This window comes from Copidosoma floridanum, unplaced genomic scaffold (assembly GCF_036245765.1).
Source record: "Copidosoma floridanum isolate Cflo_tuat_1 unplaced genomic scaffold, Cflo_Japanese_pri ptg000011l, whole genome shotgun sequence".
Taxonomy (NCBI): Eukaryota; Metazoa; Arthropoda; class Insecta; order Hymenoptera; family Encyrtidae; genus Copidosoma; species Copidosoma floridanum.
The window spans coordinates 11444297-11512330 of NW_028321888.1; the positions used below are offsets into that span (position 1 = coordinate 11444297).

Sequence of the window (68034 nt, forward strand, 5' to 3'; positions counted from 1 at the left end):
TTTAGGTCTTAAACCTAATAATAAATCTGCATGTCACTACTCTATTTTCTAAAAGTTGATGTTTAATTTTTTAAATTAGCTTTTTTACTTTATTGCTTCTCGGATGTACTTCACGATATTAAATCAGTTTCAAATCTGGCAGAGGAATCACTATTGGTAACTCCAATAGCGTGTATTTCCGGTATCAGAACTGAAAAACTACTGAATAAACTTAATTTTTCTTTACGAATCCATCATAGTGAATATTGTAAAATATTTTATAGTAACTAAATGCCCCTTGAGCAACTCATTTAATTTATGATTAATATCAAAGAATATCATCCCAAGAATAAAAAGTCCATGTGCGTGGCATTCCAGTCAATTCTATTGGCACTGTTTTCGGTAATAAATAAACGGACACACTATAAAAAAAAAGTAAATTTACTGGCTGATATTTCACGAATTTATTGTATTTGACGTTAGTTCTGCCGTAGTAGAGACTTCTTCTTTTGCTCCTAAGGGTTCGCCAATCTTTTTCTTTAAATAAACGCGTCCTTTGAATACGATGAGGCCTCTGTTCGTTAGAAAAAAACAATTTTATTTCATGAAATATACATCTATATAAGAAAGAAGGAGATGGAAATTTAAAGACAAGAGAAACGATATCACATTTGCCAAAAGATACGACTGTCTTATTGGCTCGACAAAAAAAACCAATACGGTATACGCACATGTCAAGGTTTGAAGATAATATGAGGTCTTGCAGAATTCATAATTTTTTTTAAGTAGTACTATTAAGTTCATATAGGATGGAATATTAATGATAAAAATCTGAATAAGCAAAAAATGTCAGTGGGATTTTCATGTCAGGTTAACTTGTTATCTTTAACTTGCGAAAAAATGTTATTGTTACTGGTATTATCATTATTATTATTATTATTATTATTATTATTATTATTATTATTGTTGTTGTTGTTGTTGTTGTTCTTGATATGATCATTACCTGCTCCATGTTGATATGTATTAAATCGTACCTTAATTTCAAGATCATAAAAAAAAAGAAAAATAAAACACTCCCACCTAAAGTCCATCCTCACGACCCAAAAAGCTGAGCCTATCTTCCGTTTAAGATGGTCCGAGTAGTACCCCCCCCGCCTCCCCTAATGCAACAGTGGGCCTCAGCTTCGTCCTACGTGAGCAGCACACAGTTCCAAGGACTCCAGGGCTGGTCGAGCTCGTAACGCGGGAAACGCAAATCTTCCAACTGCGAGCTTTCGCTCAGCACCGAGTGCCTGTGCCAGATGGTAAGCATTAAGTGTCGCAGATCTGGCACCGAAACTGCATCGGCCAAGCCTTCGGGCTTATCTGTACGAATTGTGCGTAGGAGCCTCGCGAAAGGGCCCATGTCCAGAGGCATACTCAAGTTGTCCCACAGTCGCACGCAGCCTGAAAATTTTATTCATTTTTTATTAATTTTTTTTTTTCTTCTGCCCCCTTAAAAAAAGTTAATAAGCGATAATAAAACAGAATAAAATCTTAAAATTGATTATCAAGCACTCATAGAGCCGGTAGAAAATAACGGTCTAAAAAATAACAAATATCATATTTACATTTTTGGGTATTATGGGTACTCAGCGTGAATTAACATTTTAATGCATTGATTAAGAAAAAATAATTTATGAAAATAAAACTACAAAGTGATTTTTACGTCCAGTGTATAAAGTAATATTTCTTATTTGGAGGATTTATTGTACAACTAAATTTTTTCTTTGCCATGTAGAGACTAACAACTGTACTTTGAACTGCTCCCACACTATCCGCGGCAAATTATTACTCAATTTTTGAAATTTTTAACAAAAAACTGGGTAAAATACAATTATTCTCCAAAACACATCTCAATTATTTTTTAAGTCTATCCTTGTGGTCTAATTATTAGATTGTATAAGATTCTTTGCTATACAAGATTAAAAGTTTGTTTTATTTGTACACTACAGCCACTTAGATGATGCCGATTAAACTTGTTGAATGTACAGGACAGGTATTTAAAAAAGGAGGTGATAACTTTTATTTTTTGCTTTCAATATTATAATAGTTCACCGAAAAAATATCTTACTAATATGTAAAGCAAGAACGCTAAAACCGTTGTAATCGCTAACCGCGAAAACTACTGAACCGATTTCGTTGAATTTTTGTACACTGATTTATGATACTTCCTAGATGGTTTTAGTATAGTTTTTATCGTTAAAAATTTAATAACAATAGCAATAAATGAGCTCAAAGTTTTGCAAAAATACGCCAGCTTTTCACTTTAGTTCAGTGAAATTCGCTAGGTGGCGTCGACATAAAATCGAGGCTACCTGCAACAGAATTAAACAAGTGTGGTTATAATACGCCAGAGCGTCTTGATAGATATGTAGTTGAGCTTCGGAAGTTCAACGGGCTGTATAGAGAATGCTGATGACAGTCTTGCAGCTGGGTATTCCGGTTACGGACGACACTCTTATCCAAGGGGAAAGGGACCTAAGTGTCTATTCACCCTGAATCTCGACGAGTGCGATCAAAAAAAAAAATTATTCCAACCGATGCCGTCTCTGCCACAATACCAGGAGACATATCTAGCCAGAGCACAATCTGTACAAACTCTTCAGAGTTGTATGGCAGTCCCACCATCCCGCCTGGTACAGTCAGAGAATTTTTGGCTACAAATATAAGCCAGGTAAAACAGCTCTGAGGAGTACGGGCAGCCACAACTGCTACCTCCTTAGTCGTCGCGTCCGCAACGCGCTTACCAACATGTTCCCGTCTAACGATGAGCGGTTGGTTATCCGGGGATCGACCCGAGACGAGATATTCTTTGGTCAGCGCCGTACCTTCTTCCTTTTATTAGAAATACAATTTTGCTTAGGCGTCAAGAAACTGACTCAGAAAATTTATCGAGATTAAAACAGCAGCGTCAAAATCGACAACTAAAGAGTCCATTACGTGAGGGATAAGCTTTACATTGTACCCTCACAGCAATCTCTGAAATCTTTAAAGATTCTACTTTAGATTTTTAAATAAGTAGAAAACATTTTTGTGTTTTTGTGGCAATAAAAATGTAGGGTTTAAGGTCCAGGACTTTGTTGCTCTGGTAATAAAGTTGTGAGATATGAAAAAACAAAATTTTTTTAATATAAATTTTTTGGGGGTTTAAAATCTTAACAGCTTTAAAAAATAGCCCTTTTCGTGAATTACACGGGAGAAACTGTAAATAAACGGCTTCTTATGGCCACCGATTATTTTATGGCATAAAGAATGCACGGTACTTTTTAGCATAATTATTTTTTTTGAATTTTCACACCTTATTATTTGACCAAATAAACTATATGGATTCCGAAAAAATATGTTTTTAATAAGAAGATTTTTGTTCTGAGATGTTTCAGGAATATGTGTAAAATTTCTAACTGAAACCGTTTCACATTACATGTCAACACACTACGGTGGTTTATTTAGTAATTATCGGGCAAAGCCGAGACGAGGGGCTGTTAGTGAATATATAAGACTTATTTAGACTTCCTTATGAACATAAAGGTGTTAAATTCTAACAAAAAAAATTCTTTTTCGGCTACGTAGAAATCTCTGTTCTGCAACAAAAGCTTGCGGAGAGCACGATTCATGTAGTAAAACGATATAATCAGAAGTTTAAAACATGAGCCAAAATGCATTATGATTTGATTTCGTTTATAAAAAATTTTTTCTATTTATAACAGTTGGATTTAAAGTAAATACCAACTGTAATCTTATTATCTGCGATACAACTGCTCTGTTGCAATTGAACTATTTTAGTAAAATATTGTGTTTCATACGTCGACTTATAATCAAATTAAGTTTAATAGTCTTGAACTGTCAATTTTGATATTTGTATTTTTCATTTTTCTGACTGCATAATTATAGTCTTTACTGTTAATTTTTTTAATGTATCATCATGGTTCAGCATCAAATGCGTGATCATACGAAAATATGTCGTAACAAAGAAACAATGCTTTATTTGCATTATTAAAGAAATTGCAATTATGGCCGTAACACTTGTGTACAAAAATCCTACCTCACAAAGACATCCCTGGGCCCGAGTGGTACCTGACCATTGACTCGAAGTATAGTCTTGCCTGTGCATTCATCCTCCTGAGTTTGCGAACCAGCTCCCCGTAGTAAACATCCGGTGGGCCTGAGGAGTCGCTCGCGAGCACCTCGTGCATCCGAGTCTCGCGTCTCAACGCTAACTGATTATTCCAGGACGTCCAGGGATTGCGAGGGTCAAGCCTCGCGAGCCGCAGTTGCTCGAGCTCGTCGCAACCCGAAAAGACCAAGCGCTCGTGCCATGTCATTCACCAAGGAACCAACTGCCTTTGGACCCACGACAAACGCAAGGCTTCTGGCACCGTCTCGTCTGCGGTAAACGAAAAGGGAATTGAAGTGGGGAAAAAAGAAATAGCTTAGGATGATCTGAAGGGTGGGGCTACCTAACAGCTTCGTGCCTTCGCAGCTCCCTGAACATCCTCTCGTAGATTTCTGGGTTGTGGCATGGTTGGTGAGCGAATTAACAAGCTTCAATTATTAAAACTCAATAGTGTTGATAAATATTGAGTTGAGAGCAGATCAACACCTATAATGTGTCGCATTTGTACATTTTTTTTCTTTTTAAACGTGCGTCAGCGTATATGTGTATTGTGTGCATCCAACTAAGAAGTTATTCAACTTCACACTTCAGGGCTACCGTGCGAGAGTTTAAAGCCGGGATGGATAAAAAAAGGGGAATCAAAGATATGGTGGAAAAATATTTCGTCTTGAGATATTCCACGTAGATACGTAATACGAAAATACATGTTGGCAAATGTCACAGTTGGGTGGAAAGTTGGTTTGGTATCTCATTTATTTATCAAAAGATTGTATCTCGATTTTGATGCTATTGTCTCAGAAGTAGTACTCTTTTTCCACTGTTACCTGTGTTCAAAGAGACTCTATCCTGTCAGTTCACGGAGCAAATCAATTTTAAACATGATAAGAGGTGTACTATACTTTGTTGTCTAAGGTCCAATGCAATCAATAATCACCTCTGAGCCGAACAGGTCTCGCGAGCACGTGGAGAAAGTTGGCCCTTGCACGCTCGGCTCTTCTCCTAGCGATGCTGCTTCTAGAGCTTTCTGTCGCCCGCAAAGCCTCGACCGCCTGCTCCAGCTTCCTCGCTCGTTCCGCAATCCTCGACTCGGCTTCGTTGTAGGACTCGCGGATTCTCACTTCCTCGGTGACGCTCCAGTGCTCCACTAAGCTCTGCAAAACCGCAAGATCCGAGGGCTTGTTGACCCCATTATTGGTTGCCGCTGGATTATTCATCAAGTGGAGTTGGCTGCTGATTTCTTGGATCGACGGAATGGCTTGTTTGGTGCTGCAGTGCATCGGGAAGTTCAATTACTTTTGCTCAAACTATTTGGACTATTGATCAGACAAATGAAAAATCATAACAACTGTCTCGTAAGGACGTTTCATTTTCATTCTTCCATGATCCCTTTGAGACATCTTTTCTCGACCATTCAAGATGGTTGTAAAAAATTGGTTTTTTTTAATGTCTCCAAGCCTTTGTCGTTGCATGATTTTTATTGTCTTATGTATTTTTAAGGCGTAAAAGAAACACTATAAAGATTTTCGTTTTTATTCATATAAACATAAATTGTATAAAGACGATTGTAAAAAGTTGTGACTTTTAACTTTTCTTTTTTTTTAAGTGTGCTCTTTTCACTCGTATACACTTGCATTTTCGTTGAAGTAGTCACGTTCGTATAAAAATAAACAAAGGAACCTTAAAAATATTTTTAAAATGAGACATGTATGTTGTCGTAAGATTTTTAAATAATATTTGCTCATTTTTTTGACAAAATGAAAAATACATCGCTGTAAAAAATAATCATTGGAAAAAAAATTAAAGATATCAAAAATGAAACTGAGCAATCTTGAAATTATTAGTTCTACGATTAAAAAAGATTTACAATCAACACTTTAAATTTATTTCAAAAGACATAAAAAAAAACCTTCAAAATCTTCAAAAGCTACCGAAAAAATGTGTAATATATTCTTTAAAAATTGAAAAACTCATCGTGAAAGACTCGACTGAGATAACAAAAATCGAAACGCATCCTCGAGAGGTACGCATTAAAAAAAAATATCGAGACCACCGATAATAATCCTCCAATGACTCGAGGGTAGAAAGGGACGATCGATCGTTGGCCGTAAGATCCTCGTTCCCATCATCCGCGTCGAGTTTTCCAGGTAAACAATTCGAGCCGTCGCCATCCTTGTTTGTCCTTGATTCATCCCTTTTTTTTCTACTTCCCCTCTCTTCCGCGAGTGCACTTATTTTATGTCTAGGGACCCATTGTGTTAGTGATTTCTGCAGGGCAGGAAAGAGATGGATGCTGTGCAACGAGTCGTGAGAATGCAGACATCCATCAATGGATAGGTGTATTACGAGAAAAGTTGAAGTACACGCGTACGTATATGGAGCAACGAAATAGTAGCGCATCTCCCTTTAACTTCGATATCGACGAAACGAACCAAATAGAATCCATTATAGACTTCAACGTGAGATCCGATGTCTTCTAGAAAATAAATTTCAACCAGCTGCTATAGCTCATTCTGACTCTATTTTTGTTGCAAAAAAGCTCCCGCAGATGTATAAATGAAAACAAATTGCTACAAAAGCGGGGGAAGATAAAAAAAAAGCTTGACTGATGTAACGATACTTTTCGCGAAAAAAGGCCAAACACAAGTATTTCCTACACATCGTAATGAGTCACACGTAGATCCATTTCAAAATAAACACATCCAATTTATCAAAAATAAATTGTAAGTAACACTTTTTGTACATCCGCAACAATCGCAACTTATACAAGCAAACTATTTGCCCAACATACCGTATATCTACGTTAGTCGAAAATTCAGCAAACACCAGAACGATCTTCTTTACGCATATGCGTGTACGTGTTTATTAAGTGAGTTTTTGCCGATCGTACAGGAGACCCTTGCTTATCTGAGTTTCAATCGAAGCCTCCCCTCGGACAACAAAAATCGTCGCAAGCCTGGATATTCTGATCTCCAACGCATATAGACACACTCATGGGCGAACACGTGGAGATGGCAACCGGTAAAGGACAAAATAAAATAAAATAAACACGTACCCATCGAATTTACGTCTCCGATAGACCGCACCGAGATTAGACTGATAACCATATATTTAGTGCGTGTACGTGAGATGATTGGAAGGTGTATGAATACGTATACCTAACGCGTACACATACAATACACGAAGGATGGAAAGGATCAGGCAGGGAAGCTGTTGTAAAGTCAACTATCGCACACTAAATGCTTTTAATTAAATTTTTACGAGGTCATGTGCACCTCTTTTTTTAGAGAATAATAATTCAAGACCCACAACATCGGCCCCACGATCGTGTATAAGGAAGGGTCTTTGTACCTGTACCACCTCAGTATCCTGACAGCAGCAGCAGCCCTTAGCTCCATCACGTGCCCATCCCTGGGCGTCAGAGTCCAGTCAGATAGTTCAGGAAAGTAATTACCAGCCTGGGCCGCTCGTTCGATCCCGCCAGCTACGACCGAGCGCTCCACCTGCAGTGGACGCGAAATGGTTTGGCTGGGCACGGACACGAGGCGCGGCTGGTCGGCAAAGTCGCTGGACCTCGTTTGGGAGGTCGCGTCGTGGTACTCGAGGTCCTGGTTGACGCTGCGCCAGCCACCGAGAAACGGCTTCGGTGAGCTCCGGTCCTCGATCTCCGTCGCCGTGACCATTTTTTATAATTGGTGCTGACGTGCGTGCTGGCTGTGGAAAAGTAATTGCACGTGTGTGTGTATGTTTTTCTTTTTCTTTTTCTTTTCATCTGAAAAATGATGGTGGTTTTTCGTAACGATGCAGCAGGAAATCTGCACGTACACAGATTAAATTCAGGACTATTGTAATACCGCTAAGATGTGCAGCGTATTGAGTTTTTATCCCATACTTCCTTCAGCTCATTTTATACGCAATATACAGTCAATAGTATAATCAAGGATGTTCCGGGTTCTTGCTACAGAGGCTTTTATCCGAAGCGATCGACCAAATTGGAAAAATCAAGACAATTTTCCGTGAAATACACGCACTACCCCGCTTGAGGGGAAACTCGAAGATTCGTGTGATTTTTAAAATTCATAAGAATCGTGGAAAGGACAATTGACTACGTTATAAAAGTCGGGCCAAAGAGTTATCGCGCCACTCCATTGGGCGGTATAGTTATCAAGGACGGGACTACCCTCACGAGTTATTAATTTAGTCTCGTAGCTCTCCGATCCCCTTTAAACGGTAGGTAGGTAGTACCTGCATAATACATCCATCAGCGCGTAAAAAAAAAAAAGAAGGACTCTCTTAGCACCTATATTAAAGTTCTCGGCGCCCTCGTACTCGCTGATATACTTTCGTTATTTGAATTAAAATTTATCAGCTCGCGCGTGAAGATCAGCTGGCAAAAAATTACCCACTTTTACCCCGCGAACAATTTTCACTGGATTACTACAGTGGAGGTGGTGGTACTGGTGATTCAGAGCTAGAATTGATTATGTAAAACAGCACGGAGGGATACTGATAACAGCCTCGATTAGTGTGCAATAAAAATACTTTTGTATACAAGCGTGAATTCGAAGCATCTTTTTTTCCTGAATTTTGAGTGGGAACCCAAACTCTATAAACAATTATTAGCACTGCAAGAAAAAATAAAAAAATAAAAAAATAGTTCTCGCCTTTATTATACTATCCATCAACAGCGAGCGAATAGGAAGAACCACATAAATATGGGTCGAAGAAGACGGAACGCGCAATATCCTATACACCATCTCGTTGAGGAGGAGCTGACGTAGCAAATATTTTCCAGAGACCTACGCGCGTTTTAACGGTGGAAAAACTCCCCTGTTTTTAAGGTATCCACGCGCTTCAGCTGCGCTACTATTTCGCCCTCTCTCGTCTACCTAGAGCTCCTGTACTCTCGGGGGTTATCTCCGTTAATGGAGTCGGGCCGGCGTAACGTGTGCGTCTATGCGCGCGTGCACACGTGACTCTACATGTATATCATAGCCTTGTGCGTTAAAACAAAAGTTTATCACTCATTCTCTCTACATAGCTTGTGCAGGGATTTGACGTCCACTTGTGCGTGTTGACTTTTTTGTGTAAAGGCGCAAATGGATGTTCACTACCATGATTTTTTGCTTACTTCTTTTTCGTCGTACGTACAAATGTAAACTTTTTTTTTTTTTTTTCTTTCGAGGGTGAGGTAGATAGTTATACCTAACTATCTTTTTAATTTTTTTTTTCACATGTACTGTGCTGGACTTTTTTTATACAACATTCGAGATACCATGGATTCAAAAATTATTTAAAGATGATTTTGTAGTTGATGCAGGTGACTAAACAAATAAAAGAAAATAAAATAAAAATACATGGCAATGAGAAAAGCTATCGTGCAAGGACGAATGTAAAAAAACAATGCTACAAAAACAATCCCCACTGTGTTCCATTCTCTACAATAGTATTTTGCGTGTGCAGAAGAGACCCAAGGATGCAGCAAAGGAATCAAAAAACTACAATACTTGTGCTTGCACACGCCGTGAATTTTTCAATACTGAAAATCCATAAGCCTGAAGATAAAAACAACACATGCGGTCCATTTACCAAAGGCTGTACGTATGTAGAAAAAACTCGATTTCCGTGCAAGCTGCATTTTCTTCTTTTAGTATGTTAAATTATTCTAGCGAGTTTTTTCGTCCTGACTCTTTTCTTGGACTAACGTACCTGATGACAGTGGACAGAAAAATCGTAGGTGGGCAACGAAAAATTGTCAATATGCAAGATGGTGTGGGTAAGAAAGTACACAAATTACATGTGTGAAATACTGCTTACGAGCAACTTTGAAATGCACGCCGACGCAATATCAACGGTACGAGGACGACGGGATTGCCGAAACGGAGGAAGGAAAGCTCGAGTTTTGCTGCGGCAGCCCCACTAGACAACACCGAGTATCCAACGGCAACGACACAACCCGAGCTTGGTTGATCAACTAAGCAGATCGCCTTCCCTTCTTTACGTGGTGTTTTGCTCGTCCGCGATGTAATTGTATTGCTTTTGTTTCGGACAGCATCGATCCCTATTGTATGGGTTCGATATGCATAGGAAATACTTAAACTCGATCTTTCGATCGAAAGATAAATCAAAAGAATCTATAAAAAAATAATACGCTGGAATATCAAAAAAATAGATTTAGACATTATGGGAAAAAATCTTGTGAACTATTATACTATTACCAAATAAAATTAGGTTCAATCAATTGTATTCAATATTTTGCAATTTCTTACTTTTTAGAAATTATTTACAACTTAGTACCAACATACTGGTGTAATATCGAATAAAAAGGGGATCATTTGTTACTTTAACCAAAATAATTTGACCATTATTTTAAAGAAAGCGTGAGTTTGCTAGCTGACCTTTCACAATTATATTCTCGCTGCCATAGTTTAGATTATTTCGATGTCCATTAAGAAACTTATTCTTTCGGCCATCATAGTCAGTCAATTTTTTTTTTATTTTTTAATCGTCACGAATGTTTTTAAATTATAACGAGAACCTTACATCGTGGAAATTTAATTTGGTTCAATAAAATGTTTCCATATCAGTATTAAAATAAATGAATAAAAAAAAAGTATTATATCGAAGTCATTTACAATAACAATTTGGGTATCTCTTACCCCTTAAAAAAATGATAAAATAAAATAAAGTCCAAAAATTAAAGATACTAACGATTCATAAAAAAGTTAAATTCGTATAATACTCAAGACTTTCCGAAAGAATTCCTATTTTCAAAAGAGCAAAAATAGAATACACACTATATTACGTTTCACAGATATCGGGCACATGTCGAGCCTCGAAGAAACTATGGTCTGAAAGTTTAAGCGAAAGTAATATACTGTCGGTGCGATTGTTTTGTAATATAAACTTACTTCAACCAACTTGATATTGATTATTTGAAATCAACTTTACATTTAGTCTAAAATTATAATACTGTTGTCCTTCGTTTCTTTTTTTTTTTGGAAAAACTTTTAATGATGCATAAAATACCATGCACAGATGGGTTTTCTTAAACAGATAATAAATTACTAAGTTATACCAGTAGTAGTATTTCTTATTTGGTAGCTCGAATCTGGTGGTGATATCTTGAAATCCCAAACGACTTCGGTTTTAATAACCATTCGGAACTTCTGACTAATGAAAAAGTATTTGTATCATAATTGTCAGCACATTTACTAAATTTTCGTTTCTATAAACCAACTGCAACAAAATCTCTTTATTGCAAACTTTTTTACGTACTATACGCCAAAGATCAATACATCTTTTGTACACTCATAAATAAGTAGCAGAAGAGGCCAAAAACATCCAAATCTTGCGGTGGCAGGGGAAAAGAGGCGCTTGGTCATCCCTACCTCCGTTGGCGCAGGTACTGTAGGAGAAAAAAGCTATCGAGTTTGAGTAGATTGGCTGTCGTAGTTGAAGGATAGAAGCAACAGTAGCTCTTATTTGCTGCGAGTAGGTACGTGGCATTACTTTGCATTGTAATTGGTTGGAGCAATGGACTTCATGTTCCATTGGCCTACTTTGGTAGTGGTAGTCATGATGTTAGGGGTGGCTCAATATATTATTTACCGAAAACTATGTCATTGACATTGAAAATCACTGACGCACACGTTGGTTTACTCGATGTCATATTTTCCGTTGTAAGCAGAGACCAAAGAAAAAAGTTAAGGTATAGACAATAAAGAAAACACGATTTTTTTTTTTTTTTGTTTCAACTATATGTAAAAAGTCAAAAATTTGTGTACTCTAAAATTGACAGGACGCTATGGTTAAAAATTCTAAATTGATCTCTAAAAATCAACATCTGGATCACCTAATTTTTTTCATATTTTAAAAGAAAATAAAAAACCTGGTACCATACAAAAAAGTAACACTCATTAACGAAAATTGTTACCCATATTTTAAGATGTATTTTACTTAAAAACAAAACTACAATGGAGATAAATGCATAAATATTTTTTAAGCGTCAACATGAAAAAAAAAAATTTCATCCAACGTTATTCAATATATGCTGAACAAAATATTTAGGTGTGTCTTATTGTTTATTTTTTTCAGTTTCTGGTCGATAACAAATATTGATTTTTTTTACTTTTTCCTTACCAAAAAAACAACAACGTGCTCATCGAAGCGTCACTACATTGACGTTAAATATAAAAATACATACACACCAAGAAACAACTAGCTTGTTTTTTTCTACCAACATCAAAAAACAGGCACTGGATCGATGACATAAAATATTTACCAGTGGGTCAGTGCTGGAAGAGAAACAGATTATAGGAAAGATAAACGAGAAAAAAAACACGCGCAGGACATACACAAATATTTGTAAATATGTCATAAGCATTGCTGCGTAGTGGAAGGGAGTAAAATTCTATTGTCATGCACATTAAACGCATCAGTACGGACACGCGCTATACTAGGAAATGAAGTATTCTTCCTTGGCTCAATTCTACACAGTCACTAGTTCATTTTATGCGAGAAAGTAAAGATGAGCCATCGGAAATTTTGGCCTTGGCAAGGAAAGCTCGGAGAAACTTTTATGGAAGCCTATAATTATGTGTCCTTAACCGCTGGAGTATGTGGTGCGTTAAGGGAAATTTGTATACGTATGTGTCAGGAATAAAGCTTATTTTTACTTTTTTTTTTTTTTTTTTTACTTAGATCAGTAAAGCGTATCGTGGAGAAATAGCTGAAATAGAAAATGATGCCTCAAATCTAAATGCAACATTTGATTTAATTTTCAGATTACATGATTTTAATAAGAGAATTCTCGCACAAACTTTTTTAAGCGATTGTGAAAGAAATTAACAGTGTTTCCTAATTCACTGTTCGCAATTGATCCATAATGAGCCGTCTGTGTAAAGCTATGTTTGATCAAAAAAGGGACGCGTGTATAAATAGGTGAGCTTAATAATATTATGCAATAATACTGGAAATGCGAATATTTCTTTTTTGGCTCAATGCGAAAACAAAGTAAGCGATAGAAGCATCGAGATGATTCAGGAGGGCTCTCGCAGTCCGATTTTAGTGCGTGCCAGTACTGCCAGTACAGCTAAAAACGTACGTCCAACGTTTACCGGTGTATATAGCAACAGAAATGTCTCGAAAAGAACGGTATAGGCACACGCTGTGGTTATAAAAGGCCGACGAATACGAACAGCCGGGCAGTACGAAATCGAGCATCAAAGCGATATTACACGTGAGTGTCTCTGTGTGTATACATACACCTACGTTTATCTCAAGCGGATTTTTTCTCTTTTCTGGCTTGTTTTAATTTTAAATATTTCTTGATAATTGTGAGCCAACGTGGTATCATCGACGAAAAGGCAAGTGTTGAGTTCATTGTTTAGCTTTAATAACAATTATTAAACGGTGTAAAAATAAGTTTGCCTTGTGTTTTAGTGAAAATGTTTGAAATTTTTTTTTAAATTTGATAATAGAATGTCGTTTAGTTTTTTGTTTAATTAGAATTGCTGGTCACTTTTTAACAATAATTGATTTTAATGTGTTCAAAACGTCCGCGTGTGTCGTCGCTGCGCAACTGTTAGTAACCGTTGTTTCAAAACGATTTTAGTTAAATTAAAACGTAATTATCTAAAACTTTTAAAAACTGCATCTTCAACTTAATAAATTTAACACTTTCCGTTAAAATTTTTTTTGTACTTATTTACTGTCAAATGTATGTAATAGATTTTGTTTTCACCTGTTGATATTAAACATTAAGTCTTATTTTTTCTTGTCGTGACTTGTACCATAACATGCTACTGTTACAACATTATTAACTTTTTTGACTATTAAATGTTTATTAATATGTATTTTAAATTGTTTTACTGCAATTTCTTTATTAGTCAAAAGAATTAATAAACATCGGCCTACTTATACGGTAATGTACAACGCACAAGAATGCATGGGGTGGTATATCTATACCACCGATAACGTACAGCGCACATGTGTGTATAGATATATTACTTCATGCTACTCTTGTGCGTTGTATGTTACGGCTTTAGTACAATGCAGTTAAACTGAAGTATATTTTATGTTTGATTTTATTTTGAAAATAGAACGTTCGACCAATAAAACATTTTTTGTAGTATTTACGTGAAACATTATTAACTTTTGAATTTAGGAATACAAAATTCTTTGGCCAAAACGATTTTATTTATTTGAGCCGAAACTTTGAAGTGTCCATCTGGTTTTTCAACAAATGTTCAATGCCGGTCATTATCGGTAGTAATTATCGGTAAGGTGAGGAGAATAACATTATTTGTTGGCAAACCAAATGGACAGATCAGATTTTTACTGACTGCGTTGTATACTGTATTTTTGTATGTTTATACAACTTGTACATGAGTGGATCTACGCATGAGTTTATAAGATATATTATTTATTTTGTTAAACAACCTGAAAGAATACGAAGTAGTTATTTAAGTAATTCGCAACTAAACTTGAAAACAAAACCTTAATTTATGCAATATTTGAAAAAAAAATCAGTAATGACTTTTTAATATTGCAGCTAAGTCATCTTCGAAACAGACTCTCGAGGCAACAAGTTCGCAAAGTCTGAAAAAATGGCACTGATTCCAACAATGTTCCGCGATTGGTGGGATGACTTCGAGAGGCCACGCCGATTGTTCGACCAGCACTTTGGGCTAGGCCTGACGAGGGACGAGCTGCTCAACACCCTCACAGTCCCGTCGCTCCACGGCTACTACCGGCCTTGGCGCAACCTCCTGGAGCAGAGCGGCGGCGTCTCGAGAATCCAGTCGGACAAAGACAAGTTCCAAGTGATAATCGACGTGCAGCAGTTCGCGCCTAAGGAGATCACCGTCAAGACCGTCGACAACTCTATCGTCGTCGAGGCCAAGCACGAAGAGAAGAAGGACGAGCACGGCTACATCTCGCGCCAGTTCGTGCGCCGTTACGTCCTGCCCGAGGGCCACGACATCGGCAACGTCCAATCTCACCTGTCCTCCGACGGAGTGCTGACCATCACCGCGCCCACTCTGGCCCTCTCGGCGCCCGGGGAGAAGATCATTCCCATACAACACACCGCCACCCCGGCCGTTAAAAATACTTAATTCCACCAAGTACGCCACTGTACATAACCTGTAAACTTGCATCCGGCCTTCCACACCATCCAATCTCTCGGCATTTACATACCTTTATATATACTTTCTTTTATTTACTTTGTCCCTATTCATTTCTTTTTTTACTAAAACCACTGCTCTGTAACAAGTTTCCACACCTTTTTACACCCATACTTCGTATTTTTATTTGTGCTCCAATTAAACCTTCAGATTATATTTTAGATTCAAATATTTATGTCCTAACTTTACATTTTTCTCTTGTTTTCAAGCATCAGTTATAAATAGTAGGATAGGGTTAGAGTAAACTGCTTCTATTATTGTTATCTGAATCATTCTTAAATTTCTTTTTTTTTTTTTTTGTTAACAAAATCATGTCATAAATAATCCAAAGTGTTATAAAAAGTATATTCCAACAAGTAGTTGAGAGCCAATGAAAATGGGCAAAGTAAACAACGAATGGGTGCTATGTGTTGAAAAATTATTTAACTTTGTTACGCTTTATTACATACGGTACAAAACTGGAACTAGTTAGTTTTCAAACCTTTTTCTGTAAATAACTAAAGTCTTAATGTAATAATAGTGCAGTATAATGTTATATTTGTGATAACTGTTTTTATTTATATACTTTTTATAATTAGTATTATGAGACGAATATTGTCTCTTACTTCTGTAAAAATTGTCAAAATTTGTAGTGCATACTTTATAAGCTGTTATGTAGTCTTATTAATAATCTTTTCTATTCAGTTCATAATTTGAAAAATTTTTTGAATTACTGACTTCTGATGCATTACTGAGCTCTCGTTTACTATAACATGATTTGTCATCTTGGTATTTATTAGTGAAAATTTGTTTGTATTTTAACAAAAAATATTTTACAACATACACTCAACACAGTATCTGATTCATAAGTTCTAGAATAAGAAAATTGTTTTTTAGGGGATGATATTATAACATTTTTCGTAGATTGTGTAATTAAGAATTAAATTAATAAAATTTTAAAGATCGTAAACAAAATGTTTATTTTTTAATACCTGATTAGTACGTAAGAGAGAGATCTTTAACTGCTCAGCGCTCTCGTTTAGTTTTCATTGTTGTTAAGATCTTTTGCCTCTCAATAAATATGGTATGCTCACAGTAGCATGTATCATGGCATATAGAACTCAAATTAATTGTTTTTATCCTACTTAGCATGAATTGATGAAATCTCATTTCACAAATATTTATAAATACAAATACTTTATTTTTTGTTTTTTCTTTTTCTGTTTAATCTGCAATTGAATGTGTCGTAACGTCTTTTATTAGCTATTCATGAGCTGCGTCGATAACCATCGGTTAATTTTCAATAATTATTGATTTAAAAAAAACCACGGTATCGATTTTAATTGAACGCAGCTCATGAGCTTCTTTTTTTAATTTCACGTAATATCTGGTCAATTTTTGGCCCACTAGACAGTTAACTGCTTTAAAGACTACACATTTTTTCATTTTATTTTCCTTTTTTTCTCTACGATTTGCACTGAAGCTTTGTTTACATTTTAATTCTTTCAAAAGATCGCATTTCAATAAAAGTGCGAGTCACGTGAGTCAAGTGCGACGCAGACGCAGCCACAATTTTGGGCTTATGTGCCAATGTGCCCCTCGTTCGCGCACTGCGCAATAAGTAGCAGGTAAAATATCGCCACATACTGCCACACCGATAGTAGCTGGGGCCGTACCATATAACTATTTTTCTGTACATCGGCCTATGTTATAACATAGGCTTGCGAAGCTAAAAAAAGTTATTAATATAAACTTACCGACAGTACTTTATCAGCTCTTTCTGACTTGACGGAAACCAAAATGTAGAGCATTTAATTAATATTTAACATATACGAAAAAAAAAAAATACCACTGTAAATATTTTTAACGTTTTTTATTTGAATTATAACGTTTATGTATCTCATTAATTTTGTAGATCTCTCACACTGCATTTTACATGTAATACATTTAAACTGCTTTTTAATTTTGTGTTCTTTTAAAAATCAAATATAATTTATCAAATTCCTAAATAATAACTTATGCTAAGTAATGTTGTAAAATTAATAAATATACGTTAAGCACATGTCTTATTTATTTCTAAGGAAAAATTATAAATTAATCATTACAATGGTAATAAACAGAATTATGTCAATTAAGAAAATCGTAGATAATTTTTATTATTAGAGTAAAATTTCTTGAAAAGAAAAAAAAGTATTTCACAATATATTATTACAAATTACCATACCATCTTAAGGTGTATCAGTGCAAGTGTTAGCAGTGTTCATCTGAGGCTAGATCGCTAGCACACCACACTGATAAGTTCCAGCTAGCGATCGAGGACGGAACGATTCCTCTCCTTTTTCCATTATTCCTAAATTTTCTTTAAATTCACTCCGCGCTCTGAAAAAGGGCCACCAAGTATGAATTTTAACAGAAAGTTAAACTTGCTTGGTATGGAGAAAACTGCGTATGCATGTGTGGGTGCAACATAATTTGCACACACACGCGCACGCCGAAAAATAATTCTGCTCAAATCATCAAGTTGCATGATAAAGCTGGATTGTTGTTAAACATATTCAATTGTTCACGCAATAAGTCCTACGAAAAAAAGGTCATTAACCGAAATATTTTTTGAAGAACAGATTTTCTTAATAGATAAGCATAACAATAGGTATTTCTCTTCAATCTCTTATAAAAAATATTTTTATTAACTTGTTATATTGTTATATATCACGTGGAGAAAGGAAAGTAGAAAATATAAAAAAATGTTAATTAGCCATAAAGGTACAAGACTGTCTAGTGTGAAACAAAGATTTTGTAAGTACCCAAGGTAGAAAATATACTAAAGGAACCCTATACAACACTTACACTAATCACAAGTACGCTTCCAAATTCCAAATCCAAATACACAATACAATACCCAGCGGACTCACACATCTACACACACACGTACAATAACACAAAATTTAAGCTTCTCTAACTCTATTCCGGCGTAAGCCAAGATTCGAGCTTCGCCCAGATGCGTAAGTGCCCCCTCCTCTCATCTCTTCGAGAGCGAGTCGGCCTCCAAAATTCTCCGTTATTTTCCTTCTTCTTTCTCCTCTTATGCCCTTTTGTTTTGTTGGGAGGTTAGTTTTTAGTCGGTAGGCACACCGGGTGAATCCGACACTACCACCGGATTAGCTGGGGTGTCTATGAAGATTTTCCCCTCCCCGCTCCATCAAACAAAAAAAAAAAAAAAAAAAAAAAACAAAAAAAAAATACTAAAGGAAATATGTGGAAATATATCGGGTGCACCCTCGGTAGGGAATTAGGATAGTATTTTTTAGGAAGATAAAAAAATATACGTTCTAGAAAATAGAAAAATTGTAATGATCAGTCAGTAAAATACTATTTGTGAATTTCAAACTGCTTACTCACTAATGAACTCAGCGTCACGAAGCGGCCAAGTATGGTACTAAGTTAACCAGGTGAGAGGAAAGAAATCACATAAAAAAAAAAAATTTGTAATGCGATGACAAACTACTTGAAAATCTGAAAATATAGTCATCGTTTTTTGCAGGAGTGAAAAATAGTAGTTTTTCTATTTCCGAATGATAAGTTCGTAACACGTGTAGCCAGTGCTCTCAAATGTGACTGGCAAACTTGCGGGAAATTCAAATTGGCTATATGGAGCAAGACGCAAAACCCCAGATAACTCGACAACATTTCCTACACCATAACTTGATAAATTAATCCTAAGCTATTTAACCCAACAACCCAACGCGCCTAAAAGCAGTATCACAAGCTTTATTAATTAATAAAATACATTAAACAATAACGCAAGCGCCAATCCCCGCACAACCCAGGGCGCTTACTAGCCGCTTTGTTTATTAATTGAATAAATAAAATAACACAAGCACCAATCCCCACATAACCCGGAGCACTTACTGGCCGCTTTGATAATTAAAATGATAAATAAAATAACACGAGCGCTAATCCCCACACAACTTGGAGCACTTACTAGCCGCTTTGTTTTTTAATTGAATAAATAAAATAACACAAGCGCCAATCCCCACACAACCCGGGGCGCTTACTGGCCGCTTTGTTTATTAATTGAATAAATAAAATAACACAAGCGCCAATCACCACACAACCCGGGGCGCTTACTGGCCGCTTTGTTTATTAATTGAATAAATAAAATAACACAAGCGCCAATCCCCACACAACCCGGAGCACTTACTGGCCGCTTTGATAATAAAAATGATGAATAAAATAACACAAGCGCTAATCCCCACACAACTCGGAGCACTTACTGGCCGCTTTGTTTTTTAATTGAATAAATAAAATAACACAAGCGCTAATCACCACACAACCCAGGGCGCTTACTGGCCGCTTTGTTTATTAATTGAGTAAATAAAATAACACAAGCGCCAATCCCCACACAACCCGGAGCACTTACTGGCCGCTTTGTTTATTAATTAAATAAATAAAATAACACAAGCGCCAATCCCCACACAACCCAGGGCGCTTACTGGCCGCTTTGTTTATTAATTGAATAAATAAAATAACACAAGCGCCAATCACCACACAACCCGGGGCGCTTACTGGCCGCTTTGTTTATTAATTGAACAAATAAAATAACACAAGCGCCAATCACCACACAATCCGGGGCGCTTACTAGCCGCTTTGTTTATTAATTGAATAAATAAAATAACACAAGCACCAATCACCACACAACCCGGAGCACTTACTGGCCGCTTTGATAATTAAAATGATAAATAAAATAACACAAGCACCAATCCCTACACAACCCGGAGCACTTACTGGCCGCTTTGATAATTAAAATGATAAATAAAATAACACAAGTGCTAATCCCCACACAACTCGGAGCACTTACTGGCCGCTTTGTTTTTTAATTGAATAAATAAAATAACACAAGCGCTAATCACCACACAACCCAGGGCGCTTACTGGCCGCTTTGTTTATTAATTGAGTAAATAAAATAACACAAGCGCCAATCCCCACACAACCCGGAGCACTTACTGGCCGCTTTGTTTATTAATTAAATAAATAAAATAACACAAGCGCCAATCCCCACACAACCCGGGGCGCTTACTGGCCGCTTTGTTTATTAATTGAACAAATAAAATAACACAAGCGCCAATCACCACACAATCCGGGGCGCTTACTAGCCGCTTTGTTTATTAATTGAATAAATAAAATAACACAAGCACCAATCACCACACAACCCGGAGCACTTACTGGCCGCTTTGATAATTAAAATGATAAATAAAATAACACAAGCACCAATCCCCACACAACCCGGAGCACTTACTGGCCGCTTTGATAATTAAAATGATAAATAAAATAACACAAGTGCTAATCCCCACACAACTCGGAGCACTTACTGGCCGCTTTGTTTTTTAATTGAATAAATAAAATTACACAAGCGCTAATCACCACACAACCCAGGGCGCTTACTGGCCGCTTTGTTTATTAATTGAATAAATAAAATAACACAAGTGCTAATCCCCACACAACTCGGAGCACTTACTGGCCGCTTTGTTTTTTAATTGAATAAATAAAATTACACAAGCGCTAATCACCACACAACCCAGGGCGCTTACTGGCCGCTTTGTTTATTAATTGAATAAATAAAATAACACAAGTGCTAATCCCCACACAACTCGGAGCACTTACTGGCCGCTTTGTTTTTTAATTTAATAAATAAAATAACACAAGCGCCAATCCCCACACAACCCAGGGCGCTTACTGGCCGCTTTGTTTATTCATTGAATAAATAAAATAACACAAGCGCCAATCCCCACACAACCCGGGGCGCTTACTGGCCGCTTTGTTTATTAATTGAATAAATAAAATAACACAAGCGCCAATCCCCGCAAAACTCGGGATGCTTACTGGCCATGGATTCCATCGGTGTACTCACATGTGCATATATGTATATATACACACATCGCTTTTAACTTAAACGTTATAGCCATGGGATTATATAGTGACTTGCTTTTGACTTTTTCAGAGTCAGTTCGCCTTGCGGTCCAGCCAAGCGCGGATCGTTTAACTGTCGCGTATACCCTTTTATACGTACTCTCCGCTCTTCGATCGTTACATCTGTGTATACACTTACCTTGCCGATTTTTCATTCAAATCAGTCGTCGGCTTCAAGTGAGCTTCCGAACCTTTTTTTTCCTGGGTACATACTTGATCAATCTTGTTTGCCTCGCGGAAAACGATAATTCGCTGTTTCCATTGCGAGCCTTCAAAATATAAATTATTGATCTCTCAATTTTCAAAACCGATATTTTAAACCGATAAACGATACAACTTAGTCCTGGAGCCAGGGTACTTTTCGTAGCCGATGGAGGTCCATGGTTGCACCAAAGTTTTTTTTATGTATTTTGATGCGCTGAATCCGATTTTCGAAGGTGCTTGGCTGTAAAGTTGGCCGATTAATTGTTATAAACATTTTTTATAAACAAATAAGAAATTTTCATTTTTTTTACATAAAAAAATTTTTTTTAGATTTTTTGGCCAATTTTAAACAAAAAGTATTCTTGTCATTTTTTCGTAAAACCCTTCGTTTACGAGTAAAAAATTCACGAAGTTTCAAAAAACAGGGTTTTTCACGAAATTCGACCATACGTTGCACATTCATTAATGCATATTTTTTAATCCAACACGGCTTAAAACTTTCGTATAATATAGTACTACAATAATATGGAATGAGCAATGTATGATTTGAATTGGATTTTTATCTAGCAATGCCTCATCCATAGGTCTATTGCTCGCTTACGCGGTAAGTATGTACTGGAGACCACGCATGAGAGTTCATTATGTTTATTTATAAAGAGCTGCATTTAAACTTTCTTCCGATATTTTCACTCCTTATTTAAATGTCTAAGGATGCACATCATAAAAATTGTTAGTTAGCATATTGTTAAACAATTTGTTTAAACAAAAATTTTTTGTTATTTTTGAAAAAAAATTTTTTTTATTTATCTGTCATGTTTTTAGCAACAAGAATCTAATAAATGCATAAATAATTCCCAATAACCCAAATATTTGCGTTATCTACAATTTGTACATTTTACAACATGAAGCATTTAGGTGACATATTAACTTAAATTAACTGAATTCTTAGTCTCAGTTTATCATTTGCATTGCATAAACTTGTTTTACTACTTACCCTTTTTCCTTTTTACAGTAGAATATCGGAAGAAATTTTAAATGCAGCTCTTTATAAATAAACATAATGAACTCTCATGCGTGGTCTCCAGTACATACTTACCGCGTAAGCGCGCAATAGACCTAACGATGAGGCATTGCTAGATAAAAATCCAATTAAAATCATACATTGCTCATTCCATATTATTGTAGTACTATATTATACGAAAGTTTTAAGCCGTGTTGGATTAAAAAATATGCATTAATGAATGTGCAACGTATGGTCGAATTTCGTGAAAAACCCTGTTTTTCGAAACTTCGTGAATTTTTTACTCGTAAACGAAGGGTTTTACGAAAAAATGACAAGAATACTTTTTGTTTAAAATTGGCCAAAAAATCTAAAAAAAATTTTTTTATGTAAAAAAAATGAAAATTTCTTATTTGTTTATAAAAAATGTTTATAACAATTAATCGGCCAACTTTACAGCCAAGCACCTTCGAAAATCGGATTCAGCGCATCAAAGTACATAAAAAAAACTTTGGTCCAACCATGGACCTCCATCGGCTACGAAAAGTACCCTGGCTCCAGGACTAACTTTCTTTTCTCCGCTTTTTGAAAAGATCTACAGCTAGCAAAATGAAGCCAATGCAGACTACAGTTCTGCTGGTCGCGCTGTGTGCCACTTTGGCGGTGGCGATGCTGCCCATGGGCAAGCAACGTATTTTACGGCTCGAAGGTACTCAGTGGAGGTAGGTGCCCTTGTTGTTGTTTTTACTTTCCCCAACACTATACATTCAACTATTGAGTAAATAAGGAAATTAATTTTTTTTCACGAAAATTCAGCTATTGAAACTCGTGCGATTGAAATCTTCGCTCAAACGATAATTGATATAGATTGGTTAAATAATTACTTATTTTTCGCGGTTATTATTTTTGATGTTCTGTTGATGCGCAAAAGACCCAACCAATCGGGTGCTCGAGGTAATTGTCCATCATTTTAATTATTACGCAATAATAGGTGTGCACTGTATATATAAACAAGTGGAGCGAAGAATTTTTATGATACCCCTTATTCAATCGCGTACTTGGCAGAGTAAGTCTCAAAGTTACAGGAAACGATTATTCGCCGCGTATGCGAACGAAGACTGGAGGTTTTTCTTACACGTAGCAATTCAGAAACACTAGTGGGAGAAGCTTTAAATCGATTTTATCATTATACCTTGTGTTTTTCCGGCAACTCTGAATTTTATTTTATTTTATTTTTCACATCTGTTCATTGGAACAGTCGTTAAAAAATTTTCTTTGATGTATACTATAGCATTAACTGATAAAATAAAAACAATCTTACGAGTAAAGTGTATCTCTATACGCGTAGAAGAGCGAAGATAATATTTAAAGATCGAAAATAAAAAAAAAAAACCCGCAAGCCGATTCGTTTTTGAGATATTTCAACGACGAAGTAACATTATTTGTATAAATACATGGGCCTCTGACGTATCATCATTCTATGGCGAAGGTCAACTGGTTTCAAACTATACTTGTGTATACCCATACAAGGTTCATTTTTTGCACGTGGAGGTATACATTTAATACAGGTTTTTACTCGATGACTTAAATTTATTTATGAAGTGCACCTTTGTTATACCTCCGATTTATTTATCAACCTTGAATCGATGAGAAACAATTTTCCAAGACTTGGGACACACTAAGTATTTCGTTGCGCTAATCCCGGAAAAAGGGGAATTTTTTTTCGAGGATCATAGAAATGGTTTGAAATCTCTTGGCCGGTTATAAGGAAAAAATATTTTTCTCTTAAAATAAATTTAAAAAATTGTTGCTATTTTAAAATTAGAAAATGCGTTAATTACGCAGAAGTGGTGCTCCACCCCAATTTGGATCTTTAAATTTTTTTATGGTTTCGAGCCATTTTCTAATAATCATAAGGTTGGGAAAGACGTTTTTTACCATTTTTTACCATTTTTACGAAAGTGAAATTTTTTTCTGTAATTGAAGCGAAATATGTCGTGGGTTGGGAACAAAAATTGCAAAGAAAAAAAATGAACATACATGTTTTTCAACAAACACACAGCAACCAGTTGTGATAGCCACACATGCGGCCAGAACGCCAGGTGTACGATGAGCGAGGGCCGGCCGGTTTGTTCGTGCTTGAATCTGTACGATGGCGATCCTCTTACGAGGTGCGAGCGTGTCGAATGCATCAGTAAGTATTTATTATTATTATAATCATCATCATCATCATCAGCCACAATGTCAGTTTTTACGTTTCGTATACCTGCAACATACTTAATTGGCAATGCCTAACCCATCATCGAGCACTTACGTCACCATAAAAAGGTGTGCGCGTGTATATATATTTACGGAAATATAGTACATACAAGTGGAGTATCAAGCTCACTTGTATATACCATAATTGCATGGCAAACGATTATATTATTACGCGCGGCGAACGCGCAAGGTCACGTAGCCCCTTTTTTGATTCCTCATCGAGCCTTATTTCGTAATCTTTTCATCACACATTTCTGGATCGCGTTATTGACTAGTTCTCACAATTTATTTTATTTTTTTTATCTTCTTCTATTACGATTCGAACAACTACTATACCGATTAACTCGTTTCTTTTCTGAAAATAAAATAAATGCGAGTTAAAAAGAAAAATAGTGCAATTCAATAAAAGGTGTGCATGGTCACTTTGATCAACAATCATTAACCGAGCGCGTATATGTTTTTTAAATTACCAATACTAAAATATAATTTTAAAATTTTTAACGGGAATCAATGGGGATGAAAAATCCTGCAAATAAAAGAAATAATATATCTGTTTTGTCCCCGAAATTGCAGTAAACGAGGATTGCATTGGAAGCCGCACCTGCAGCGGGAACCGATGCATCGATCCGTGTACCTACGCCTGCGGCACAAACGCGCTCTGCCAGACGGTCAACCACATACTGGTGTGCAACTGTCCTCCAGGTCACACGGGCAATCCTCTGCACAATTGCGTCTACGACCCTGGCAAGTACATTTTTTCTTTTTTTTTTTTTCTTTTTTTCTCAATGTTATGAACAACTACATACATTTACTCCCTGGCGTAAAAGTAAATTTCATGATGATATCCCAAACAGAGGCGCCGTGCAGGAGCCCAAATCCTTGTGGGGCCAACACCAAGTGCAAAGTCAAGAACGGCGTGGCGGTATGCTCTTGTTTGTCGGGATACCGAGGGCGTCCTCTCGAGGGCTGCCGTCACGAGTGCGAGTCCGACTTTGACTGTCCCCAGCACCAGCACTGCTCGAAGGACTTTCGCTGGACCGTGCGCCTCCGTATGCGCCGAGAGCGCCGAGTGCAACGTCATCAACCACCGAGCTAACTGCGCCTGTCCCAAGGTCATCATCATCATACACATCTTTTAAACCACATATACATTACACACGTAAAATACATAACCATTGAAATTTTTCTCATTCTTGCAGAATTGGCTGGGTAACCCGCTCATATCCTGCCAGCCCGAGTGCACCCAGCACTCCGACTGTCCTGCCGGCAAGCCTGCCTGCCTCTATCAGAAATGTGTCGATCCTTGCGAGGGCACCTGCGGCACCAACGCCAATTGCGAGCTCCGCGACGTAACGCCCGTCTGCAGTTGTCCCAAGGACAAAACTGGCGACCCCTTCGTTTTCTGTCGGCCCTTCACCGATGGTATAATATATACATACATACGTGTATTAAATTAATATTAGCGCGTACATTATGCAAAATGCCCCCGATAACAACAATAACTCTTTGGGGCTACAATGTTCATTGACTTGCAGAGGACCTGTACAGCGGGAATCCGTGTGGTGCCAACGCCGAGTGCTGACCGGGCCATGACAACACGGGTAAGAAGCGCCCGGTGTAAAGGTGTCCCCACGGCTATGTTGGAAACGCGCTAATCAGGTACACGCGTGTATATATATTGCATTGTATGCAATTTGATCTGATTTAAGTGATGTATGACATATTATGTTATCAGTTGTAAGAGGGGCGAGTGCTTGTCCAACAACGAGTGCCCGGACAATCAGGCGTGCATCAACTTTGCCTGTCAGAACCCGTGCACGGGCCGTGAGTGCGGTTTTAAATGCCAATTGTACACCTAGAAGACACATTGCAGTGTGCCAGTAAGTATTATTAATCATACTAAAAGAAATACACGCCAAGTATCAAGGAGGTATAAAAAAAATACATTAAGAGTGATAAAATTTATGTAGATTATTCAATACGTGGGTATCGATGAATCGATAAAACAAAAAATTATCACTTATTTTTCAGGTGCGCCGAGGGTTACCGAGGGGATGCACTCTTCTCCTGCAATCCCATCGAGGGTGGCCGTGCAGCCAACTACTACGGTCGCTACGCGCGCTACGATTCTTATTTTTATTCCGAGCAACTGTTTTTTTTTTTTTTTTTTTTTTTTTTTTTTTTTTTTTTTTTTTTTTTTTTTTTTTTTTAATTTGGATATTAGGGTAGTTCCCACTATCTACTTATGTTGTACATAAATAACGTGTTCGATCCCTCCCTGTTTTCCACCTGTTGCAGTATTTTTAAGTTATTTCTCTCAGCTTATGGAGGTAATTGACCTTTTTTTTGTATAAAACCGCTTTTATAACTATTCTCATTGTTTGATATATACATATACACACGTATGTATTAAGCGTTTTACATTTGTGCCATTCTAGTCGAAATGTCGAATCGACGATTAAACGTTATTTATTTTGCACGCCAACTGATATGTATAACGAATTTGCCTAATTTATCACATAAATTGTAGATGAAAAATAAAACGATAAGTACGAGAAATTTTAATACAATAGCTATTGTTTTATTTTCTTGTGACTGTCTATTTATATTACATGGGATGACTATTTCGGATTTCACAGACTTCATGTTCAAAAAAACAACGAAAGAGACAAAAGAATCTGTAGCATATGCCTTTTTTGATAAAATTGTATGGTAAATTTCTACATGAACTAATTGATAAGATCTGAAATGCTGACGTTATTTTTATTTTCTTATACCGAATTTGAAAAGTAGCGTTCAAGGGATGCTTAATTCCAATAATACTAAATATCGTATTTTGTGGCCTGAAAAAAGTAAAGTACTGGTATTATCAGTGGCTTTGAATGTTGAGTGTCAAAAAAATTTATTTAACATGTGACGACAATTGATTGATATGTATTAAATTCCATGATCTTAACATGTTTTGTTTGCTTGATATGATCTATGTGGTATGTATGAAAGGGAATTTAGGACTTGCTTAAAAATTACTAGACTCAAACCTTTATAAAACTATGATGATGTATTAATCAATTATTTACAAAAGTATATTACAATCTGCTTTCTCGTTTGGAAAAAAATAAAAAAAAAACGAAAACCAACAAAATATCAACAGATTAAATGAAAAACATTTAATTGACACATCATTGTTCTTTGTTTTTCGCTTTTTTAGGCATTATAAAACAGCTTCGCGGTTGAATTTTGGCCCAAGGTTTTTTTACATTGCCAGTATCAACTACCTCCAAGATACTCGTTGTTTCAACCTCATCGATGCGAATGGGCGTTAGAAATCTGTAAAATTCATATGAATTTTACACATCAAACATTCTTTTTTTTTTTACTTGAAGGAACTTACTTCTGTAATCCAGTCGGATGTGCAAATTTGAAAGTGGTCGTTTGACAAACATCTGAAAATAAAAGTTTCATTTTCTCAAAATTCGATTCTTATTCACTTTGAATGTTGCGGTAAATATATCTTTTTTGATCACAAACCTTCAGAGATAACCGGAACATCTTCAACTGTTTCGGGTAACGAAAATCCATAGTCTTTACTTTCAGTATGCTCGAGTTGATCACGTACTTTCTTAGCTTCATTACCAGTAACAGAAAAAGCATATTTCCTCTTTCTTGTTTGTTTCATGGATATTGGCTCTTCGGGGATGACTTCCTTGATGATCGTTTTAGTGAGTAAACTGCGTATTACACGCCTACCTTCAGGCACACTCACGATTGAATCGACGCTAGTCGCTCTGCGACCTCGACCTGTCGTATTCCTTTTTTCCGCTTTACTCTTTGACTTTACAGTTCTTGTGTCAATTAAAATTTTTTTGATGTCTCCCGGTTCTGACTGGACAGAGCACTTACGCCTGCGAATTGTGGGCTCTGAACTGGAAGGTCTCGTAGTCTGAATTGCTCGTATAATTTCTGCCCTGGCTGGTGGGTTACTCAAATTGATGATGTTGTTACTGGTTTCCTTTGCCAGTGACGCCAGTGAAGCACACGTGAAAGCACCGTGATGTCCACCTGTCGTAATTTCTGAGCGCACACTGCAAGCATGGTGTGGAAAGTGCATGTCATGCTATCAGACTGCATGCATTGTGTGTATACCAGGGCTGTTGCATACGCTCATGCAAGGTGGTATGCATGCAGTGCCCATTACCCCTTACCTCTTCTATATACTTTTATCATTATTTTAATTTATAATAATAAGAATGTTATTACAAACAATTTATTTATTTTTATTTTAATTATTTTAAATTTATTTTAAGTGCCCCTCGATAATGGATACTTGGATAAGGTTTGTGTTTGGAGATAAAAAGTCGACGTTATTCTCTATGGGTAGTAAGACGTCATTGGCAGTGATACCGCAGAAGTTTGCCATTTGTAGAGGAGTTTTTGTGAGCTAAAGTCGAGCTGTGATGCTGTGTATTAGGAGTGAGGTTTTAGGTGGGAAATGTTGTGGACGTGAATTTTGATTGTCCATTTGGGCAAATAAGGGCGTCTTTATGTTGTTGTTTTAATTGGGTTAGCTTTCGAGAAGTTGTAAAAGGAGGCCTGGTGGGTGAGCTGCTTTTTTTTGGGCGTGTTAATATCTTTTTAGGAGTATTCGAAGCGTTGGAGCACTTTTGCTGTGAAGTTCATCAGTTGCTTTGATAAGATCTTGCATATTGTCTCCCCCTCCTCTAGTCCAGGGAAATCGGAGAATCTTGGTCTCTTGTTTCTGCTATTTAGGTCATTGTAATAATGTCAGGCTTCTTCGACTGTAACAGATTTTTTAACTACGTATGTTAATAGTATGCCTTGCTTGTAATTCTGTTAGTGTTTTTTCTTCTCTTAGTTTTTTCGGTAGGATCGTGATAGTTTTACCTTCTAAAAGTAACACTGGTGCAAAACCGGTAACTGTATGTTCTGTTTAATTGCATTTCTTTACGCATTCATGTGCTATGGTTGTCCATGGTTGCTTTCCTTGTTTTTCATTTATCTTACACCTTATTTTATTTTTTTTTTTACCCAGTTTACCTCGATAGTTCTTAGGCCAAGTCGCAGGGGCTACCCGCCTATATGTAGGGATGTATTGCCGCACCCATTTTCCAACCCTTTTACTGATGTTACACCTAATCCATGGGCACAGTGTGAGTATCTTCGGTGAGACACCTTGCCAGTTAATCTGACACTCTTTGCATCGGGTCTACTCGCCACTGTGTAGCCTTTCCCCGGGGAGGACTCCATATTTCAGGACGTTCACTCCTCACCGGTGAAGCCGGCGACCTCTGCCGAAGCATCGGATCCAGGTTATTTAGCATCCCTGGAGAAGTCTCATGTTTCAGGGACCACTCCTCGTCGGTTAGGCCGGCGATCCCTGCCTGGTGCATCGGATCCGCTAATCCCTACCTCCTATCACTGTTTTGCATTCACTTAGGCCCGAAAACCTGTGGGGCAAGGAAAAAACTCTGGAATTGCTCTGAAGGAACTTTTCCGAGCTGGGGGTCGTGCAGCTAGGTATCCCGGCTATCCGAAAACGCTGTTCTCTAATGGACAAGTGACTTACGTTGAACTCTATCCCGATCTAATAAATGCTAACGTCTCCGGTGACATACCAGGAGACGTGTTTAGCTAGAGCACAATCTGCTTCTAGCATTTGGGGTTTCATGGCCACTCTTCCAACCGCCCTGGGGTTACCAGAGAAGATTTTGCTACAACAGCAAGCCAGGGAAAACTCTAGAGGGAATCTAACGTGGAGAAACATTTGCAGTCTCTTGTTTTTATTATTAGATCTTGAATCAATGGGAATGCTTGCGATTGAGGTATAACTATTTTATTTAGTTCTCGAAAGTCCATACATAATCTAGATTTTTTTCCATCGTCTGTTTAAATGCTAAAGTTACTGAGGCAGCAAAAGGATTAAGATTCTCCTATTAACTAGTATTTAAATAACATTGAGATTTGTTTTTTTATTTCCTTTTTATCTTCAATCGTGCACCTATATAAAGACTTTTACTGCAATATTTATCTACAGTAATAACTCTATGCGAGCTTCGTGTTCTTTAACTGAGCCAACATCATATTTATCTTTTGCAAAAATTGATTTATATTTATCTTGTGAATTCATAGATTTTAGTTTTTTGATGGAAGTTTAGAGCATGTAGTAAGATTTCAAACTTATTTGTGTCTATGTTTTTATTAAAATTTATTTTTTTAGTATAAATACATTCAGAATTTTTTTCTTTTTCCTTCTTTCATAATATTTGTAAATTTTCATTTTGGATTAATTTAAATTCTTTCATCATATTTAATCTGATTAAGAAATCAAACTTGATTTCCTCACTTTCTACTACGAACATATCAAATTGACTTTTCTATATAATAAATTTTTACTCTTATATTTATCATTCCATTCGCTTTCGTTGCACCATTGATCACCATCAAATTAGCTTTTTCTGTTTTAAGTTTACCATTTTCGTTTTTTAATTTTATCAATTTATAATTTATTAAGGATACATTTGATCCTGAATCATAAATCCCGATTACTTCTACTGAATTGTTTATAAGTAATTTGATGTTAATCAATGGTGGAACTACAAGTTTTTTTGAGCTGCGCATCATTTAATTCGACTTCTAACTGAGAGTTGTTTATTAAATTAATTTTATTCTTTTCCTCTTTTTCATCGTCAGCTGAAATTTCTTTTGATTTAAACCAACAATTTGATTCGAGAGTGAAATCGAGTGCCTTTATTTAATTTTTCGCATATTTTTTTCTGAAGTTTTCTTTCTAACTAAATATTAATTTTTATGGATTTCTCTGTAAAGGTCCTCGACTTCTTTTAAACTTTCTCTATTGTTTTGTTGTTACCATACGCATCAAACCAAAACCCCATAAGCAATTCCAAGTGGAATTTCAAATGTATTATAAGTGTGTTTATAGGTGGAGTTACAAATACACAACGTTGCATCCGAAAATTGATTAACTAATTTATTTATTTTGCAATTATGTAAATATTTCCTCACTTCAAGCCTTATAGGGAATGCTGATACAACACAACTTCTCTCTTTTACTTGAAACCTTTATAAAGTTAAAAATCGTACGGCCAGATAGTAAACCTGAGCCCGAGTACGTCCTTAATATCATTCAACCTTTCTCGTAGATTCGCAAAACTATAAGCCTTAAGCTACCTTTATGGGAGTCGTCGGATTTTCAAGTTCCGGATGAGACTGTACAAAACAACTCCTGGAATGAGCCACGCTCCGAACAAAGATCAGGTGGCTTTTTAAACAGCGACTGCAGCTATGCCTGGATAAGCTGCGACAAAAGTTTATTTGTAGTGAATGTCACGTCTGGTGAGTACGTAACATCATGGACCTTCACATATAAGATAACCACTGTGTCAGCCTTTCCTGCTCGTCCAGGATGTTTGCCCTTACTTCTTGTTGGGCTTGATAGCAATATTGCTATCAAGCCCAACAAGAAGTAAGGGCAAACATCCTGGACGAGCAGGAAAGGCTGACACAGTGGTTATCTTATATGTGAAGGTCCATGATGTTACGTACTCACCAGACGTGACATTCACTACAAATAAACTTTTGTCGCAGCTTATCCAGGCATAGCTGCAGTCGCTGTTTAAAAAGCCACCTGATCTTTGTTCGGAGCGTGGCTCATTCCAGGAGTTGTTTTGTACAGTCTCATCCGGAACTTGAAAATCCGACGACTCCCATAAAGGTAGCTTAAGGCTTATAGTTTTGCGAATCTACGAGAAAGGTTGAATGATATTAAGGACGTACTCGGGCTCAGGTTTACTATCTGGCCGTACGATTTTTAACTTTATAAAGGTTTCAAGTAAAAGAGAGAAGTTGTGTTGTATCAGCATTCCCTATAAGGCTTGAAGTGAGGAAATATTTACATAATTGCAAAATAAATAAATTAGTTAATCAATTTTCGGATGCAACGTTGTGTATTTGTAACTCCACCTATAAACACACTTATAATACATTTGAAATTCCACTTGGAATTGCTTATGGGGTTTTGGTTTGATGCGTATGGTAACAACAAAACAATAGAGAAAGTTTAAAAGAAGTCGAGGACCTTTACAGAGAAATCCATAAAAATTAATATTTAGTTAGAAAGAAAACTTCAGAAAAAAATATGCGAAAAATTAAATAAAGGCACTCGATTTCACTCTCGAATCAAATTGTTGGTTTAAATCAAAAGAAATTTCAGCTGACGATGAAAAAGAGGAAAAGAATAAAATTAATTTAATAAACAACTCTCAGTTAGAAGTCGAATTAAATGATGCGCAGCTCAAAAAAACTTGTAGTTCCACCATTGATTAACATCAAATTACTTATAAACAATTCAGTAGAAGTAATCGGGATTTATGATTCAGGATCAAATGTATCCTTAATAAATTATAAATTGATAAAATTAAAAAACGAAAATGGTAAACTTAAAACAGAAAAAGCTAATTTGATGGTGATCAATGGTGCAACGAAAGCGAATGGAATGATAAATATAAGAGTAAAAATTTATTATATAGAAAAGTCAATTTGATATGTTCGTAGTAGAAAGTGAGGAAATCAAGTTTGATTTCTTAATCAGATTAAATATGATGAAAGAATTTAAATTAATCCAAAATGAAAATTTACAAATATTATGAAAGAAGGAAAAAGAAAAAAATTCTGAATGTATTTATACTAAAAAAATAAATTTTAATAAAAACATAGACACAAATAAGTTTGAAATCTTACTACATGCTCTAAACTTCCATCAAAAAACTAAAATCTATGAATTCACAAGATAAATATAAATCAATTTTTGCAAAAGATAAATATGATGTTGGCTCAGTTAAAGAACACGAAGCTCGCATAGAGTTATTACTGTAGATAAATATTGCAGTAAAAGTCTTTATATAGGTGCACGATTGAAGATAAAAAGGAAATAAAAAAACAAATCTCAATGTTATTTAAATACTAGTTAATAGGAGAATCTTAATCCTTTTGCTGCCTCAGTAACTTTAGCATTTAAACAGACGATGGAAAAAAATCTAGATTATGTATGGACTTTCGAGAACTAAATAAAATAGTTATACCTCAATCGCAAGCATTCCCATTGATTCAAGATCTAATAATAAAAACAAGAGACTGCAAATGTTTCTCCACGTTAGATTCCCTCTAGAGTTTTCCCTGGCTTGCTGTTGTAGCAAAATCTTCTCTGGTAACCCCAGGGCGGTTGGAAGAGTGGCCATGAAACCCCAAATGCTAGAAGCAGATTGTGCTCTAGCTAAACACGTCTCCTGGTATGTCACCGGAGACGTTAGCATTTATTAGATCGGGATAGAGTTCAACGTAAGTCACTTGTCCATTAGAGAACAGCGTTTTCGGATAGCCGGGATACCTAGCTGCACGACCCCCAGCTCGGAAAAGTTCCTTCAGAGCAATTCCAGAGTTTTTTCCTTGCCCCACAGGTTTTCGGGCCTAAGTGAATGCAAAACAGTGATAGGAGGTAGGGATTAGCGGATCCGATGCACCAGGCAGGGATCGCCGGCCTAACCGACGAGGAGTGGTCCCTGAAACATGAGACTTCTCCAGGGATGCTAAATAACCTGGATCCGATGCTTCGGCAGAGGTCGCCGGCTTCACCGGTGAGGAGTGAACGTCCTGAAATATGGAGTCCTCCCCGGGGAAAGGCTACACAGTGGCGAGTAGACCCGATGCAAAGAGTGTCAGATTAACTGGCAAGGTGTCTCACCGAAGATACTCACACTGTGCCCATGGATTAGGTGTAACATCAGTAAAAGGGTTGGAAAATGGGTGCGGCAATACATCCCTACATATAGGCGGGTAGCCCCTGCGACTTGGCCTAAGAACTATCGAGGTAAACTGGGTAAAAAAAAAAATAAAATAAGGTGTAAGATAAATGAAAAACAAGGAAAGCAACCATGGACAACCATAGCACATGAATGCGTAAAGAAATGCAATTAAACAGAACATACAGTTACCGGTTTTGCACCAGTGTTACTTTTAGAAGGTAAAACTATCACGATCCTACCGAAAAAACTAAGAGAAGAAAAAACACTAACAGAATTACAAGCAAGGCATACTATTAACATACGTAGTTAAAAAATCTGTTACAGTCGAAGAAGCCTGACATTATTACAATGACCTAAATAGCAGAAACAAGAGACCAAGATTCTCCGATTTCCCTGGACTAGAGGAGGGGGAGACAATATGCAAGATCTTATCAAAGCAACTGATGAACTTCACAGCAAAAGTGCTCCAACGCTTCGAATACTCCTAAAAAGATATTAACACGCCCAAAAAAAAGCAGCTCACCCACCAGGCCTCCTTTTACAACTTCTCGAAAGCTAACCCAATTAAAACAACAACATAAAGACGCCCTTATTTGCCCAAATGGACAATCAAAATTCACGTCCACAACATTTCCCACCTAAAACCTCACTCCTAATACACAGCATCACAGCTCGACTTTAGCTCACAAAAACTCCTCTACAAATGGCAAACTTCTGCGGTATCACTGCCAATGACGTCTTACTACCCATAGAGAATAACGTCGACTTTTTATCTCCAAACACAAACCTTATCCAAGTATCCATTATCGAGGGGCACTTAAAATAAATTTAAAATAATTAAAATAAAAATAAATAAATTGTTTGTAATAACATTCTTATTATTATAAATTAAAATAATGATAAAAGTATATAGAAGAGGTAAGGGGTAATGGGCACTGCATGCATACCACCTTGCATGAGCGTATGCAACAGCCCTGGTATACACACAATGCATGCAGTCTGATAGCATGACATGCACTTTCCACACCATGCTTGCAGTGTGCGCTCAGAAATTACGACAGGTGGACATCACGGTGCTTTCACGTGTGCTCCAGGCCGTGCTCCACAGTCGCGGTCGTGCTATCACAATGCTATCGGGGTGAGTATATATACTTTATAGAATAAGTATTGGGTCATGGACAAAATTTTCACAGACAGAATTTCTGCCAATATTTCCAAGTACAAAATACCGTTATCAGTCGATAAATGTATCAAGCTAACTATACTCGAGAAGTCATAAATTTTAATGCTGAACTTTTTAGATGTTTACAAAACAAAATGAAAGCTTTTTTAATTTTTTCTTTTCAGTTCCTTAGCTAGATCGTTTGGTATAAGAATTATAAAGAAAATGGAGGTATGCATTTATTTTGTAAATCGTAGTATTAAAATAAGAGCAGCAAATGAGATATCATGGTATTTGCAATACTGTATCATATCATATGATGTTTGAAAAAAACTGTCATTATCTAAAGTATTTAATTTAAATAATATTTAGTTTATTGAACATTAAAACTATATAGCATATGATATTTTACGCAAAAAGTCTCATGTACATTAGTGTACACACATGTTTATCCGTTGTTATGACAAACAACTTGAAAAAAATAATTTAAAATTCTTAATGTTTAAGTTAAAAAATCTCAACTAAGGCGTGAAAGTATCGCATCTATCAATTCGTATTTATCAATTTTTGTTTAATGACCCATATACATTTGCATAGACAGACACACAGACACATATTGATTTATTTGTTTAATTATTTATAAATCTAATACTTCATAGGCTCGATGGATTAGACAAATACTTTGCTTATGAAAATGTTCATATAACTATGCAGCGAGCCCAACATAAAGTGAAACATACATCTATTTGCAAGCGCTACGATTCAATCAAAGAATTCGGCAAGCAGATGCAGGAAAATCCATCGCTCTTAAAGTTTATTGATAAAAAAGGCAATAAAACTTCCCTCTCTGCAGAGTTGTTAAACTCTTCATCTCATGGATACCACGTTATTCTCTATGACAAGGATTTTTTGAATAAGTTTAATGAAGAAAATAGTATATTTGTAGACGCTACATTTAAGACGAGTCCAAACATTAATGGAGTGCACCAAATTTTAACCATTATGAGCAAGAAATATAATTCGGTAAAAAAGCTATTTTTTATCACCATATTTTATTATGTTAATTCTTGAGGTGAATTATTACCTTTATGAAAGTTGAGCAGCTATTGCACCTAAATTAAAATTCATGGTAAAGTATTACTCAACGGATCTACTATTTGAATTTTAAAGCATGTTGCCGACCAAAGTCGAAAAAATGCATTCAAATTTTAAATTCTAGAATTAGTCTTATAAGGCATTTTGATTATTTCACCCAAATTTTTAGCTTTTTTTGGCTAAAAGTCGAGCCATATGTTACAAAAAAACTAGGAGCAGGTTGTTTGATTAATCTTTTTTCTAAGAAAGTCCGAAACTCGGGGCTAACCTCAGTACGTAAACAAGTGGATTCGTATCTATATAGGTATATATATTGAGCCTGCTACTCAATATTTTCAAGTGTGATAGTCTATAATGTCACACAAATGGATAGGACAAGCATGATGAGCCACCTTAAATCTATATAATTATCTATGGACGCGTTCGCAAATCGTATGTATATATTTGTATTGAAAGATTTACGTTGAAAAAAAAATTCTGTTAGAAAAGATTTATTGCTCTCACAGGGCAGAGCAATCTTCCAATCATATTTTATTTTAAAATTTCTGTTACCTCACTCAAAAATGGCTCTTCTCTCTTTACTACCGAAAATGCATTATTGTTCAATTATTCAACATAAGAATCTGTTGAAAAAATTACCGAATGGGTTTAAAGTTGTCTAGTTTCACATTATAAATAAATATTATTAATACTCTTTTTTTCATAATGTTGAATATTAAGTTAACATAGTAATTTTTAATAAAACGGCTACTATAGGTGATCGAGTTTGTATAATGTTAGCATATAAATCATGCACGAATTTGTTTATGGTTGCTTACATATCTTCGGAACTATGCAAAGACTTTCTTTTTAGCAATTGAATAAATATTTTTTTTTTACAATTTTTCCGTATCTTTCTTATCACGCTGATTAAACATATATGTTTAATCAAGCTTAATTAAGTACAGTCAGGGTCAAAAACCATAGTAAAGTAATTACACAGCCACACAATATTGCGATAGCCAAGTATTAGCAGTTGTCATTATTAGGCAAAAATTTTCAATAAAAATATTTGATTAGGCTTTATTTAAATATTATAAAGAAAACAAAATATTACTAAGACAAAATTATAGTTATTGCTTCTAGATAATAGCATGGTGGTGATATGCTATCTATAAAAATAGACTAGTGTATACGCCCTACATTAAGCAATAATTTTTTTTTAAATCTAATAATCGATTTGCAAAATTATAATCGTAAATCTTTAATTTTCTGATAATTTCAATGAAAGTACTTATAATTTACCAAGAAAATTTTTGTTACTTTAAGGTGGCTCATCACACCTGTACTACTTATTTATGTGACATCAGACTATCACACTTAAAAACATCGGATGATGAAGTTGCCACAGTTCAAGTAAACTGTATCTTTTCATAAGCAGTCACCTAATTGATTAAATATTATACAATACTGCCTGGTGAACCGAAATTTTTTGATATTATTTAAAAGCTCATGATTATTTTTTTCAGTACTTTTTAATTTTATAACGAGCGTTAAAGTATAGTTTGAAAGGTATTGTATAATATGGTATCAAGATTGAGTGGCCTCGTATAAGAAACCATATTGAATATAAATTTTTCATTAATTTGTTTTGAGAAAATTGCCTGGCAACATGGTTTGAATTTTTGTGAGATGATTAAGTCAATAATTAAATGTATGATTCGTGCAAGTTTTTATACATACTTAAAGTACTTTGATTTTTTGATGAGCCAAAATATCACATTAGGGATGGTCAATTTGTTGCCAAATAGTAGACTACGTACGTAAGTATTATGAATAAATTTTTGATTTATTACATTTTTCAATAGATTTATCCAGTTGCGTGGGTCCTTATGAGCAGACGATCTACAAATTCATATAAGGCAGTATGGGAATTTCTTTAAAAAAATTTTCCAGATTTTCATTCCACAAAAGCGATGAGTGATTACGAAAAAGCACTTATAAAGTCGCTTAAAGAAAGTTTTCCGGGATTTAAAGTTCGATAGAGTGTTATTTTCATTATACACAAGTAGAGTTATAATTTTTTGATAAGCATATTTATATTTATATTGAACTATCTGACAGCTAATATAATTTAAAAGAAATTATTAAATAAGCACTCTTAATTAACAGAAAACTTAAAACAACATCATCAAGTATATTTATCAACAATATTTCTTGTCATTTAATAACAGAACTTTACCACACTTCAAAAATAAACTGAATACGTATAAATTAACAGAGAGAGAGAGAGAGAGAGAGCGAGAGTTTGTGAATGAAAAAGTGAGGAGTTAGAAGTTATGGATGTTTATAAAGATGTTTATTGATGAGTGTATCTGAAAAGGGTATGGTTCTTATACTGTGGCCATGAAGGTCTGGCATTTTAAAGTGCACTGACATAATGCTTATTGAAAATATAATTACTAATTAAAATTGCACATACGCGCAAGCAAATGAAAATTGTTATTTTTAGTTTATCTATGCCGTCAGCGAGTTTGTGTTTTTTTAATACTTTTTAAGGTTATGATAGGGCAAAAAAACCGAATATATATATGTTCTACACCTTTTTTAAATAATTTTACAATCATGTTATAATTTCTTCGGAAACTTTCCACTTTTATTTCATACAGAAAAACATCCAAAACACTAAAATTAGAGATATGTTTTTACATAACTCAACACCTTTCTATTTGTGCGTCACGATACTTTTTCATACTAGGAAATACGTAGAAATCGTTATTTTTGGTGTATCTTATTTTTTTCAAGCTATGTCGTATTTTTTAATATTTGAAGGTTATGTGCACGTATAACCATGCAAAATTAATTCTGGATTCTTGTAACTCTAACTAAACATTGTATTATTCATTTCAAAATTTTCCCTCTTCATTTCATGAAGCTATATCAAAAACATTAAAAATTAAAATTATCTTTTTACACAACTTAACGTCTCTGTTATACTGATATTTTTTACTCCTTTTGGAAATCTGTAAAAATCATTATTTTTTTCTTTAAATTGCTTTATTTTTAAAATATGATATATTTTTTAATATTTAAAGGGTACATCTCACTATGAAAACCCGTCGAGTTAATATTGGCTGTCTGCATCAATATGTCATGCATGCAAATTTTTTTTGGTAATTTACCTTATAAAAATAACAAAACTAACTAGTGTATAGTGTATACGTGTATTATACCACATGGACGCATATGGATACAGTAGAGCCCATCCATGGAGGCTGTAGAAGTAGACAACTACACAGTACACACTCACATGCATATCTCGATTCTCTATAACCTCAAATATATACAATACACACATATACTTGTATGCATGCATACCCCTGTATGATTCCTATCTCACTTCAAGAGTTGGAAGAAAAGCCATTCTCTTTGTACGAAAAAAGAAATTGTAAAAATTGTCAAGTTGAACGTGAACACTACAATAATAAACATTTACACTAATATTCTATTAAGTTCAAAAAATAAACACGCAAAATACTATTGAAGTAAAATCTTAATACATAACTTGCTTCTCTAAAATACACTGAAAAAAAAATTTCGTTCTAACAAAAAAACTTTTTTTGAATCGAATAAATTATTTTGAAGAATACAAACAAAAAAATATTTTTTTAGGAATTAATAAACAGATTTATCTGAATCATATAAATTTATATTTTGCCCTAATAAATATTTATTTGCAGAGACTATCTCTCATTTTTGAAAGTACTAAATATTTAATTGATACCATAATGTATTATTTGCTTTAACTATATCTGATACTGATTTGAGTAAGAATGTATTAAAATTTAAAAAATATTTATTTTTTTTGAAAACACATCAAATATTGTTACATAAATATTTATTTATTATAAAAAAAAGAGTTATTCAATACTAATACATATTTATCAATTCTGCATTAATATTTTTTAAATTAATATGTCAATTTACTTGGAATTAAAAAAAGATTTATTTTAATCAATAAACACATATTTAAGTCGAAAACGCTTGTACTTAAAATTAACAAATATTTGTTATCACAGAATAAATATTTCTTCAACTACAGTGAATATTTATTTGTTTCAAATAAACATACCATATAAGTAAATACACATTTATAAAGTGTGAAGAAATAGTTATTAAGCATTAATAACTATTTATCAACTTCGCGTGAGTACTTATTACATTGACAAGTGCATTTATTTAAATTGAAAAAAAAATTGCTTGTGACAAATGAATAAATACTCAAATCTAAAAAATGTTTATTTGGTTATAACGATATTTTATTTGTATCAAATAAATAAGTAATTAAATTTAAAACTTTTATTTACAAAAGCTTACAGCATACTAAATATTTTTTTCTTTGTACTAAATATTAATCAGTGTGTAATAGATATTTCTTAATGTTAACAAAATATTTATTTGATCCAAAAACCATTATTATAGAAAAAAAGTTTATTAGAAAAAATAGAAAATTATACCTGGAAACATACGTTATTTATTTGATATTATTTAATCATCTTATATGTATATAGACATTCATTTATTAGGGATTTACTTATATATTCGATTAGCGTATTCATATTTAATATAGACAGATATATGTATTATATTTTATATATATTGTAAGTTAATGTATTATTATCATCATTATTATTATCATTATCATTCTTATTATTATGATTATCATTATTTATAAGTGGATGAATAAATTATATTATTAAAGAGCTGAAATATTTATGAAAAAATCCTAAGTTGACTGGAATCGAACCCGGATATTCCGCGTGGAACGCTGACACGTAGACCGCTGACCTAAAACCTGTTGTACCTCTAAAAAAAAAAACTTATACAATAGCCTGAAGGTATTCGAGTTTGACACCAGAAAAAATTTATGAAGAATAAAGCATTAGTTTATTCGAATGAAATAAATATCTATTTATACACAGCATCGCATATTTTTTTGGTGCTTAATAAACATTTTTTTACTTCAACTAAGTGTGTATTTAAACTGATAAAATGTTTATTTCTATGAATGCAAAAAAAATTGTTTTGAGGAATACAAACAAAGAAGTTATTTAGTTCGATCGTATGAGTATCGATATTAAGAAGATCCGCATATTTAATTACTACTTTAGTTTAGTTTAACTACTTTACTCCTTGAAATCAGGGAGCAAAAATAGTATATTACGTACCTAGGCCAGAAAGTGGGGCTATTACTGACCGCGCTATATTATCGGCCGAGCCGAAGGCGAGGCCGGTAATGCGCGGTCAGATGTAGCCCCACTTTTTGGCCGTGGTACGTATACTTTTTTTCCTTACACCTCCGCCGAAAGTTCGTCACCACGGTTTTAGATTTGTTAAAAATGATGGTTTAAAGATCCAGTCAAAGATTTAGTGCATTATGCATTATTGTTGATCGATCGGTCGCTCGAACAATACCACTTAAATGCACGTAGATGAGTGTACATGTGTATAGGTATATCTATATATATACGCTCGCCGAGACTGTAGTATATTATATAGAATCAGATTGGGCCGAGGATTTGTGCAGGTTGGTCGTGCTGGCAAAACGAGAGGAAGAGAAATCCGTTTAAATTCGAATCATAAATCCTATAAAGATCATTTTAAAAATCCTAATGTTTATATCCGTAAGTGCAAAATAAATCAGGTTATTATCAATAACTATTATAATTGTGATAAGCATAATTCGATTAAATAAAAGATTTCATAGTTTATTTTTGTAATATGACATGTATATACTACATTTATATACTAAAAAAATTATTAAAGTGAAAGTAACTGATCAAAAAACATTAATTTGGTAGTTTTAATTTTGTGTTGTGTACTCTGTTCATATGAAATTAATAAATTTATATATACATGTAAATTGTGCAAAAAAAAAAAATATATATATATATATCCAATAATTTATGTAAATAAATATCCAACAATTTTCTGTGTTGTATAAACTATAAAGGTTATAACTGCGTTAGCCGTATATATATGTGTAGTGTATAACTACTGCTGCTTCTCGGTGCTGAATATATAACTATATATATCTGCGCACTTCGTTCTGCGCACATATGGCAGGACTGATATGAGGCTTTTTCTAGCTCAAAATCGGGTCAGATGGAACGAACTTTCGGCGGAAGTGTAAGGAAAAGTACTTTTCCTGGAGGTATGAGAGTCAGTTAATTAAATCCCCAAAGTCGAATAGCGAAGAAAACGTGGGGTACCCACCAAAAAAATAATTAATCAAATCAGGTAATAAGTTTTTTAGTGTTTAGTCAAAATAAATGAATATTTATTTTGACCAACTAAATATGCGGATTTTTTCAATACCAGTACTTATTTGATCGAACTAAAAAATTTCTTTGTTTGTATTCTTCAAAATGATATGTTTACATCAAATAATTATTTATTTGGATCCATACAAATAAATATTTCATCAGTTTGAATACACCCTTCGTTGACTAAATAAATTGTTTATTAAGGATGCAAACAATCAAGATAAATACTTACAAAAAAAACATTCAATCTAATCAAGTAATAAGTTTTTTAGTGTTTGGTCAAAGTAAATAAATATTTATTTTGACCAACTAAATATGCGGATCTTTTCAATACCAGTACTTATTTGATTAAACTAAAAAATTTCTTTGTTTGTATTTTTCAGAATAATGTGTTTGAATCAAATAATTATTTATTTAGATCCATACAAATAAATATTTCATCAGTTCGAATACACCCTTAGTTGACTAAATAAATTGTTTATTAAGGATGCAAACAATCAAGATAAATACTTACAAAAAAAATATTCAATCAAATCAAGTAATAAGTTTTTTAGTGTTTAGTCAAAGTAAATAAATATTTATTTTGACCAACTAAATATGCAAATTTTTTCAATACCAGTACTTATTTGATCGAACTAAAAAATTTCTTTGTTTGTATTCTTCAAAATGATGTGTTTGAATCAAATGATTATTTATTTGGATCCATACAAATAAATATTTCATCAGATTTAATACACCCTTAGTTGACTAAATAAATTGTTTATTAAGGATGCAAACAATCAAGATGAATACTTACAAAAAAAATATTCAATCAAATCAAGTAATAAGTTTTTTAGTGTTTAGTCAAAGTAAATAAACATTTATTTTGACTAACTAAATATGCGGATCTTTTCAATACCAGTACTTATTTGATCGAACTAAAAAATTTCTTTGTTTGTATTCTTCAAAATGATGTGTTTGAATCGAATAATTATTTATTTGGATCTATACAAATAAATATTTCATCAGTTCGAATACACCCTTAGTTGACTAAATAAAATGTTTATTAAGGATGCAAACAATCAAGATAAATACTTACAAAAAAAATATTTAATCAAATCAAGTAATAAGTTTTTCAGTGTTTAGTCAAAGTAAATAAATATTTATTTTGACCAACTACATATGCGGATCTTTTCAATACCAGTACTTATTTGATCGAACTAAAAAATTTCTTTGTTTGTATTCTGAAAAATGATGTGTTTGAATCAAATAATTATTCATTCAGATCTATACAAATAAATATTTCATCAGTTCGAATACACCCTTAGTTGACTTAAAAAATTGTATATTAAGGATGCATACAATCAAGACGAATACTTACAAAAAAAATATTTAATCAAATCAAGTAATGAGTTTTTTAGTGTTTAGTCAAAGTAAATAAATATTTATTTTGACCAACTAAATATGCGGAAGGTATTAATACCAGTACTTATTTGATCGAACTGAAAAATTTCTTTGTTTGTATTATTCCAATTGATGTGTTTGAATTAAATAATTATTTATTTGAATCTATACAAATAAATATTTCATCAGTTCGAATACACCCTTAGTTGACTAAATAAATTGTTTATCAAGGATGCAAACAATCAAGATGAATACTTACAAAAAAAATATTTAATTAAATCAAGTAATGAGTTTTTTAGTGTTTAGTCAAAGTAAATAAATATTTATTTTGACCAACTAAATATGCGGATCTTTTCAATACCAGTACTTATTTGATTGAACTGAAAAATTTCTTTGTTTGTTTTCTTCAGAATGATGTGTTTGAATCCAATAATTATTAATTTGGATCCATACAAATAAATATTTCATCAGTTCGAATACACCCTTAGTTGACTAAATAAATTGTTTATTAAGGATGCAAACAATCAAGATAAATACTTACAAAAAAAATATTTAATCAAATCAAGTAATAAGTTTTTTAGTGTTTAGTCAAAGTAAATAAATATTTATTTTGACCAACTACATATGCGGATCTTTTCAATACCAGTACTTATTTGATCGAACTAAAAAATTTCTTTGTTTGTAATCTTTAAAATGATGTGTTTGATTCAAATAATTATTAATTCAGATCTATACAAATAAATATTTTATCAGTTCGAATACACCCTTAGTTGACTTAAAAAATTGTATATTAAGGATGCATACAATCAAGACGAATACTTACAAAAAAAATATTTAATCAAATCAAGTAATGAGTTTTTTAGTGTTTAGTCAAAGTAAATAAATATTTATTTTGACCAACTAAATATGCAAAAGGTATTAATACCAGTACTTATTTAATCGAATTAAAAATTTTCTTTGTTTGTATTCTTAAAAATGATGTGTTTGAATCAAATAATTATTTATTTGGATCTATACAAATAAATATTTTATCAGTTCAAATACACTATTAGTTGACTAAATAAATTGTTTATTAAGAATGCAAACAATCAAGATGAATACTTACAGAAAAAATATTCAATTAAATCTAGTAATAAGTTTTTTAGTGTTTAGTCAAAGTAAATAAATATTTATTTTGACCAACTAAATATGCGGACCTTTTCAATACCAGTACTTATTTGATCGAACTAAAAAATTTCTTTGTTTGTATTCTTCAAAATGATATGTTTACATCAAATAATTATTTATTTGGATCCATACAAATAAATATTTCATCAGTTTGAATACACCCTTAGTTGACTAAATAAATTGTTTATTAAGGATGCAAACAATCAAGATGAATACTTACAAAAAAAATATTCAATCAAATCAAGTAATAAGTTTTTTAGTGTTTGGTCAAAGTAAATAAATATTTATTTTGACCATCTAAATATGCGGATCTTTTTAATACCAGTACTTATTTGATTGAACTAAAAAATTTCTTTGTTTGTATTCTTCAGAATAATGTGTTTGAATCAAATAATTATTTATTTGGATCCATACAAATAAATATTTCATCAGTTCAAATACACCCTTAGTTGACTAAATAATTTGTTTATTAAGGATGCAAACAATCAAGATGAATACTTACAAAAAAAATATTTAATTAAATCAAGTAATAAGTTTTATAGTGTTTAGTAAAAGTAAATAAATTATTATTCCGACCAACTAAATATGCGGATCTTTTCAATACCAGAACTTATTTGATCGAACTAAAAAATTTCTTCGTTTGTATTCTTTAAAATAATGTGTTTGAATCAAATAATTATTTATTTGGATCCATACGAATAAATATTTCATCAGTTTGAATACACCCTTAGTTGACTAAATAAATTGTTTATTAAGAATGCAAACAATCAAGATAAAAACTTACAAAAAAAATATTTAATCAAATCAGGTAATAATTTTTTTAGTGTTTAGTCAAAGTATATAAATATTTATTTTGACCAACTAAATATGCTGATCTTTTTAATACCAGTACTTATTTAAACGAACTAAAAATTTCTTTGTTTGTATTCTTCAAAATAATGTGTTTGAATCAAATAATAATTAATTTGGATCGATACAAATAAATATTTCATCAGTTCAAATACACCCTTAGTTGACTAAATAAAATGTTTATTAAGGATGCAAACAATCAAGATGAATACTTACAGAAAAAATATTCAATCAAATCTAGTAATAAGTTTTTTAGTGTTTGGTCAAAGTAAATAAATATTTATTTTGACCAACTAAATATGCGGACCTTTTTAATACCAGTACTTATTTGATCGAACTAAAAAATTTCTTTGTTTGTATTCTTTAAAATGATGTGTTTAAATCCAATAATTATTTATTTGGATCCATACAAATAAATATTTCATTAGTTCGAATACACCCTTAGTTGACTAAATAAATTGTTTATTAAGGATGCAAACAATCAAGATGAATACTTACAAAAAAAATATTCAATCAAATCAAGTAATGAGTTTTTTAGTGTTTAGTCAAAGTAAATAAATATTTATTTTGACCAACTAAATATGCGGATCTTTTCAATACAAGTACTTATTTGATCGAACTAAAAAATTTCTTTGTTTGTATTTTTCAAAATGATGTGTTTAAATCAAATGATTATTTATTGTGGTCTATACAAATAAATATTTCATCAGTTCGAATACACCCTTAGTTGACTAAATAAATTGTTTATTAAGGATGCAAACAATCAAGATGAATACTTACAAAAAAAATATTCAATCAAATCAAGTAATGAGTTTTTTAGTGTTTAGTCAAAGTAAATAAATATTTATTTTGACCAACTAAATATGCTGAAGGTATTAATACCAGTACTTATTCGATCGAACTAAAAAATTTCATTGTTTGTATTCTTCAAAATGATGTGTTTAAATCAAATAATTATTTATTTGGATTTATACAAATAAATATTTTATCAGTTTAAATACACCCTTAGTTGACTAAATAAATTGTTTATTAAGGATACAATCAATCAAGATGAATACTTACGAAAAAAATATTTAATTAAATCAAGTAATAAGTTTTTTAGTGTTTAGTAAAAGTAAATATATATTTATTTCGACCAACTAAATATGCGGATCTTTTCAATACCAGTACTTACTTGATCAAACTAAAAAATTTCTTTGTTTGTATTCTTCAAAATAATGTGTTTGAATCGAATAATTATTAATTTGGATCCATACAAATAAATATTTCATCAGTTTAAATACACCTTTAGTTGACTAAATAAATTGTTTATTAAGGATGCAAACAATTAAGATGAATACTTACAGAAAAAATATTCAATCAAATCTAGTTATAAGTTTTTTAGTGTTTAGTCAAAGTAAATAAATATTTATTTTGACCAACTAAATATGCGGACCTTTTCAATACCAGTACTTTATTGATCGAACTAAAAAATTTCTCTGTTTGTATTCTTTAAAATGATGTGTTTAAATCGAATAATTATTTATTTGGATCCATACAAATAAATATTTCATTAGTTTGAATACACCCTTAGTTGACTCAATAAATTGTTTATTAAGGATGCAAACAATCAAGATGAATACTTACAAAAAAAATATTCAATCAAATTAAGTAATGAGTTTTTTAGTGTTTAGTCAAAGTAAATAAATATTTATTTTGACCAACTAAATATGCGGAAGGTATTAATACCAGTACTTATTCGATCGAACTAAAAAATTTCTTTGTTTGTATTCTTTAAAATGATGTGTTTAAATCAAATAATTATTTATTTGGATCCATACAAATAAATATTTCATCAGTTCGAATACACCCTTAGTTGACTAAGTAAATTGTTTTTTAAGGATGCAAACAATCAAGACGAAAACTTACAAAAAAAATATTTAATTAAATCAAGTAATAAGTTTTTTAGTGTTTAGTCAAAGTATATAAATATTTATTTTGACCAACTAAATATGCGGACCTTTTCAATACCAGTACTTATTTGATCGAACTAAAAAATTTCTTTGTTTGTAATCTTCAAAATAATGTGTTTAAATCAAATAATTATTTATTTGGATCCATACAAATAAATATTTCATCAGTTCGAATACACCCTTAGTTGACTAAATAAATTGTTTATTAAGGATGCTAACAATCAAGATGAATACTTACAAAAAAAATATTTAATTAAATCAAGTATTAAGTTTCTTAGTGTTTAGTCAAAGTAGATAAATATTTATTTTGACCAACTAAATATGCGGATATTTTCAATACCAGTACTTATTTGATCGAACTAAAAAATTTCTTTGTTTGTATTCTTCAAAATGATGTGTTTGAATCAAATAATTATTTATTTGGATCCATACAAATAAATATTTCATCAGTTTGAATACACCCTTAGTTGACTTAATAAATTGTTTATTAAGGATGCAAACAATTAAGATGAATACTTACAAAAAAAATATTCAATCAAATTAAGTAATGAGTTTTTTAGTGTTTAGTCAAAGTAAATAAATATTTATTTTGACCAATTAAATATGCGGAAGGTATGAATACCAGTACTTATTCGATCGAACTAAAAAATTTCTTTGTTTGTATTATTCAAAATGATGTGTTTGAATCAAATAATTATTCATTTGGATCTATACAAATAAATATTTCATCAGTTCGAATACACCCTTAGTTGACCAAATAAATTGTTTATTAAGGATGCAAACAATCAAGATGAATACTTACAAAAAAAATATTTAATCAAATCAAGTATTAAGTTTTTAAGAGATTAGTCAAAGTAAATAAATATTTATTTTGACCACCTAAATATGCGGATCTTTTTAATACCAGTACTTATTTGATCAGACTAAAAAATTTCTTTGTTTGTATTCTTCAAAATGATGTGTTTAAATCAAATAATTATTTATTCGGATCCATACAAATAAATATTCCATCAGTTCGAATACACCCTTAGTTGACTCAATAAATTGTTTATTAAGGATGCAAACAATCAAGATGAATACTTACAAAAAAAATATTTAATCAAATTAAGTAATAAGTTTCTTAGTGTTTAGTCAAAGTAAATAAATATTTATTTTGACCAACTAAATATGCGGATCTTTTTAATACCAGTACTAATTTGATCGAACTAAAAAATTTTTTTGTTTGTATTCTTCAAAATGATGTGTTTGAATCAAATAATTATTCATTTGGATCCATACAAATAAATATTTCATCAGTTCGAATACACCCTTAGTTGACTAAATAAATTGTTTGATAAGGATGCAAACAATCAAGATGAATACTGACAAAAAAAATATTTAATCAAATCAAGTATTAAGTTTTTTAGTGTTTAGTCAAAGTAAATAAATATTTATTTTGACCAACTAAATATGCGGATCTTTTCAATACCAGTACTAATTTGATCGAACTAAAAAATTTCTTTGTTTGTATTTTTCAAAATGATGTGTTTGAATCAAATAATTATTTATTTAGATCCATACAAATAAATATTTCATCAGTTCGAATACACCCTTAGTTGACTAAATAAATTGTTTATTAAGGATGCAAACAATCAAGATGAATACTTACAAAAAAAATATTTAATCAAATAAAGTATTAAGTTTTTTAGTTTTTAGTCAAAGTAAATAAATATTTATTTTGACCAACTAAATATGCGAATTTTTTCAATACCAGTACTTATTTGATCGAATTAAAAAATTTCTTTGTTTGTATTCTTCAAAATGATGTGTTTGAATCAAATAATTATTTATTTGGATCCATACAAATAAACATTTCATCAGTTCGAATACACCCTTAGTTGACTCAATAAATTGTTTATTAAGGATGCAAACAATCAAGATGAATACTTACAAAAAAAATATTCAATCAAATTAAGTAATGAGTTTTTTAGTGTTTAGTCAAAGTAAATAAATATTTATTTTGACCAACTAAATATGCGGAAGGTATTAATACCAGTACTTATTCGATCGAACTAAAAAATTTCTTTGTTTGTATTCTTTAAAATGATGTGTTTAAATCAAATAATTATTTATTTGGATCCATACAAATAAATATTTCATCAGTTCGAATACACCCTTAGTTGACTAAGTAAATTGTTTCTTAAGGATGCAAACAATCAAGACGAAAACTTACAAAAAAAATATTTAATTAAATCAAGTAATAAGTTTTTTAGTGTTTAGTCAAAGTATATAAATATTTATTTTGACCAACTAAATATGCGGACCTTTTCAATACCAGTACTTATTTGATCGAACTAAAAAATTTCTTTGTTTGTAATCTTCAAAATAATGTGTTTAAATCAAATAATTATTTATTTGGATCCATACAAATAAATATTTCATCAGTTCGAATACACCCTTAGTTGACTAAATAAATTGTTTATTAAGGATGCTAACAATCAAGATGAATACTTACAAAAAAAATATTTAATTAAATCAAGTATTAAGTTTCTTAGTGTTTAGTCAAAGTAGATAAATATTTATTTTGACCAACTAAATATGCGGATATTTTCAATACCAGTACTTATTTGATCGAACTAAAAAATTTCTTTGTTTGTATTCTTCAAAATGATGTGTTTGAATCAAATAATTATTTATTTGGATCCATACAAATAAATATTTCATCAGTTTGAATACACCCTTAGTTGACTTAATAAATTGTTTATTAAGGATGCAAACAATTAAGATGAATACTTACAAAAAAAATATTCAATCAAATTAAGTAATGAGTTTTTTAGTGTTTAGTCAAAGTAAATAAATATTTATTTTGACCAATTAAATATGCGGAAGGTATGAATACCAGTACTTATTCGATCGAACTAAAAAATTTCTTTGTTTGTATTATTCAAAATGATGTGTTTGAATCAAATAATTATTCATTTGGATCTATACAAATAAATATTTCATCAGTTCGAATACACCCTTAGTTGACCAAATAAATTGTTTATTAAGGATGCAAACAATCAAGATGAATACTTACAAAAAAAATATTTAATCAAATCAAGTATTAAGTTTTTAAGAGATTAGTCAAAGTAAATAAAGATTTATTTTGACCACCTAAATATGCGGATCTTTTTAATACCAGTACTTATTTGATCAGACTAAAAAATTTCTTTGTTTGTATTCTTCAAAATGATGTGTTTAAATCAAATAATTATTTATTTGGATCCATACAAATAAATATTCCATCAGTTCGAATACACCCTTAGTTGACTCAATAAATTGTTTATTAAGGATGCAAACAATCAAGATGAATACTTACAAAAAAAATATTTAATCAAATTAAGTAATAAGTTTCTTAGTGTTTAGTCAAAGTAAATAAATATTTATTTTGACCAACTAAATATGCGGATCTTTTTAATACCAGTACTAATTTGATCGAACTAAAAAATTTTTTTGTTTGTATTCTTCAAAATGATGTGTTTGAATCAAATAATTATTCATTTGGATCCATACAAATAAATATTTCATCAGTTCGAATACACCCTTAGTTGACTAAATAAATTGTTTGATAAGGATGCAAACAATCAAGATGAATACTGACAAAAAAAATATTTAATCAAATCAAGTATTAAGTTTTTTAGTGTTTAGTCAAAGTAAATAAATATTTATTTTGACCAACTAAATATGCGGATCTTTTCAATACCAGTACTAATTTGATCGAACTAAAAAATTTCTTTGTTTGTATTTTTCAAAATGATGTGTTTGAATCAAATAATTATTTATTTAGATCCATACAAATAAATATTTCATTAGTTCGAATACACCCTTAGTTGACTAAATAAATTGTTTATTAAGGATGCAAACAATCAAGATGAATACTTACAAAAAAAATATTTAATCAAATAAAGTATTAAGTTTTTTAGTTTTTAGTCAAAGTAAATAAATATTTATTTTGACCAACTAAATATGCGAATTTTTTCAATACCAGTACTTATTTGATCGAATTAAAAAATTTCTTTGTTTGTATTCTTCAAAATGATGTGTTTGAATCAAATAATTATTTATTTGGATCCATACAAATAAACATTTCATCAGTTCGAATACACCCTTAGTTGACTAAATAAATTGTTGATTAAGGATGCAAACAATCAAGATGAAAACTTACAAAAAAAATATTTAATCAAATCAAGTAATTAATTTTTTAGTGTTTAGTCGAAGTATATAAATATTTATTTAGACCAACTACATATGCGGATCTTTTTAATACCAGTACTTATTTGATCGAACTAAAAAATTTCTTTGTTTGTATTTTTTAAAATGATGTGTTTGAATTAAATAATTATTCATTCAGATCTATACAAATAAATATTTTATCAGTTCAAATCCACCCTTAGTTGACTTAAAAAATTGGATATTAAGGATGCAAACAATCAAGACGAATACTTACAAAAAAAATATTTAATTAAATCAAGTAATGAGTTTTTTAGTGTTTAGTCAAAGTAAATAAATATTTATTTTGACCAACTAAATATGCGGACCTTTTCAATACCAGTACTTATTTGATCGAACTAAAAAATTTCTTTGTTTGTATTCTTCAAAATGATGTGTTTGAATCAAATAATTATTTATTTGGATTTATACAAATAAATATTTTATCAGTTTAAATACACCTTTAGTTGACTAAATAAATTGTTTATTAAGGATACAATCAATCAAGATGAATACTTACGAAAAAAATATTTAATTAAATCAATTAATAAGTTTTTTAGTGTTTAGTAAAAGTAAATTAATATTTATTTCGACCAACTAAATATGCGGATCTTTTCAATACCAGTACTTATTTGATCGAACTAAAAAATTTCTTTGTTTGTATTCTTCAAAATAATGTGTTTGAATCAAATAATTATTAATTTGGATCTATACAAATAAATATTTTATCAGTTCAAATACACCTTTAGTTGTTTAAATAAATTGTTCATTAAGGATGCAAACAATCAAGATGAATACTTACAGAAAAAATATTCAATCAAATCTAGTTATAAGTTTTTTAGTGTTTAGTCAAAGTAAATAAATATTTATTTTGATCAACTAAATATGCGGACCTTTTCAATACCAGTACTTTATTGATCGAACTAAAAAATTTCTTTGTTTGTATTCTTTAAAATGATGTGTTTAAATCAAATAATTATTTATTTGGATCCATACAAATAAATTCTTCATCAGTTTGAATAGACTCTTAGTTGACTCAATAAATTGTTTATTAAGGATGCAAACAATCAAGATGAATACTTACAAAAAAAATATTTAATCAAATTAAGTAATGAGTTTTTTAGTGTTTAGTCAAAGTAAATAAATATTTATTTTGACCAACTAAATATGCGGAAGGTATTAATACCAGTACTTATTCGATCGAACTAAAAAATTTCTTTGTTTGTATTATTCAAAATGATGTGTTTGAATCAAATAATTATTCATTTGGATCCATACAAATAAATATTTTATCAGTTCGAATACACCCTTAGTTGACCAAATAAATTGTTTATTAAGGATGCAAACAATCAAGATGAATACTTACAAAAAAAATATTTAATCAAATCAAGTAATAAGTTTTTTAGTGTTTAGTAAAAGTAAATAAATTATTATTCCGACCAACTAAATATGTGGATCTTTTCAATACCAGAACTTATTTGATCGAACTAAAAAATTTCTTCGTTTGTATTCTTCAAAATAATGTGTTTGAATCAAATAATTATTTATTTGGATCCATACGAATAAATATTTCATCAGTTTGAATACACCCTTAGTTGACTAAATAAATTGTTTATTAAGAATGCAAACAATCAAGATAAAAACTTACAAAAAAAATATTTAATCAAATCAGGTAATAATTTTTTTAGTGTTTAGTCAAAGTATATAAATATTTATTTTGACCAACTAAATATGCAGATCTTTTTAATACCAGTACTTATTTAAACGAACTAAAAATTTCTTTGTTTGTATTCTTCAAAATAATGTGTTTGAATCAAATAATAATTAATTTGAAACGATACAAATAAATATTTCATCAGTTCAAATACACCCTTAGTTGACTAAATAAAATGTTTATTAAGGATGCAAACAATCAAGATGAATACTTACAGAAAAAATATTCAATCAAATCTAGTAATAAGTTTTTTAGTGTTTGGTCAAAGTAAATAAATATTTATTTTGACCAACTAAATATGCGGACCTTTTTAATACCAGTACTTATTTGATCGAACTGAAAAATTTCTTTGTTTGTATTCTTCAAAATGATGTGTTTAAATCCAATAATTATTTATTTAGATCCATACAAATAAATATTTCATTAGTTCGAATACACCCTTAGTTGACTAAATAAATTGTTTATTAAGGATGCAAACAATCAAGATGAATACTTACAAAAAAAATATTCAATCAAATCAAGTAATGAGTTTTTTAGTGTTTAGTCAAAGTAAATAAATATTTATTTTGACCAACTAAATATGCGGATCTTTTCAATACAAGTACTTATTTGATCGAACTAAAAAATTTCTTTGTTTGTATTTTTCAAAATGATGTGTTTAAATCAAATGATTATTTATTGTGGTCTATACAAATAAATATTTCATCAGTTCGAATACACCCTTAGTTGACTAAATAAATTGTTTATTAAGGATGCAAACAATCAAGATGAATACTTACAAAAAAAATATTCAATCAAATCAAGTAATGAGTTTTTTAGTGTTTAGTCAAAGTAAATAAATATTTATTTTGACCAACTAAATATGCTGAAGGTATTAATACCAGTACTTATTCGATCGAACTAAAAAATTTCATTGTTTGTATTCTTCAAAATGATGTGTTTAAATCAAATAATTATTTATTTGGATTTATACAAATAAATATTTTATCAGTTTAAATACACCCTTAGTTGACTAAATAAATTGTTTATTAAGGATACAATCAATCAAGATGAATACTTACGAAAAAAATATTTAATTAAATCAAGTAATAAGTTTTTTAGTGTTTAGTAAAAGTAAATATATATTTATTTCGACCAACTAAATATGCGGATCTTTTCAATACCAGTACTTACTTGATCAAACTAAAAAATTTCTTTGTTTGTATTCTTCAAAATAATGTGTTTGAATCGAATAATTATTAATTTGGATCCATACAAATAAATATTTCATCAGTTTAAATACACCTTTAGTTGACTAAATAAATTGTTTATTAAGGATGCAAACAATTAAGATGAATACTTACAGAAAAAATATTCAATCAAATCTAGTTATAAGTTTTTTAGTGTTTAGTCAAAGTAAATAAATATTTATTTTGACCAACTAAATATGCGGACCTTTTCAATACCAGTACTTTATTGATCGAACTAAAAAATTTCTCTGTTTGTATTCTTTAAAATGATGTGTTTAAATCGAATAATTATTTATTTGGATCCATACAAATAAATATTTCATTAGTTTGAATACACCCTTAGTTGACTCAATAAATTGTTTATTAAGGATGCAAACAATCAAGATGAATACTTACAAAAAAAATATTCAATCAAATTAAGTAATGAGTTTTTTAGTGTTTAGTCAAAGTAAATAAATATTTATTTTGACCAACTAAATATGCGGAAGGTATTAATACCAGTACTTATTCGATCGAACTAAAAAATTTCTTTGTTTGTATTCTTTAAAATGATGTGTTTAAATCAAATAATTATTTATTTGGATCCATACAAATAAATATTTCATCAGTTCGAATACACCCTTAGTTGACTAAGTAAATTGTTTTTTAAGGATGCAAACAATCAAGACGAAAACTTACAAAAAAAATATTTAATTAAATCAAGTAATAAGTTTTTTAGTGTTTAGTCAAAGTATATAAATATTTATTTTGACCAACTAAATATGCGGACCTTTTCAATACCAGTACTTATTTGATCGAACTAAAAAATTTCTTTGTTTGTAATCTTCAAAATAATGTGTTTAAATCAAATAATTATTTATTTGGATCCATACAAATAAATATTTCATCAGTTCGAATACACCCTTAGTTGACTAAATAAATTGTTTATTAAGGATGCTAACAATCAAGATGAATACTTACAAAAAAAATATTTAATTAAATCAAGTATTAAGTTTCTTAGTGTTTAGTCAAAGTAGATAAATATTTATTTTGACCAACTAAATATGCGGATATTTTCAATACCAGTACTTATTTGATCGAACTAAAAAATTTCTTTGTTTGTATTCTTCAAAATGATGTGTTTGAATCAAATAATTATTTATTTGGATCCATACAAATAAATATTTCATCAGTTTGAATACACCCTTAGTTGACTTAATAAATTGTTTATTAAGGATGCAAACAATTAAGATGAATACTTACAAAAAAAATATTCAATCAAATTAAGTAATGAGTTTTTTAGTGTTTAGTCAAAGTAAATAAATATTTATTTTGACCAATTAAATATGCGGAAGGTATGAATACCAGTACTTATTCGATCGAACTAAAAAATTTCTTCGTTTGTATTATTCAAAATGATGTGTTTGAATCAAATAATTATTCATTTGGATCTATACAAATAAATATTTCATCAGTTCGAATACACCCTTAGTTGACCAAATAAATTGTTTATTAAGGATGCAAACAATCAAGATGAATACTTACAAAAAAAATATTTAATCAAATCAAGTATTAAGTTTTTAAGAGATTAGTCAAAGTAAATAAATATTTATTTTGACCACCTAAATATGCGGATCTTTTTAATACCAGTACTTATTTGATCAGACTAAAAAATTTCTTTGTTTGTATTCTTCAAAATGATGTGTTTAAATCAAATAATTATTTATTTGGATCCATACAAATAAATATTCCATCAGTTCGAATACACCCTTAGTTGACTCAATAAATTGTTTATTAAGGATGCAAACAATCAAGATGAATACTTACAAAAAAAATATTTAATCAAATTAAGTAATAAGTTTCTTAGTGTTTAGTCAAAGTAAATAAATATTTATTTTGACCAACTAAATATGCGGATCTTTTTAATACCAGTACTAATTTGATCGAACTAAAAAATTTTTTTGTTTGTATTCTTCAAAATGATGTGTTTGAATCAAATAATTATTCATTTGGATCCATACAAATAAATATTTCATCAGTTCGAATACACCCTTAGTTGACTAAATAAATTGTTTGATAAGGATGCAAACAATCAAGATGAATACTGACAAAAAAAATATTTAATCAAATCAAGTATTAAGTTTTTTAGTGTTTAGTCAAAGTAAATAAATATTTATTTTGACCAACTAAATATGCGGATCTTTTCAATACCAGTACTAATTTGATCGAACTAAAAAATTTCTTTGTTTGTATTTTTCAAAATGATGTGTTTGAATCAAATAATTATTTATTTAGATCCATACAAATAAATATTTCATCAGTTCGAATACACCCTTAGTTGACTAAATAAATTGTTTATTAAGGATGCAAACAATCAAGATGAATACTTACAAAAAAAATATTTAATCAAATAAAGTATTAAGTTTTTTAGTTTTTAGTCAAAGTAAATAAATATTTATTTTGACCAACTAAATATGCGAATTTTTTCAATACCAGTACTTATTTGATCGAATTAAAAAATTTCTTTGTTTGTATTCTTCAAAATGATGTGTTTGAATCAAATAATTATTTATTTGGATCCATACAAATAAACATTTCATCAGTTCGAATACACCCTTAGTTGACTCAATAAATTGTTTATTAAGGATGCAAACAATCAAGATGAATACTTACAAAAAAAATATTCAATCAAATTAAGTAATGAGTTTTTTAGTGTTTAGTCAAAGTAAATAAATATTTATTTTGACCAACTAAATATGCGGAAGGTATTAATACCAGTACTTATTCGATCGAACTAAAAAATTTCTTTGTTTGTATTCTTTAAAATGATGTGTTTAAATCAAATAATTATTTATTTGGATCCATACAAATAAATATTTCATCAGTTCGAATACACCCTTAGTTGACTAAGTAAATTGTTTCTTAAGGATGCAAACAATCAAGACGAAAACTTACAAAAAAAATATTTAATTAAATCAAGTAATAAGTTTTTTAGTGTTTAGTCAAAGTATATAAATATTTATTTTGACCAACTAAATATGCGGACCTTTTCAATACCAGTACTTATTTGATCGAACTAAAAAATTTCTTTGTTTGTAATCTTCAAAATAATGTGTTTAAATCAAATAATTATTTATTTGGATCCATACAAATAAATATTTCATCAGTTCGAATACACCCTTAGTTGACTAAATAAATTGTTTATTAAGGATGCTAACAATCAAGATGAATACTTACAAAAAAAATATTTAATTAAATCAAGTATTAAGTTTCTTAGTGTTTAGTCAAAGTAGATAAATATTTATTTTGACCAACTAAATATGCGGATATTTTCAATACCAGTACTTATTTGATCGAACTAAAAAATTTCTTTGTTTGTATTCTTCAAAATGATGTGTTTGAATCAAATAATTATTTATTTGGATCCATACAAATAAATATTTCATCAGTTTGAATACACCCTTAGTTGACTTAATAAATTGTTTATTAAGGATGCAAACAATTAAGATGAATACTTACAAAAAAAATATTCAATCAAATTAAGTAATGAGTTTTTTAGTGTTTAGTCAAAGTAAATAAATATTTATTTTGACCAATTAAATATGCGGAAGGTATGAATACCAGTACTTATTCGATCGAACTAAAAAATTTCTTTGTTTGTATTATTCAAAATGATGTGTTTGAATCAAATAATTATTCATTTGGATCTATACAAATAAATATTTCATCAGTTCGAATACACCCTTAGTTGACCAAATAAATTGTTTATTAAGGATGCAAACAATCAAGATGAATACTTACAAAAAAAATATTTAATCAAATCAAGTATTAAGTTTTTAAGAGATTAGTCAAAGTAAATAAAGATTTATTTTGACCACCTAAATATGCGGATCTTTTTAATACCAGTACTTATTTGATCAGACTAAAAAATTTCTTTGTTTGTATTCTTCAAAATGATGTGTTTAAATCAAATAATTATTTATTTGGATCCATACAAATAAATATTCCATCAGTTCGAATACACCCTTAGTTGACTCAATAAATTGTTTATTAAGGATGCAAACAATCAAGATGAATACTTACAAAAAAAATATTTAATCAAATTAAGTAATAAGTTTCTTAGTGTTTAGTCAAAGTAAATAAATATTTATTTTGACCAACTAAATATGCGGATCTTTTTAATACCAGTACTAATTTGATCGAACTAAAAAATTTTTTTGTTTGTATTCTTCAAAATGATGTGTTTGAATCAAATAATTATTCATTTGGATCCATACAAATAAATATTTCATCAGTTCGAATACACCCTTAGTTGACTAAATAAATTGTTTGATAAGGATGCAAACAATCAAGATGAATACTGACAAAAAAAATATTTAATCAAATCAAGTATTAAGTTTTTTAGTGTTTAGTCAAAGTAAATAAATATTTATTTTGACCAACTAAATATGCGGATCTTTTCAATACCAGTACTAATTTGATCGAACTAAAAAATTTCTTTGTTTGTATTTTTCAAAATGATGTGTTTGAATCAAATAATTATTTATTTAGATCCATACAAATAAATATTTCATTAGTTCGAATACACCCTTAGTTGACTAAATAAATTGTTTATTAAGGATGCAAACAATCAAGATGAATACTTACAAAAAAAATATTTAATCAAATAAAGTATTAAGTTTTTTAGTTTTTAGTCAAAGTAAATAAATATTTATTTTGACCAACTAAATATGCGAATTTTTTCAATACCAGTACTTATTTGATCGAATTAAAAAATTTCTTTGTTTGTATTCTTCAAAATGATGTGTTTGAATCAAATAATTATTTATTTGGATCCATACAAATAAACATTTCATCAGTTCGAATACACCCTTAGTTGACTAAATAAATTGTTGATTAAGGATGCAAACAATCAAGATGAAAACTTACAAAAAAAATATTTAATCAAATCAAGTAATTAATTTTTTAGTGTTTAGTCGAAGTATATAAATATTTATTTAGACCAACTACATATGCGGATCTTTTTAATACCAGTACTTATTTGATCGAACTAAAAAATTTCTTTGTTTGTATTTTTTAAAATGATGTGTTTGAATTAAATAATTATTCATTCAGATCTATACAAATAAATATTTTATCAGTTCAAATCCACCCTTAGTTGACTTAAAAAATTGGATATTAAGGATGCAAACAATCAAGACGAATACTTACAAAAAAAATATTTAATTAAATCAAGTAATGAGTTTTTTAGTGTTTAGTCAAAGTAAATAAATATTTATTTTGACCAACTAAATATGCGGACCTTTTCAATACCAGTACTTATTTGATCGAACTAAAAAATTTCTTTGTTTGTATTCTTCAAAATGATGTGTTTGAATCAAATAATTATTTATTTGGATTTATACAAATAAATATTTTATCAGTTTAAATACACCTTTAGTTGACTAAATAAATTGTTTATTAAGGATACAATCAATCAAGATGAATACTTACGAAAAAAATATTTAATTAAATCAATTAATAAGTTTTTTAGTGTTTAGTAAAAGTAAATTAATATTTATTTCGACCAACTAAATATGCGGATCTTTTCAATACCAGTACTTATTTGATCGAACTAAAAAATTTCTTTGTTTGTATTCTTCAAAATAATGTGTTTGAATCAAATAATTATTAATTTGGATCTATACAAATAAATATTTTATCAGTTCAAATACACCTTTAGTTGTTTAAATAAATTGTTCATTAAGGATGCAAACAATCAAGATGAATACTTACAGAAAAAATATTCAATCAAATCTAGTTATAAGTTTTTTAGTGTTTAGTCAAAGTAAATAAATATTTATTTTGATCAACTAAATATGCGGACCTTTTCAATACCAGTACTTTATTGATCGAACTAAAAAATTTCTTTGTTTGTATTCTTTAAAATGATGTGTTTAAATCAAATAATTATTTATTTGGATCCATACAAATAAATTCTTCATCAGTTTGAATACACTCTTAGTTGACTCAATAAATTGTTTATTAAGGATGCAAACAATCAAGATGAATACTTACAAAAAAAATATTTAATCAAATTAAGTAATGAGTTTTTTAGTGTTTAGTCAAAGTAAATAAATATTTATTTTGACCAACTAAATATGCGGAAGGTATTAATACCAGTACTTATTCGATCGAACTAAAAAATTTCTTTGTTTGTATTATTCAAAATGATGTGTTTGAATCAAATAATTATTCATTTGGATCCATACAAATAAATATTTTATCAGTTCGAATACACCCTTAGTTGACCAAATAAATTGTTTATTAAGGATGCAAACAATCAAGATGAATACTTACAAAAAAAATATTTAATCAAATCAAGTAATAAGTTTTTTAGTGTTTAGTAAAAGTAAATAAATTATTATTCCGACCAACTAAATATGTGGATCTTTTCAATACCAGAACTTATTTGATCGAACTAAAAAATTTCTTCGTTTGTATTCTTCAAAATAATGTGTTTGAATCAAATAATTATTTATTTGGATCCATACGAATAAATATTTCATCAGTTTGAATACACCCTTAGTTGACTAAATAAATTGTTTATTAAGAATGCAAACAATCAAGATAAAAACTTACAAAAAAAATATTTAATCAAATCAGGTAATAATTTTTTTAGTGTTTAGTCAAAGTATATAAATATTTATTTTGACCAACTAAATATGCAGATCTTTTTAATACCAGTACTTATTTAAACGAACTAAAAATTTCTTTGTTTGTATTCTTCAAAATAATGTGTTTGAATCAAATAATAATTAATTTGAAACGATACAAATAAATATTTCATCAGTTCAAATACACCCTTAGTTGACTAAATAAAATGTTTATTAAGGATGCAAACAATCAAGATGAATACTTACAGAAAAAATATTCAATCAAATCTAGTAATAAGTTTTTTAGTGTTTGGTCAAAGTAAATAAATATTTATTTTGACCAACTAAATATGCGGACCTTTTTAATACCAGTACTTATTTGATCGAACTGAAAAATTTCTTTGTTTGTATTCTTCAAAATGATGTGTTTAAATCCAATAATTATTTATTTAGATCCATACAAATAAATATTTCATTAGTTCGAATACACCCTTAGTTGACTAAATAAATTGTTTATTAAGGATGCAAACAATCAAGATGAATACTTACAAAAAAAATATTCAATCAAATCAAGTAATGAGTTTTTTAGTGTTTAGTCAAAGTAAATAAATATTTATTTTGACCAACTAAATATGCGGATCTTTTCAATACAAGTACTTATTTGATCGAACTAAAAAATTTCTTTGTTTGTATTTTTCAAAATGATGTGTTTAAATCAAATGATTATTTATTGTGGTCTATACAAATAAATATTTCATCAGTTCGAATACACCCTTAGTTGACTAAATAAATTGTTTATTAAGGATGCAAACAATCAAGATGAATACTTACAAAAAAAATATTCAATCAAATCAAGTAATGAGTTTTTTAGTGTTTAGTCAAAGTAAATAAATATTTATTTTGACCAACTAAATATGCTGAAGGTATTAATACCAGTACTTATTCGATCGAACTTAAAAATTTCATTGTTTGTATTCTTCAAAATGATGTGTTTAAATCAAATAATTATTTATTTGGATTTATACAAATAAATATTTTATCAGTTTAAATACACCCTTAGTTGACTAAATAAATTGTTTATTAAGGATACAATCAATCAAGATGAATACTTACGAAAAAAATATTTAATTAAATCAAGTAATAAGTTTTTTAGTGTTTAGTAAAAGTAAATATATATTTATTTCGACCAACTAAATATGCGGATCTTTTCAATACCAGTACTTACTTGATCAAACTAAAAAATTTCTTTGTTTGTATTCTTCAAAATAATGTGTTTGAATCAAATAATTATTAATTTGGATCTATACAAATAAATATTTCATCAGTTTAAATACACCTTTAGTTGACTAAATAAATTGTTTATTAAGGATGCAAACAATTAAGATGAATACTTACAGAAAAAATATTCAATCAAATCTAGTTATAAGTTTTTTAGTGTTTAGTCAAAGTAAATAAATATTTATTTTGACCAACTAAATATGCGGACCTTTTCAATACCAGTACTTTATTGATCGAACTAAAAAATTTCTTTGTTTGTATTCTTTAAAATAATGTGTTTAAATCGAATAATTATTTATTTGGATCCATACAAATAAATATTTCATTAGTTTGAATACACCCTTAGTTGACTCAATAAATTGTTTATTAAGGATGCAAACAATCAAGATGAATACTTACAAAAAAAATATTCAATCAAATTAAGTAATGAGTTTTTTAGTGTTTAGTCAAAGTAAATAAATATTTATTTTGACCAACTAAATATGCGGAAGGTATTAATACCAGTACTTATTCGATCGAACTAAAAAATTTCTTTGTTTGTATTCTTTAAAATGATGTGTTTAAATCAAATAATTATTTATTTGGATCCATACAAATAAATATTTCATCAGTTCGAATACACCCTTAGTTGACTAAGTAAATTGTTTTTTAAGGATGCAAACAATCAAGACGAAAACTTACAAAAAAAATATTTAATTAAATCAAGTAATAAGTTTTTTAGTGTTTAGTCAAAGTATATAAATATTTATTTTGACCATTTAAATATGCGGACCTTTTCAATACCAGTACTTATTTGATCGAACTAAAAAATTTCTTTGTTTGTAATCTTCAAAATAATGTGTTTAAATCAAATAATTATTTATTTGGATCCATACAAATAAATATTTCATCAGTTCAAATACACCCTTAGTTGACTAAATAAATTGTTTATTAAGGATGCTAACAATCAAGATGAATACTTACAAAAAAAATATTTAATTAAATCAAGTATTAAGTTTCTTAGTGTTTAGTCAAAGTAGATAAATATTTATTTTGACCAACTAAATATGCGGATATTTAATACCAGTACTTATTTGATCGAACTAAAAAATTTCTTTGTTTGTATTCTTCAAAATGATGTGTTTGAATCAAATAATTATTTATTTGGATCCATACAAATAAATATTTCATCAGTTTGAATACACCCTTAGTTGACTAAATAAATTGTTGATTAAGGATGCAAACAATCAAGATGAAAACTTACAAAAAAAATATTTAATCAAATCAAGTAATTAATTTTTTAGTGTTTAGTCGAAGTATATAAATATTTATTTAGACCAACTACATATGCGGATCTTTTTAATACCAGTACTTATTTGATCGAACTAAAAAATTTCTTTGTTTGTATTTTTTAAAATGATGTGTTTGAATTAAATAATTATTCATTCAGATCTATACAAATAAATATTTTATCAGTTCAAATCCACCCTTAGTTGACTTAAAAAATTGGATATTAAGGATGCAAACAATCAAGACGAATACTTACAAAAAAAATATTTAATTAAATCAAGTAATGAGTTTTTTAGTGTTTAGTCAAAGTAAATAAATATTTATTTTGACCAACTAAATATGCGGACCTTTTCAATACCAGTACTTATTTGATCGAACTAAAAAATTTCTTTGTTTGTATTCTTCAAAATGATGTGTTTGAATCAAATAATTATTTATTTGGATTTATACAAATAAATATTTCATCAGTTCGAATACACCCTTAGTTGACTAAATAAATTGTTTATTAAGGATGCAAATAATCAAGTTGAATACTTACAAAAAAAATATTCAATCAAATTAAGTAATAAGTTTCTTAGTGTTTAGTCAAAGTAAATAAATATTTATTTTGACCAACTAAATATGCGGATCTTTTTAATACCAGTACTAATTTGATCGAACTCAAAAATTTCTTTGTTTGTATTCTTCAAAATGATGTGTTTGAATCAAATAATTATTTATTTGGATCCATACAAATAAATATTTCATCAGTTCGAATACACCCTTAGTTGACTAAATAAATTGTTTGATAAGGATGCAAACAATCAAGATGAATACTGACAAAAAAAATATTTAATCAAATCAAGTATTAAGTTTTTTAGTGTTTAGTCAAAGTAAATAAATATTTATTTTGACCAACTAAATATGCGGATCTTTTCAATACCAGTACTAATTTGATCGAACAAAAAAATTTCTTTGTTTGTATTTTTCAAAATGATGTGTTTGAATCAAATAATTATTTATTTGGATCCATACAAATAAATTCTTCATCAGTTTGAATACACTCTTAGTTGACTCAATAAATTGTTTATTAAGGATGCAAACAATCAAGATGAATACTTACAAAAAAAATATTTAATCAAATTAAGTAATGAGTTTTTTAGTGTTTAGTCAAAGTAAATAAATATTTATTTTGACCAACTAAATATGCGGAAGGTATTAATACCAGTACTTATTCGATCGAACTAAAAAATTTCTTTGTTTGTAGTATTCAAAATGATGTGTTTGAATCAAATAATTATTCATTTGGATCCATACAAATAAATATTTCATCAGTTCGAATACACCCTTAGTTGACCAAATAAATTGTTTATTAAGGATGCAAACAATCAAGATGAATACTTACAAAAAAAATATTTAATCAAATCAAGTAATAAGTTTTTTAGTGTTTAGTAAAAGTAAATAAATTATTATTCCGACCAACTAAATATGCGGATCTTTTCAATACCAGAACTTATTTGATCGAACTAAAAAATTTCTTCGTTTGTATTCTTCAAAATAATGTGTTTGAATCAAATAATTATTTATTTGGATCCATACGAATAAATATTTCATCAGTTTGAATACACCCTTAGTTGACTAAATAAATTGTTTATTAAGAATGCAAACAATCAAGATAAAAACTTACAAAAAAAATATTTAATCAAATCAGGTAATAATTTTTTTAGTGTTTAGTCAAAGTATATAAATATTTATTTTGACCAACTAAATATGCGGATCTTTTTAATACCAGTACTTATTTAAACGAACTAAAAATTTCTTTGTTTGTATTCTTCAAAATAATGTGTTTGAATCAAATAATAATTAATTTGGATCGATACAAATAAATATTTCATCAGTTCAAATACACCCTTAGTTGACTAAATAAAATGTTTATTAAGGATGCAAACAATCAAGATGAATACTTACAGAAAAAATATTCAATCAAATCTAGTAATAAGTTTTTTAGTGTTTGGTCAAAGTAAATAAATATTTATTTTGACCAACTAAATATGCGGACCTTTTTAATACCAGTACTTATTTGATCGAACTGAAAAATTTCTTTGTTTGTATTCTTCAAAATGATGTGTTTAAATCCAATAATTATTTATTTAGATCCATACAAATAAATATTTCATTAGTTCGAATACACCCTTAGTTGACTAAATAAATTGTTTATTTAGGATGCAAACAATCAAGATGAATACTTACAAAAAAAATATTCAATCAAATCAAGTAATGAGTTTTTTAGTGTTTAGTCAAAGTAAATAAATATTTATTTTGACCAACTAAATATGCGGATCTTTTCAATACAAGTACTTATTTGATCGAACTAAAAAATTTCTTTGTTTGTATTTTTCAAAATGATGTGTTTAAATCAAATGATTATTTATTGTGGTCTATACAAATAAATATTTCATCAGTTCGAATACACCCTTAGTTGACTAAATAAATTGTTTATTAAGGATGCAAACAATCAAGATGAATACTTACAAAAAAAATATTCAATCAAATCAAGTAATGAGTTTTTTAGTGTTTAGTCAAAGTAAATAAATATTTATTTTGACCAACTAAATATGCTGAAGGTATTAATACCAGTACTTATTCGATCGAACTAAAAAATTTCATTGTTTGTATTCTTCAAAATGATGTGTTTAAATCAAATAATTATTTATTTGGATTTATACAAATAAATATTTTATCAGTTTAAATACACCCTTAGTTGACTAAATAAATTGTTTATTAAGGATACAATCAATCAAGATGAATACTTACGAAAAAAATATTTAATTAAATCAAGTAATAAGTTTTTTAGTGTTTAGTAAAAGTAAATATATATTTATTTCGACCAACTAAATATGCGGATCTTTTCAATACCAGTACTTACTTGATCAAACTAAAAAATTTCTTTGTTTGTATTCTTCAAAATAATGTGTTTGAATCAAATAATTATTAATTTGGATCTATACAAATAAATATTTCATCAGTTTAAATACACCTTTAGTTGACTAAATAAATTGTTTATTAAGGATGCAAACAATTAAGATGAATACTTACAGAAAAAATATTCAATCAAATCTAGTTATAAGTTTTTTAGTGTTTAGTCAAAGTAAATAAATATTTATTTTGACCAACTAAATATGCGGACCTTTTCAATACCAGTACTTTATTGATCGAACTAAAAAATTTCTTTGTTTGTATTC

General features: G+C 30.6%; 1 protein-coding gene and 1 pseudogene across 1 annotated transcript; both read left to right on the plus strand.

The window, feature by feature from the left end:
* Window positions 1–13352: 13352 nt before the first annotated feature.
* Window positions 13353–16269, plus strand: LOC106641344 (protein lethal(2)essential for life). Its single transcript, XM_014355751.2, has 2 exons — window positions 13353–13500; window positions 14688–16269. The coding sequence occupies exon 2, from the start codon at window positions 14743–14745 to the stop codon at window positions 15250–15252; it is 510 nt and encodes a 169-aa protein (XP_014211237.2). The 5' UTR covers window positions 13353–13500; window positions 14688–14742; the 3' UTR covers window positions 15253–16269.
* Window positions 16270–23080: 6811 nt separating this feature from the next.
* On the plus strand, window positions 23081–27264 carry LOC149375184 (uncharacterized; annotated as a pseudogene).
* Window positions 27265–68034: the final 40770 nt, after the last annotated feature.

Coding starts and splice junctions, on each gene's coding strand:
- LOC106641344 (XM_014355751.2), top strand. CDS start 14,743: ATGGCACTGATTCCAACAATGTTCCGCGATTGGTGGGATGACTTCGAG.